This window comes from Festucalex cinctus, chromosome 2 (assembly GCF_051991245.1).
Source record: "Festucalex cinctus isolate MCC-2025b chromosome 2, RoL_Fcin_1.0, whole genome shotgun sequence".
In the NCBI taxonomy this organism is placed as follows: Eukaryota; Metazoa; Chordata; class Actinopteri; order Syngnathiformes; family Syngnathidae; genus Festucalex; species Festucalex cinctus.
In genome coordinates, this window is record NC_135412.1 from 37,608,867 (window position 1) to 37,680,955 (window position 72,089).

The following is a 72,089-nucleotide window of genomic DNA, read 5'->3' on the forward strand; positions in this document are numbered from 1 at the left end:
TGCTCTTGTACCAAGGCTCCGTTTAAGTGGGCCAAGGTGTGACTTTAGCACCGTCGCGCTCACCCGCTGAGTCTGGATAAACAACAGGGAGCGACCGACTTCTCAGCCACACAGGGAGGGAGGGAGATCAGGATTGTAGCAGTTCACCTCTCACTACTGGAAAATATCAATAAAAATGGCTTGACACATAATGAAACAAAGTCAGGCAAGCTATTACCAAAACACTGTTCTTTACAGACCCCGTTGAGCAATATGAAATAAGCATGTTCAGTCTTGCTGTTTACCTTTATTGCCAATTCACAATCACACACAGATGCTTAGATTATGCTTGGTGCAAACATAGTTCAAAGATAGTTAAAATAAATGAAGATTTATTGATAAAAGACACTTTTAGCGCTTTCTCTGACAAGAGTATTATGTTCACAGGGCCAGACACGTTATGTCACCTTAGTGACATTATGGATTCTGCATGTTTTTTTTTTTTTTTTTTTTTTTTTTAAACATTCTATTTGAAAAAGGCAGTAACTTATTTACTTCTAAGTGAGAAAGCTCAAATTTAGGGAGAGAAAAATGTAAATTCTGTTTTAAATTCCTCATTCCTGTTCAAAATGGTAACACTGAGAGCATGCTGAAAATGAAAGAGCTTGGATGTATTAAAGCACCTTCATGATGCTGTTAGGTCACACGTAGTTTAAGTTCTAATAAATGCTGTAAGTGCGATACTGTATTTATTATACAACTATGTAGCCTATGCCCAAAATAATTACACTAATGATGAAACAATGTTAATGTGTTCTGCCATTATGATCAATATCTCTTCATTACAGAGCTCAGACAGCAATTATTAAAATAAAAAAAATAAAAATAAAAATAAAAAAAAATAAAAATGTTATCAATTGTGTAATTTCATTTATTTCAATTTTTCATTCTTAGGTTATTTACTTCTTTTGTCATTACACTCATTTTGATTATCATTTCACTTTATGTATTGTTCCATTGGGGATATCTTGTGTAAGATTGGTGGCATTGGTACACTGGGTAACCATTGATTTTTTTTTTTTGGTACTACTTATCCACTACTTTTTGGTAAGTGGGCACCAAAACCCAGACTTTTGGTCGAGAGGAGGAGGGTACACTGAGTTGGTTGCCAGCCAATCTCAGGGCACACAACCATTCAAATCCACGCTGGGGTACCCAGGGGAGAGCTCGCTGGCGATGGGTCGAAACCTCATAATCCACAATTTGGCAGGTGTAGGTTTTTACAAGTTATAGACCAAGCTAAAGTGTTGCAAATGGATTGCTCTCTTTAATAATGCACTGTTAATGGTTGAACAAGCATGCCGTTTTTTTAAGTTAATATTTTGGAGTTATAAGGTCGTTTCGGCCCGACGTCAGTGATATGCAAACTCCACACAGGAAGGCTGGAGCCCCGATTCGAACCCACAACCTCGGGACCGTGAGGCCAATGAGCTATAGTAACCACAAGTGCCACATTTATCTGTAGTTTCAGACCAATTAAGCAAAATTGAAGAATTTCCCATGACACACCTGATCTCTCAATTTCACGCACTAATTTGGTGAAGAGGAGTGGTTCGTTGGGAATCACTAATCTGCACTAATGAAGATACATGAGTAAGTCTCTTTCTGTGTAGTATTTTATTTATTTATTTTTTAGCTGGATGATGAAGCCTACTTGAAACTTTGGATAGAAAATTGAGATGACGTAATTCAGGAAACCCCGGGAATATTCTGCTGAACGTTGACTTCCTTAAGCTTGTGTTGAGGAATACTGCTGGAAATGTGTGAGTCACTGCGGGCTCGGTCTGCATTCATTATCAAGCCCACTTTCACGTTTTTCCATGACGGGCCTCTGACACGACGAGAGGAGGTAGGACTCAGACGCAGAGTGTAAGTTGGCCAACAAGGCTGCAGCTTTAATCGCACGAAACTCAAATCGCCTCTCAAGGAGGGAAAAAAGGCTGAACAAAAAGAGCTCCACACGGGAGATACAAAAAAGGGCACTCAAAAACAGGGACAACAAAAGGCGCTCCACAAGGGAGGAAAACCAGGGCAAACTAAAGGCGCAAGACAAGGCAAGGCAAGGCTAGACATCAAACAAGGACTGTGGTACGAGGACTGAGAGGACGCTTCCATGCACTGAGATATGTGACACTTCGGCCCAGAGGGGAGGAATCAGGTGGCTTTTATGTCCAGGTTGATTGGGAACAGGTGGTGCTGATCATGGGCGTGGACCGGTAATCATTGAGCTGCAGGAAGGGTAAGTGACCTGGGGTGAGAGTGGAGTCAGGGCTATCAAAATAAAACAGGAACATGACTGTAAAAACAAAAGCATGAACCGCCACTCTGGTGGCGGCGTGACAGTACCCCCCCCTCAATGGCCGGCCCTTGACAGCCTTTCAGCAAGGAGTCCAAAAACAAGGGCGGGTGGAAGGGGGCACAGAGGTGGGAACACGACCCACCCCTCCGTCCCAGACAAAAAGGCAGTTCAGGAGGGCGTCCATGACGCCAGACGAGAGTCCCGTCGGGACCGTTCCGAAGACCTTTTCCTAGCGCAGGATCAGGTTTGGAAAGTACCAAGGGGATCCCGTGGATAGTTTTGACTTGGCAGACTTGGCGAGGCGTGGCAGACGTGGCAGACTTGGCGTGGCAGGCTTGGCAGATTTGACGAGGCGTGGCAGGCTTGGCAGACTTGGCGTGGCAGGCTTGGCAGACTTGACGAGGCGTGGCAGGCTTGGCAAGGCGTGGCAGGCTTGGCCGACCTGGCGTGGCGTGGACGGCTTTGGCGTGGACGGCTTTGGCGTGGACGGCTTTGGCGTGGACGGCTTTGGCGTGGACGGCTTTGGCGTGGACGGCTTTGGCTTGGACGGCTTTGGCTTGGACGGCTTTGGCTTGGTCGGCTTTGGCTTGGTCGGCTTTGGCTTGGTCGGCTTTGGCTTGGTCGGCTTTGGCTTGGTCGGCTTTGGCTTGGTCGGCTTTGGCTTGGTCGGCGTGATGCAGAGACCTGGCGTGACTTGATGCAGAGACTTGGCGTGACATGATGCAGAGACTTGGTGTGGCTCAGGGTCTTGGAGATGCGCCCGGCGAGACTCGGGGGCTTGAGGCGGTGACTGGCGAGGTTCAGGAGCGAGAGGTTCAAGAGTCACCTGGTTGACTGCGGCTGAGGATGCACTGGTTGATGACTGTTCCAAAACGTGATCCATACAGTCCATTCCCCATTCCAGTACGTTTCCGGAGTTCCAGTCGATTCTGGGGTTGTGTAGACGTAGCCAAGGGTGTCCCAGAACCAAAGTGGGTGACGAAGCTTGGATTACATGGAAACGGAGATTCTCGATGTGTTGTCCAATTGGAACCTTCAGGGGTTCGGTGATGTGGGTGATACAAAAGAGTTCCTTGCCATTCAGAGCTCTGGCCTGAATGGTCCGGGGAAGGGGTTTGGTGGTGGCTCGTACTCGCTTTACGAGGCCCCAGTCCATGAGGCTCTCGTCGGAACCGGAGTCGATGAGGGCTGGCAGGTCTATGGTTATAGCATGGTGGCTTATCTGGGCTTGCGTGATTCTTTGAGTCTTAGCAGGACGGGGTGACGAGAAACTCACCGGTGGACCTCTCTTCACGGTGCAAGATCCCACCAGATGACCAAGTTCACCACAATAGTAGCAACGGCCTTCTTGGCGGCGACGCTGTCGCTCCTCAATGGTTAGCTGGGTCCGACCAAGCTGCATAGGTTCCTCGTCATTTCCACTGACCTCCCTCGCGGTAGCTGACTGGGGAAACGCATATCGTGAAGACTCACTTGCCAGTGGATGCTGGAGGGGTCCCGAATCAGGTATCCTTTGGTGTCCGCTGCTCTGCTTGAGCTCCCGCCTCCGATGATCAGTGCGGATGGCAAGCGAAATCAATGAGTCCAGGTCGCCGGGTAAGTCATTTGGAAGCAAGAGTTCCTGCATGGAGGTTGTGAGCCCCTTCAAAAAGTGGTCAAAGAGAGCTGTGTCGTTCCAGCCACTCTTGGCTGCTAGAGTTCGGAATCGGATGGCGTAATCATTAACCGATTCTCTGCCTTGTCTGAGATGGCTGAGTTCTCGCGTCTTCTCTCGATCCATGTTGGTTGGATCAAAAACGAGGCGGAGAGCCCTGCTAAACCCGGCTGCGGTTGAGCAAGTCGGGGAGTGCCGTGCCCATTCCGCGGTGGCCCAGTCTCTGGCTCGTCCCGTCAGGTGGGAAATCATGAAGGCCACGCGGGAACGGTCTGTGGGAAATGCCTGTGGTGAGAGTTCGAAGTGAATGTCACATTCGGTCAGGAATGCCTGACAATGTCCTGGTTCTCCCGAGTATCGCTCCGGGGAGGCCAGTCTCATTCCATCCGGCCAAGGCTGGAGTCGGGATCGGGGATTCAGCTGCTTCCGGTTTCGTGACGGTTGGCGTGGAGTGTTGCAGGTGGTTCACCAGCTCCTGCACCTGTCCAGCAAGTTCATCTATCCGGATGACCATGGCTTGCTGGACCTCCTCCAGGTGCGACAGGCGGGCGACCTGTCTACGTAGTGCAGCCTCCAACTTTCCTGCTGGGTCCATGCTGGCCGAAGTGTACTGACACGACGAGAGGAGGTAGGACTCAGACGCAGAGTGTAAGTTGGCCAACAAGGCTGCAGCTTTAATCGCACGAAACTCAAATCGCCTCTCAAGGAGGGAAAAAAGGCTGAACAAAAAGAGCTCCACACGGGAGATACAAAAAAGGGCACTCAAAAACAGGGACAACAAAAGGCGCTCCACAAGGGAGGAAAACCAGGGCAAACTAAAGGCGCAAGACAAGGCAAGGCTAGACATCAAACAAGGACTGTGGTACGAGGACTGAGAGGACGCTTCCATGCACTGAGATATGTGACACTTCGGCCCAGAGGGGAGGACTCAGGTGGCTTTTATGTCCAGGTTGATTGGGAACAGGTGGTGCTGATCATGGGCGTGGACCGGTAATCATTGAGCTGCAGGAAGGGTAAGTGACCTGGGGTGAGAGTGGAGTCAGGGCTATCAAAATAAAACAGGAACATGACTGTAAAAACAAAAGCATGAACCGCCACTCTGGTGGCGGCGTGACAGCCTCATATTGGAGACATCTCAGTGAACCAAAATTACAAGGGCATACATTATATATACAGTCTTCCCTCGCTATAACGCGGTTCACTTTTCGCGGTCTCGCTGTATCGCAGATTTTTTTTTTAAGTGCAATTTTGCATATTTTTTGACAGTAATATACCCATTTTATAAAATTTATGAAGGTTTGAACATTGTCAATGATTGAACAAGAGAGAAATGTGAGAACATGTAAATGCCTCAATGAGAAAAGTGTATAAATTGTGCGGTCGGGGATTTTAGAGCCTTAAAACATTTATAAGAGTTGTAAAACATAAAGCTAACTACTTCGCGGATTTCATTTATTGCGGGTATTTTTTGGAACCTAACCCCAGCGGAAAACGAGGGAACACTGTATATATATATATATATATATATTTCACGTAATTCTTTAAAGAATTACGTGAAATAACTTGGGACTAGCTTGCAATCTATCTATCTATCTATCTATCTATCTATCTATCTATCTCTCTATCTATCTATCTATCTATCTATCTATCTATCTATCTATCTATTTCTGATGTTTGTTTTTGTTTAATCAATATTTTGTCATCATAAACAAAACAATCCAAATATAAAACGTCTCCACTATTTTAAAGGCCTCTTGGAAGAATTGTTGAATAGCTTCTTAAAGACACGTATTTATTCATTTTACAATACCAACATCCACAACAAAGCCCTCTGTGTGGAAAATCTAATGATGAGATTAAAGTGTCCCTGGTTCATCTTGATCTTATCTCACACTTAACCTGATGTTATATGCCATATTAGCATACAAGCAGTTTAATGAGTCACCTACAGTTTCTTGATTAAATCAAATTTCTTCGACCTTGACAAAGCTCACAGAGCCCATCACAGAAGATCCAGAGAACAATAAAGTTAGTTTATGCCAAAGTGACAACGACCGCAAAGTAGACTGTTGGTGCCTCAGGTGCATCCGTTTTACAACCAGTCCAACAGGTTAGCTGCCAACGAGCTGCACGTGTTTGATTTTATGATTAAGATGGCCACAGACACTGACAAAGAAATTAAAGCACACACACACATGCCGAAGTAACATACCTGTCTGACTGATAACACATGGAAATGTGTATCATATAGGCCTACCCTTTTTCAAGGTCTTCGATAAAAAGGAACATTTCGTCATCATGGGTGTAATACTAATTGGCAATATTTATTTGGAAGTTGCAGAATGAAAATGTAATTGAAAGGAATACTTAATCTCTTTATATTAAAATTATATTCTGTTTCATTGTACTTTTCAAAGTTTCTTTCAGAGCCTGGCCAATTGGGTTTAAGTTTTAATACCAATTTAATTATGAGTCATACAAATTCACTTAAAGCAGCATTTGACCAGATGATGATTTTTTTTTTTTTTTTTTTTTTTGGGGGGGGGGGGGGCGCTGATATCTCTTTGATGTGCGTTGATGAATTCCAAGGTAAAACTGAAAATGTACATAATTATCTATCTATCTATCTATCTATCTATCTATCTATCTATCTATCTATCATAACAAAATAATGTTTAAAAAAATAGGAGCGAACTTCTATGCAAACTGGATACTGGGTGGCACTCTTTGCATACCTAACTTCCATCATATGCAAATGGGACTTTCGAATCCTGTTGAACCATCCTTGCCTCACATCGCAGGCTGACGGATGACTGACTGCCCCAAGGCTAGAACACAATAGAAGGGTGTCACATTCCCTGATTAAAACACTTACCTGCCTATTTCTATCCATTCAAGTGAACATGAAATGAGTGACATATTCTGCAAAACACAATTTCCAAAAGTGTTTGTTAAAACAAGAGCAGCATTATAAATAAATTTCTAACTGTGTCAGGCTGTTTTCATGCCTGGGCATGTCACTGAAGGCTCCAGTCATCCCATCCCATTTTCTCTTGATTGACACACACCATCCTGCCCGTTTGCAGAGCCAGTGACCACTGTTTTTTTTCCAGTGGCGACCCCACGCTTTCACACCGCAGGAACTTATTCAGGAACTTCCCTATGTTCCGGGGGAGTTTGTCCAAAGTTTGCGTTCACACACAAAAGTAGTTCCGGGTCTGGGGGGGTCGAAACGGTACTACCTAAGTACCTAGGCAAGAGGAGGGTATTTCGGTGTACCCTGAACTACACAAGTGGGGGCGTGTTGTGAAGTGTGTCATGATTGGTTGACTGGACGAGGAGGTGTGTTTTGGATAGGTGAGTTTTTCGCGGTAAAGCCGCCATTTCTTTTTTACTTTTCACTGCTGAGAGCGCGACGATTTTCCCCCCCAAACGTTTTGGAAATGGAAGGATTTAAAAAAACCGATAGGTGGACGGACGAAGAAGTGCAGGCTCTCCTGAGCATTTACGGGGACGAGGAGACCCAACGACAATTTGAAAGTGCCACAAGAAACGATAAAGTCTATCAATTGATAACCGCGAAGCTAGAAGAGCTTCGCATTTTCCACACACAAAGGCAGGTAAGGGAAAAACTCAAGAAACTCAAACAGGACTATAAAAAACTCAAGGACCACAACAGCCGAAGCGGAAATGACCGCAAAATTAATAAATGGTACGAAAGACTGGACGTCATTCTCGGCCACCGGATGGGGGTGTACAACCGGTAAAACAAAGGACTCTGCAATTGCAATGCTGGAAGTTATGTGCGAGGACACGGCAGTGGGCGAGGATTCCTCAACAACAGACACGCTAACACACCAAGGTAAGACAGAATTGCCTCATGAACATTTGTATTTATATATTCGTTTAGGTCGCTGCGCGGTCTTAACGTGGCTTTTACACCGCGCTAGCACTAAGTTGTTAGCGTAGCATGGCTTAAGCTTGGCAAAGGCACGCATCCAGCTCCGAACCTATGTAATGTTGTGAAATCATTCCTAAATCAATTAACCTAGTAAATGAAGAGTATTGTAGGCAACTAATGCCGAAATAGCCTTGCTTCCAGTGATGACGAAATTGGAAAGCTTTGTGCAAAGGACGTGTGGAAACCAGGCATGATATGCACGGTTAAAAGCAAAACAACCACTTCGTTTGTTTTTTTTTAAATATCCGTTGCTATAAAAGGTATGCCGTCTAACAGTGTAAACTGACCTTTGTTGTGATGTACTCTGACTTACAGCGGGACCTTCTCTGAGCTTCTCTGTACCTTCTGATGTCTCCCTGAGCAGTCCTGGTATGTTTCATTTCATTTCATGTAACTTCAAAAGCTCCATATAAAACTAATAAAGCAACACACCACTCACTATTAATTTTACTTCGTTGGATACGCCAGTGTGTATTGCTCCCTAAAAAAGCTTGTACATGCCGCCATATTTGGCAATGTAGTGTGGCATATTCTGTTCTGTGGCAATGAAAAATGGAAGGATATATGTGAGTGGCGTGTTTCACCCTCACCTAAATCATTGCACTGTGCCCTTACTCAGTTCATGACTCTGTTGATACAGTTCCAGTCGAGGCGTTGGAAGGGATAAGCGAGGATGGTCCATCCACAAGCGGAAGCTGCGCCCCTCTGTCAACTTCCAGTAAGTTCAAAGTCATGTAACTTGAAGCTCATCGAAATTATTCACTGTTACTCATTGGATGTACATGATGTTGATACAGCTTCAAATGATGAAGTGAGTGAACATTCGCGGCTACGAGCAGAATCAGCAGAGCTGTTCCTGAGCCTTCTGCCTTGCTCTCCCGTCCAGGTAAATGTCCAGTAAAAAAAAAAAAAAAAAAAGTACATTACTGGAATGTATTAATTTACTACACATTTTCTTTTACTGGAATGTACTAAAAGAAAATGTGTAATCCTGCTTGTGTAAACAATTGCACCTTAACACATGCGTGCATTTGTCATTAACGTATGTACATGAAATTCATAGGCATACACAATAATAAATCCTCATACTCACATATACAATTTTCATTTCACTCATAATGGTGCATTGAGAAAGGGAAAAAAAAAAAAAGTTACATTCCTGCAATTTTACTAGTGTGTATTGCCTAAAAAAGCTTCAAGTGCAGGCCGCCATATTTGGCAATGTAGTGTGGCATATTCTGTTCTGTATCTATGAAAAATGAAAGTACATTAACGTGAGTGCCGTGTTTTACCCCTACCTAAATCATTGTACTGTACTCTTACTCATTGCACGAATCTGTTGAAACCGTTTAAGTCGATGCGTTAGGAAGGTACAAGCGAGGATGGTCCGTCCACAAGCAGAAACTGCGCCACTCGAACAGAGTTTCCTGCCCCTTTGTCAAGTTCCAATAAGTTCAAAGTCATGTAACTGGAAGCTCATCAAAAGTATTTACTGTCACTCATTGTACATTTACATCCCTATAGGTTAGCGGACACGGGACCGAGACCACCTATTTTTGGAATACCTGCACCAATTTGATGAAAAGAAGGGGGAGTCCACGAGTGCAATGTTCTTAGAAGAAATGCAGTTGCACAAGGAGGACCTTGAACTCAGACGCGAGCAGCACAAGGAGGAAGTTGACCTCAGAAGCGAGGAGCGCAAGGAAGATCAACACGTGGCACATGAGCTGGTTGAACAAAGGCACGACAGAGAGTTCCAAATGGGCTTCCTGGCAGTCCAAAACAGACTTGTGGACACAAATAAGCCAAATGCATAAGTAATAAATGCTTTTGTTTTCATATCACTTCTGTGGTTCTGGTTTTTTTTCCACACGAATAAAAACTTATGCTCAATGAATTCTTTTTAATGTTTTTATTTTTGACAAACAGTAATGCAAACATAATTACAGCGTCCCACCATTCAGAGGTTCTGATGTTCTTCCACTCCCTGCGCGGAACACACCCAGATTGGTAGAAGTGGCAAATCTGAAACAGAAACACAACAAATTAATAAATGTTAATATCTACATTAATTACTTTTGTGCAACAGCCTTGTGATTTACATGACAGAATACCTTAAAATAGCGGAATATGCACCAATTTATGGCCCAATGATAAACCACTGGCTTGAGGTGGCAATCTGACACTTCCAAAATCAGCACTTTTCCCAAAATCCCGGCACCTTTGTTCTAACATTCGTGCATCGTCAAAGAAAGCAAGCCATTTCAACACTTTGGATCGGTCAATCATGTGTTTAACAGAGAAAAAAAATGCGGACAGACTAACAATACATCCAGGTCCAACGGTATTATGAAATACGCAGCGTACATGTAGCGTGAACAGCAACTCGCCATCAAGCCCTATTTTGCCGTGAATTGCACGAGAACTAGGCAGGAAACACCAGTTTCCAGCGATTGCCCTTTTCTCCACCTTGCAAGGGGAGCTCCGTTACATGTTACAGCTTAATTCCGATGTGAAATAAATTTCGTATAATTGTGTTTAAACCTTACCAGTGCACGTCTTCGTGCTTGCAGGTTTGACTGTCTTTCCAAGTGAGCAAGTCCTGCCCATTTCTCATCTTGATGTGGTAATACGGCGGGTCCCAATGGTTCTCATCAACCTTTCCCGTGAAGTTCTAATTGCTGCAAACACAACTCTGTACAACATGACAAGGAAAACGAAAAGATGATATGCCTTGTATCGTAACAAATGGCGATGGAGGGTCAAAGGTCGCGTTTTTCAACGTCACACTGGTTGTTTGTCATTCAGTTTTACCGGTACCGCCACTTGCTGGACAGGCGGGGTAGTGCTGTTTTTTTTCCTCCCCTGACATACGTCATCAGTCTCATTTGAATAAACTACCCTGCCTGCTTTCATGCCGTGTGAACGCAAACTCGTGGGCCGCTCACAAGTTCTTCGGACCCGGAACTGACTCTACCATGAACTCAAAGTTCCTGGGCTTTTTGGTGTGAAAGCGCCTAATGAGCCCCATTTGGCTCCTGGAAGGTGTGAAAAGACACACTGTCTCTTCTACCCCCGAGACTCGTCTTTTGTAGCCGCCAGAATTGATTTAACAGACAGAGGCAAGTCACAGAAGGTGTGAACCCAGCTGATTATTCACACACATGCACACACACACCCCGACACAGACTCAGGCCCCACCCCTTTTACGCAGACACACTACAGCCCTCAGCCAACAGGCTGCTCAGTCAGTCTTGACAAGCGCACGGCGTGCACTCCGCTGCCCCGCCGGAATACTTTTATACACCACGCATTTTTTTCTACTGAAGACGCTCACACGAACACGCGAAGAAGAGTTGAATCATGGGGAGCGGCATTTCATGTGTGCCCCAGCACAACTTCACTTTCTCCAGCAAAAGTTTCATCCGCAGGAACAGGTAAGTAGTAGCATCCAGGTATTTTTTGCTCGTTATTTGTTGTAACTGTTCTACACATTCCAGTTTTTTAGTGTTCTATTTGCCCATTATCTTAGAAGGAAAGAATTCGTGGCATTTGTCAGGCTTTGAGAAGTAAGGGTTGTGAATTTCAGGATCCCATAGTAAATGTTGGCTGCCTGACTGGTGGCGGTCTTGCCTTGTGTGTCAAGTTCGTCAACGATCCGTCGATCCGGTTACCATTTGCTTCCTGGGCACATCTCTGTGAGTGTCAAGATGATCTGCCCGCTGTCAGTGATTCTAGTGGCCCAACAACAAAATCAGGCTCTGACCCACTTATGGTCCTGTTGACATGGGGCCAATTATACTTATTAAGCGAAAATATGGAATCCCGATTTAATAGAATCAGTTTGTCATGATATTAATCCTGTAATGGATGGTTTATCTATCTGGTTCTGTTAAATCCCACTGGATTATATGTCTGGGCATGCTCCTACTCAGTGTTGGAACATCACATCTGATTCTCATTAGCACCCATTCTTCTAGTTTACACTGTGGTGATTCAGGTTCTGGTTTTCACCAACTTGCCCAGAAGCTCTTAATGTGGTTTGTATTTGTAAACAACCACACTCATACACGTACACAACAATTACGCACACTGAACAGCTACACAGTTTACAAGTTGGATCAATGGCTCAAGAATGCATATTAAATTGAATTCACAATTCCTGTTCCATCGTGGTTAAATGCCACAGCAGTGACTAGAGGATATTTGGTGTGTAAATGCACCGCCTGCTCAGTAAAGTATACACCTTTTTATTATGCTGCGCCCACAGATTGCATCTGGGAGTATCATTATCATACTTTTTCTCTTTGTTGAAACAAACCAAAGTGTAGCGGAAACTCTTCAGTGACCTTAAATGATTGACGCTGGTCACTGACTTCCTGATTAGAAAGACTTGATTCCCACCATGCGGACAAAGGCCCACTTTGTTGCATATATACACACATATACGCACAGATAAGCAGATCAACTCCAAAGCGAGACTGCACCAGTCGTGCTTGAGTGCTTTATCAGGGCAGTGATGGTGCTTCCTCGTGAAGATGTGACACTAATGGTAACAGATGAGGGTCATGCAAAACAAAGAGGATCATTGAATGCTGATTTTCTTATGCGTATCAGCAGCCCAGGAGCCAAATTGTTCTAATTAGGTGACGTCTGGCATTGATGGAATGAAGATGAAGGGAGGTGGTTAATTATTGTGTGTCATTCCCAGAGTTGGTTAAAGTAGCCAAAAATTGTACTCAAGAGTTGATTTAGAATAATATGTAAAATTTTAAAATTGTTCTCCCAAATAAGTACTTGAGTAAGAGGAAATATTCGTTGGGGGGGCTACTCAAGTAGGGATTTATCTTTTCAATCATGTGCTCATGAAAGTAAAAAAAACAACAAAAAAAAACAAATGTGTATGTTCAGATATTGCCCAACAATGTCACTTTTACTGATATAATATGAAATCTTCAGGAATTACAGTAACATAAATTGGGCAAATTCGGCCACAAGAAATTGTTTCTTCTTCTGTCTCCTGAGCTTAATGTGCTATTTCACAAGTATAAACAAAGAACCAAGAAGAAATTCTTTGTTTATACTTGTGAAATAGCACATTAAACTCAGGAGACAGAAATTACATAGGGGGAAAAAAGGAACATGCACGGCATCTTCGCGAATTACAAAGCTTTTCTTTTTTGTAGTCCGTCTGATAATCATATACATCACATGTGGTCCTCAAGGGCCGGAGCAAGACATGTTTTTTAGGCTTCTCTACTCCAACGCACCTGATTCAATGATCAGGATAATTATTAGGCTCCTGCAGAGCTTGCTGATGAGCTTAAATATGAATCAGCTGTGTTGAAAAAGGGAGGCCTTGAAAACCTGTAGTGCTGCGGCCCTCGAGTGATTCAGTTTGACACCTATGATATACATTAACTAAGTTCTGTGTTCTGCCTCTTCTGAATGTGAGTTGCATACCATTGTTTATGCCATAGCTAATGTAAATTAGCTACTGACGATATTGCTTCTGTATGGTGCTGAGGAGACTGTGTGGTTTGATTGGTGGAATAGTCGAATTTCACTTGTGGTTATGTTGAATCGGTGAAAGAGTCATGTGGCAGTGACAGTGCCATAGGCGGAAGTCTGTCTGACAAAACAAATAGATTACGCAAGAGCAGTAATAGTTAATTCTTCTAGTTAATTCATTCTTAAGACAAATTCTCAAGTCAAAGTAAAATTTGTTTAAAAGTTTATATACACGATGTAGCACATTACTACCCACCTCTTGCCTTCATTTGACTTGACTTGAGTGAATTTGAAGGAATAAAATAGTGTGAAATGTGAATATGATCATAAACCCTAAGAGAATCTTGGTTGTATTGTATCTCTCGGGGACCACAGTAGATGACAGGGAACGCCTATAAACAGGAAATGTCCTTTGAAAATTCACTTGGGACGCAAATAATAAACAGTGGAGAAAAAGCGCTGACAAGTTTTTCTCCCTCTTGAGCAGCAGTCGCCTGTTTCGCAAGAAGAACCCCCAAGAGGGCCAGGAGAAGTCCAACAGCATCATCAATATCCTCTGCACTGTCACCCCGAGGAAGGTAAAAACTCAAATCATCTGCAACAGTCCTGCTGTATGTGCATGCAACGTCAGTGTTAATCAGGGGTCTGGTTGCAGGAAATGTCCCCAAAAGACCTGCAAACCATCGAGAACATCAAATGGGATCCTCCATTCCCGTATGACCCGGCCAGCGGCTGGAAGAAGAGCAGCATCAACGTGAAGAATTACGGGCGGCTGATTCACAGCTCCAAAGTTCGTTTCCGCTTTGTGCACTGCCAGGTGAGCGGAACTGATGACTCATTTTTTAATGGTCTTATTATAAAATAATAGGCAAATTTTATGATAATAAATTATCCAGTTTAATTAGGAATTTCATAAGAATTTAAATATGGCTCAAGCCAACAACGACACATCCGTACCAAACCAGAAAGTGTCAAAATCAACAAAAGCAGGTGCAGCCTTGCAGGAAGTTACTGTGCGAACATTAAAATACAGAAACTCGGTGATGCAACTGACATGGTGGTTAGCTGTGAATAATCCAATCGGTTCTCCAGCCTGTGTTTGGACATGCTTTGCAGTGAGGTAATTGTGAAACATTTCTGGGAGAAAAACCTCGGGGTAGAGAGAGCTTTTGATCCCAAGTCCTGATAGAGGACAGCTTGTGCAAAGCCGAATTTGTCAGCACTGTGACACAACAACTCTGTCCAGAACAACAATAACAAAAGAGTTAAAAGATGGAAAAGTGGACACAATTAATTCTTTTAAAAAAGAAAAGAAAAAAGGGCACAGTAAGGAGAATGTGTTTCTTTTGGCAATCCAAGAATATTACTGTCATCACATGTTATGAGACTCAAATGATTCCCTCTCCAGTACTGTATTTCTGCGAAGCCAAAACTTGCACAACACTAAAATTTCCCTGAAGCCATCGATGAATCAGCAGCTGACACAACAGGCGGGGTATTTAAAAATCATTTGCTCTTAATTATTGCATGACGTTGCAATATGAAACTTCTCAAATTAAAAAGCTTCCAGTTTTGTTAAAAAAAAGCCTTTAAAATGATAACATTACATCATTTTGATTAATTTAACAATGTATTTATTTTGCATTTCAAATACCCGGTAAATGTAATCTTTACGTATGCAAATTATCATACAATTGCTCTGCAGGTGTTGCTGTAATATAATCCGAAAAGTCCAATTACAGCAGCAAGTCCTACTTGACTGTTGAGCTTCTCTTGTTATCTCTGCAGGATATACACGATTGCTACCTAGATCTTTTCCAGACACACCTTCACTTTGTGTCCAACAACACCCCTGGACTGACATACCAGGTGAGGTCCCCCCCCCTTCAACCTCAGGAATGCTTTCATTCCTTCCTTCACATTCATGCTTAAATCACTACGTCAGCATTTTTATGAGGTTTCATGTTCACTGGCATCAGTTGATGGAGCTATGCCATCATTGCTTTTGACATACGTATCCTGTCAACCGACAGTGTGTTGGTAAACAGAGTATGATTATGTTTCCTCACCTGTCTAGTAGACCATGAGCCTTCATTAATCATCAAGCACATTGTCTGCTGAAGGCAACGCACACGTCTAGTCATAATATACATGACAGCATTTACAAGGCAAACCTGGCTAAACTCAGTTTCAGTTGGGGAAAAAAAGACAACCTTCTTTTTGTCAGAACAGTGTAAGACTTGACTGATTGATCTTTGTTGCAACCCAAGACAAACATGGCAGAAAGGTATTAATATTAAGTAGGGGTGTCAAAATTGGTGCATTAATTTTAAGTTAACACCACAATTTTTGTTTTTTTAACGCACGATTAATGACCGCCCCTTACTTGGAAAGCCTGTAATGGGGGAATTCCAGTCGCAATGCAGCAGACAAATCAACATCAAAATTTAGCAGTAATACATTTACTAATAATGCATATATTTGTGGAGACTGGTGTCATGTTGCACATTACATTTTTTAAAAATGTGCAGAATTTCATCAGTTACTTCATGTTAAAGATTAGAAGGCTCTTAAAGGCTCTTGAAAAGAAAAATGCATTGAGCTGTCATTGTTTGCAAATACAATTATGCCATCTAGTGGCAGAAAAATGACCAACACAAATCAATCACACATCTTTTACAGTACATCTTTTTCATTTTAACTCAATTTTATGAATTATTATGTAATTACTGAATCAATGACTAAAAGATGCAGCCATATTTCAATTAACATTTTCCACTTTTATGTTAACAGTAAGAAAACTTAAAAAAAAAAATATTTACATTGCACATTCAGAGCAGGATATAAAATTTGTGATTAATCGTGAGTTAACTATTGAAGTCTTGTGATTTAATTAGGATTAAAAAAAATATCCGCCTGATATCCCTAATATTAAGGTTTATTAACAAAAATTGTTTGTGATAAACGTTGATCTGTCAGTTAAAATAAATAAATAATAATAATAATAATAATAATCTGCAATGGGCGGCACGGTAGTCGAGTGGTTAGCACGTCCGCTTCCCAGTTCTGAGATCTCCGGTTCGAGTCTAGGCTCGGACCTTCCTGGGTGGAGTTTGCATGTTCTCCCCGTGCCCGCGTGGGTCTTCTCCGGGTACTCCGGTCTCCTCCCACATTCCAAAGACATGCATGGCAGGTTAATTGGGCGCTCCGAATTGTCCCTAGGTGTGCGTGTGCGTGTGAGTGTGGATGGTTGTTCGTCTCTGTGTGCCCTGCGATTGGTTGGCAACCAGTCCAGGGTGTCCCCCGCCTACTGCCCAGAGCCAGCTGAGATAGGCGCCAGCAGCCCCCGCGACCCTTGTGAGGAATAAGCGGTCAAGAAAATGGATGGATGGATGGATGGAATAATCTGCAATTGACTGGTGAATGGACAAATGTTGAGTCCACCAAATCATCTGGGATAGACTCCAGACAACCTGAACAGGAAAAACTGATTTAAAAATAATTAGGGCTGTCAAAGTTAAAGCGTAAATAGATTAATTAATCACAGAAAATTGTCGCATTGATCACGTATTAACGCATATTAATCGCACTATTTTTTTGACCGCACTTGAGCCTTGAACGTAACTGCGGATGGTTACATTGAAGGCTGCGCAGGTCAGTGATTAGGTCATCCATCCATCCATTTTCTTGACCGCTTAATCCTCACAAGGGTCGCGGAGGGTGCTGGCGCCTATCTCAGCTGGCTCTGGGCAGTAGGCGGGGGACACCCTGGACTGGTTGCCAGCCAATCGCAGAGTGATTAGGTCAATGCACGGCATTTCCAACTCCAGTTGGTGAGCTCGGTGGTAAATTTCGCTTTAAAAAACACCCTGACGGGACTTTAGATAAAACAAAACTTGTATTTAATTAATTAATAATTGCTGAATTGCACCCAGTTGATATGATGCTGTTATGTTTTGAGCAATACATGCATGCATGCAATTACGTACATGCATTTAATCAATGTTTGCAAATGACATTCAGATAATAAAATGCATTAATGTCAAAATATTACGGTATTTTATATTACGCAAGTCATTTAGCTGATTAATCGTGATTAATCAAAATTAAAAAGTGTGATTAATCAGATTAAAAATTTTAATCGTTTGACAGCACTACAAATAATACAATAATCCTTTTGTTGTTTTGTGTACAGGGAACTCTTCCACTGAAAGAGCTCACTATCTGCAACCTGCAACAGAACTGCAACCACAGCCAACCGATAGAATACGCTTTTCAAATAAATGGTGAGACTTATTATAAAACCTTTTGTCACAACTTTTACAGCATTGCTTATGTTGTTTCTTCTAACTATTGCACAAATTGCAGTGACATGAATAATACTGTGAGCTCATCATCATGTTACCAAGTCAGATGGTGGGCTAAAAATATAAAAGAAAAGAATATTCAGCATAGTTTTGATGGAGGTCCCTCTTATCTTAGTTAGATCAAAGTCTTAAAATGCTTAAAAAAAAAAAAGAAAAAAAAAAAAAAAGAAATCATGCACCATGCGCTGTTTTCAAGCGACATCATTTCCAATGTTGTCACATTCCGGTAATTCAAATGTGCTGTGACCCTTGTCACCTCCACTCAACCCCAAGACTAACTAGAGTTGAGCTTCCTTTAACCTTGGTCAGGGGCCAGAGCTGCCTCAGAGGCCTCGCTTGTTCGACAACAGGTGCAGTTCACGGAGGCCAGCTGTCGCACAGAAAAGCCCAGCTACCACTCTCAGCCTTGTCACTGGAGCAAATCTGACACATGTTCCTCAAAGTAATGCTACTTCACTTTTGAACTTTCTAGCCACCAGAAAATGTGGAAATACACAAACATTTTAACTGGTAATGTATCTGAAAGTGCAAAGTAAGGTATAATGTAGTATAAAATGGGATACATGAATCTGTCACAACCTCCACAATGTCTCAATACACCTCACGTTTACTCATTCAACTGTTACACATCATAGATAATGTCTAGCGTAAACGATTCAATTCCATAATGGGTGATTGACGTCTTCTATTTTTTGCTAAAAAAAAATAATAAGCTCAGTCATGTGAAGGTGCCTGATTGAAACAACAGTAACACTAACTGAATAAAGAAATAGGGAAGATTTACTCCATTTTGGGCATATCATGAGGTCACTGATCCTGAAAACTGCTGTCACAATATTGACACATTGTCATTCACCTTGATATTTCCCTTGAATTACCGGAACAAGCTTGTTATTTTGCGGTTTTATATTTCAGTCAGTGTTCTCACTCACTCGGAAACTTTATTTACTTTATGAGAGGCATCGACAACGGCACGCATATGGAGGAAGTGTGACGAAAGTCTGCGTCAAGTGAGAGATATGATCTACCGATGAGTGTAACACATTTCCTTTGAGCCTGACGAAGCAAACAGCGTGTGAGGGAAAACTTCCAGGAAATGTTAGCAGCGGCGAAGTTACATAACAATAGTTAATTACCTTTTAGCAACAGTTAAGACCCCTGTGAGGTATTGTCATTGTGTTTCAATCCCAAATCCTTCACTTTTTGTGACTTTAGTCAACCTACACAATCTAATGATCTCATGGCAGGAGCCATTTCAAGAATTCTGCCTTTACAAAGATAAAAAATGATTAGGTTTGACACAGATATGTATTTAAAATCTCCAGCACAATTAAATACAACTTCTTTGCTGTTTATCTCTGGTATGTGCACATTTGATAAAGGGAAAGTCTTTCTCATTCCTTCTGGGCTCCCAGTGTGTGGGAGGACAAGACCACTATGATTTGAAATTCTTGTGGGAATCTTCAGGAAAACTTTGTGACATGTGGTCTTCCACATGTGTTAACAGTTATTGCATTCTAGACACAACAAAGGGAGCAGAGTGGAAACTCCTTGAGTGAGTGGAAAGCTATTTCAGTAATGAATCCCCTTTGTTCCTCACAGGTGTCAGCCTTAACCCCATCATCGTCTACTGTGCCAACCAAGAAGAAATGGACCGATGGTTTGGCCTTCTTAAAGAAAATATTGAAGCTAACGGCGGCAACGCAATTGCACCAGAAAACTACACCAGAGTCAAAGTAAGTTTTTACAAACAGCCTGTCACATTTTTGCACTCTTCTGATTGTGCCATGGTGAGAAAAAGCAAAACTATCTTGTTGGAACAGGATCAGATTGACAGATATATTATGCCATTTGTATCATTCAATTGCTAACTAGCAAGCCAACCTCCCAAAAGCATCAAAACAATAATTCTTACGTTTCAGCATTTCTGTGCTTGGTAGTTAAATTTTTTTTTAAATGCCCGGTGGGAAAAAAATCTCTTTCTCCACGCACTAAAGAAACAGGATGTGTGTGAGTGTGTAGTGAGTCAAGTAGGTCACTCCTGGCTCTCCCTCAGGGCTGGATAGCTGGGAGCGGCTTTACCGCATCACAATCGTTATCGAAACTCTGAACTCTAAACACTCACACCTTCAAGTACGACATGTTTTCAGGCGTGCAATTGGATGATGAAAAACTAGGTGAAATATCACCACACTTTGATTGGCAGCTGGTTCTTGAGTCATCGTCCTTGTTTAACTTGACCGTGTGTATTTCGTAGCAAAAGCAGGAGAAGACTCCTGCAGGCAGAGAGGAGCTAAGGAACTCCATCAACAAAGAGCCCATCTATGAGTGGGAAGGCTCGCAGCGGGACAGCCTGGGCCCCATTACCTACGTCACCAAAGTTCGACTGCAACACCTGCCATGTCAGGTACAACTACCTTTCTTTTTACTACATTCTGCATGGGAAACACAAGGGAGCAACATCACATGTGTTTTAGGCTCATGGAAGTTTTGCCAGGACTTGAAGAAAGTAGGAAATGAGTCAGAGTCTTCAAATTGTGTAACATGTATTGCTTCCACCACACAATGTAAAGGGTGGAGTGTTGTGGTACACGTGGTTCTTATCTTTATTTATTTATTTATTTATTTATTTAAACAAATGATTACTAAAGTCAGATCCAGCACACGAATGAGCTACTTCATACATTTGCACAGTCGTGATTTTTCAGTTGGGACAGAGCACCAACTGATAAATTAGTTCAATTTATTCACGTGCCATTTATCACGAAGGCAATCTGAATATACATTTACATGTAGCAGCTTGTGGACCAATAGGCATCCCCGGGACCAAATTTCAGTACTGCTGCTCTATAAATTGTAGTTTTCTTGTAGCTTTTCTGATAGGTAGCAAACCCAAGTTCAGTACAGTATCAATTAGAGGTGAAAAAAAAGGAAAGAAAAACAATAACACTAATCATGCCACAACGTGCTGTGATGGTTGATATTTATTCGGTGTGGGAACTAGCGGCTGCCCCACTGAACTGTGTGGGAAGCGACTACACTCACCTCACAGCCGGAATGTCAGCTGTCTCTGCGGACACGCCCTATGTGAGGGTGAGGAAGTATAACTTTCACTTTCCAGACCTTAAGTGCCCCAAATTTACCAGGACTCAAACTGAGCCTCACTGCAGAGTATTAAAGGATTCAACTGGTGTTCTTTTTTTTTTTTTTTTTTTTTTTTTTTTTTTTTTTTTAAAGGGTTGAATCCGTTCTCAAGGTGACCTCTGTGCTTTTCCTCATTCAGTCTTATCTGTCCGCAAGGCGTTATCAGGTTTTATTAGCTTTAGAGCAAAAGAATTTGATGCGGTTATGCCCTGTGCAACTTCAAAGCTGGAGAAAAATAAAGAGTTGTTTATACAGTATACTTTAGGTCAAGAACATTCAGTCCCTGAAACATTTAGACTCCTTCTTGCATTAAATGTTTAGTCTGCTGTTGAAAATATAGAGATAAAGAGATGAACCAGGCACAAAACAATTTCTGCAACTTGATAATGTGGATGGAAACAGCTGCACACCCTCAAAAGTTTAATAAAGTTGCAGAAATTTGTAAACATTTTGAATTGTCACTACTAAGTAAGGGTAGTAAATTAAGAGCAACTGACACACACATGAACCTGACAAATGCTACCTTTTTTGTTGTTGTTGACAGCAACAAAGTGACAGACTACTTGTGATGTACACGTCAACAATGATCATCTTAGCAGAAGAGGAACATGGCCTCTTCTATAAGGTATTTACAAGAATGATAATCAATCACGTCAATAATCACTTTAATTTCTATAGTAACCAAGGACGCCATTGAAACTCACCTCCTGTTTGTTTTATGGTTGTCTTTGTCAGGGGAAGCTTCCACTCAACATGATCACAGTGACCACACCTTGCCAAGATGTCAAGCCCAACACCTTTATGATTGAAGGTAGGTAGAGTCAGTACAATATAATAAGGATGGTGGAATGGCGACAATATCACAATACAGTGATTAATCAAGATATTGGGGAAAGAACAGGTTCGGTAGATTGTGAATCCTACAGTATGTAGCTGAAAAAGGGAAAATATACCTTGAAATACATAAACACGTTTAATTTGCTGTACAATTGACTTAGTCATGTTTAGGAACAACAACAAAAACATTATTTCATTGCTATTAGTGATGTATTTATTTATTTATGTATTTATTTATGTATTTATTTATTTATTTATGTATTTATTTTTCAAATAAATACATAAATAAATAAAATATCCATCTCAGTGGGCGGCCATTTTGCCATTTGCTGTCAAATGGAAATTCATCACAGTGCCTAAAGGCTCAGCTTGCAAATGTCACATGACCAAACTACGAAAACAGGTGAGCCATGACTGTCGTTAGTTGAGCCTTTAGGCACCGTGATGTCATTTTCAGTTGACAGCAAGTGGCTAAATGGCCGCCCCCGAGATGGACAGTAACTGGTGGATTTTTCTGTTTAATTCAGATTCCGAAAAGGCAACATTAATCAGAATGCTGTGTTTAGGCTAGTGGGGGCGATTGTAAAGAAAATGTTTGACTTGACTCCTCTTTAAAACAAAGTAGCAACGGCTGCTTCATTTTTGTCTCTATTCTTTTAGTTAAAACAAAAAATACGTATAGTTACAAGCAGGGAAGCGGTCTAATATTAAAAACACGACATCATACAAAATGCTTTCATTGGTTGTTTGTGTGTGCCATGAAGACTGAGATTCACATCACACTAACAAAGTTCAACTCCTCATTAACCGTGCATACTATGCATAATACTGGAGCTGTCTCATGATACAATATATTGTAGTATTGCTATTTTGTCCCACCCAAGTGTACAGTGTTATGCATATTTTACGCTAAATAGACTTTTACAGGAATGTGCTAACGTCACAAAGTGCAACCCTCCATGAATGAATTGGTTTTATCCCCACTGAATGACAAGCTGACCGTGGTGCATTCCGCTGAACGACTGAATCGAATGAGACGCTTTGTCCCCCCTCCCCCCACTTTTCGGTTGCTAGGGAAGCTCATCAACCCCATAGTGGTGTCCTGTCTGGATAGGAGCGAGTTCTGCGACTGGATCCAACATTTTAAAGCTGCTGACGTGCCCGTTCTCAGCCCACCGCCCCCGGTCTATGACATCATCTACACACCAACGCACAGGGAGGTAAGACCTGCCCTTCTTCTTCTTCTTCCTTTTTTTTTTTTTTTTTTTTTTTTTTTTTTAAACCGGCCCAAACAATCACGTTGTTCACAGCTGCTGATGAGCAGAGCTAACACCTGTTTTGTGAGCCTCCAGTTTGAGTAAATTAATGCAACCAGATTTGAGGAGGATTTAAATGTTCTTTTGTCGTCGCACTAAATTACATTTGACATTCCTTGTGTATACAGTGCTGACTTTATGACACACCTGACTCTTTTTTTCAGTATTTTTATTGGTCATATCATACATTTTTATGACCACTTGTTTCTCGGGCTTAGTTGAAACCATCCCATTGGCCAATATAAAGCAACAAACCAATAAATTTGATGCTTTATAAGGATTATACAATAAGACAAAGTCACCATTTATACTTGATTACTTGCTTATTTTATGTATGTTTTGGATTTGAATGTGCTATGCAGATACTAGGGAGGCTGAATGTTCATTCAATAGTCACTTAATTGATTTTTTTTTTTTTTTTAGAATTATGTCAGTTGTGTGTAATGATGTTAATATGTGGAAACGTGTGTGCCATGTAGGCACCACAGTTTGACAGGTGGAGTGGAAACAGTCAAGGCTACCCCGAGTCCCTCAAGTTCAGTCAGAGTGGACGTGGGTCCCACAGCCGTCAGTTCCCCACTCATGAAGACAACCCACTCTCACCAGGATACTCGGAACCTCTCTGTGTAAGTTGCTATCAACATCATGTGAGGACATAAATTGTCATCGATAAGGAACACTTTCTTGTTTGTTTTATTGGAGCACAGCAGCAACCCCCCCCCCCCCCCCCCTCTCATCAAGTTATGATTAAGCAAGGTCAGGAGTCTTGTTTCTGCCTCAAAGGCTCAGGTGGTACACCTCAAGGCTGACAAGACACCCAGACTATTAAGTTGGAATGTCTTCCATCCTAATCAAGATCCTGTTTATGCAGGAGCTGATTAATCAACATCAGTATAAAGTTTTCTTGTTAATCTCACACATACGTGCACGCCCCCACACACATGCAGTTGAAATAATGAAGCATATCAGACTGTGGATATTCGTTATTTGAAGGAAAACACTCCCAAGTCGACGCTAACTTCCTGTCAGCATTTGCTAACTTCCTGTTAGCGCTAGGCTAACGATGTTTTAAAATCGAAGCATGTTTTGTATTTAAATATGCAGTGGATATAATTCTTTACATTGTGTATTTAGTAGGGATGTTCGATACCACTTTTTTTTTCAGACCGATACCGATACTCAGACCCTCAGTACTCACTGATACCGATACCAACTGCTAATACCAGTAGTACATTTTGACAAATAAAAAAAAATAAAAAATCACTAAAAGATATTTTTAAACAAATATATTTCCTTTAATTTTGAAAAAAACAAAACAAAAAAAACTGCCCAGTCACTCTTCATTAGTTTTAACGTTCAAAATAAAACACAAAAATGCTCTTTTAGTTAAAGATTCACAATTTTGAAGTATTTCCAAACCAGTCAAGTTTTGGTGAAAAACTGCTGCAAGCTAGCGCCAGTTACAGGCAAGGAGGACTCACTTAACGTCTTCCCCCTCTGCCATCGATCGCTCGTACTCGTCTGCGTCACGAGTACTCGAGTACTTGAAAAAAGGCTGGTATCGGCCCGATACCGATACATGGTATGGGTATTGGGTACTCGCCTATCCCTAGTATTTAGTTGTACAGTTAACTCCAACTGCGGTGTCATTAAACATCTTAAAGGATGCTTAGGGACAACAGAATAACCAGAATAACAAATGCTATATACTTATTAGTTGCTAATGCTGCGCAGCAAAATGGTGCATTCAGGGTACTTTCACAGCGTCGGAAACTTCAGTTTTCTTCTAACGTTTTAAGGGTAAAATATTCAAAACAATAGGTCCTTTGGCCCAATTGGTCGATGTTTGAAGGCCAATAATCGGTGACCGATTAATCGGTCGGGCCCTAATCAGAACATTTTATGCCACTCCTCAACAGAAAGGCAATACAGAGTAAACTTCTAATTTACTGGAGAGGGCTCACTGCCCATAAGACTTGTTCCTCTGACCCAGTCCCACACCCATCTAATTCAAAATGACGGACACCTCTTTGTGCTCTTCAGTGTCACAATATTTTGAAATGAGGCAGCCACCATTAGAGAATGATTGCATTGCTGACAAATGCCCCGCTTATTGTCCACAGTACAGCCGTCCCTCCTCAACCGAGACCGGCCGTCTGGGAAGCAGGACCAGCAGCTTCTCTTCCCACACCAAACCCGAACGCGACTCGCGACCTTTACCGCTGCGCTACTCGTCCCCCCAGCGTAGCTCCTACTTTCAGCCTGGAGAGAGCTCTGCAGCCATGCCACAGCTGTACAGCTTGCCATACGCTGGCCCGCATCGCATCGAGAAAGGCCTGCTTGTCAAGGTAATAAGTCGGCCCAGCATCTAAACTTGATAAGTGCGTACAGTATTCCCCTTCTGGCTGTCAACTTATCTTGCTTGTCACTATAAATACTCAGTGAGCAGGAAGTCGAGCTAGGTCATGATGGTGTATTAGTGATAGTAATGGCAAAGCTTAGACATGACAACAGATGAAGAATGAGTAGAAAATATTTAACCCTTGGTCCTGTGAACCTCAAAGAGCAAACATTTACCTGATATTGGATCTTAGAGTGAATGTTGTCATCCTTTCCAAAATGAATTGTATATTTGATACAGGGAAAAATTAATACGTGAAAACTAGTCTTATAGACTTATAAAGGTGTTTTTAAAGTAATTTTCTTTTGTGTATCTTTGACGTCCTGTTCCTGTCAAACATTCAAACAGCCGAGTGGGTGTGACTGGCATGTGCCAGAAATATTTATTGGCACATGTGATTGAGCACTTTGAACTCTGCCTAGCAACAAGCAGTGACAAAATAATCTCGTTGCTGCCGTTTCTAAAGTGTTAACATGCATGTTGTCTGTGCTATTCGTTTATGTATAGTCGTCGAAAGACAGTTGAGAACATCACAAAGTAAGCAAGAGTACCTCTGCAAAGTGCTTAGTTCAACACCATTCGTACTGTATACAGTATAAGAAGCTAAAATCTGATTGTATCACCGTGTGTCTAAAAGGCACTGTTGGGCATTAGCTGAACTCAAACTTGGTAATAGGAGCCTAAAACGTATGTGAGCCCCAGAGTGAGTAATATACTATTTAAACTAACACCTAGATCTGTTCTGATCAGTCAAACAGCTGGAACACATCTCAGACGTCTCTTGGCTACTCCTTGAATGGCCCACAGCGACACTCAGACATGTGCGCTCCTCGCCAGCCTTTGTCTCCCCTCTATGATGTGCCCTGTAGCCCCGAAATGTTCACCTTGGATGAAGCCGGTCCCCTGGTAAGTGGGTCGTTGATATTGGATACATTGGTTCAATTTACACCGACACAGGTTGAAGGAACAGTGCATGTCGGCAATGGACAGGTGAATTGGTCTTTATATCCAAATTCAGTATTCACAAAATTAATTATACATTTTTAATAGAGCTGTCAAACGATTATATTTGTTAATCAGATTACAATTTCAGAATTTTGATTAATCATGATTAATCGTTTATTTAAAAAGGCTTTTTTTATCAACATTTTTTTGCTCGCCAAATTTGAAGAGCACCTCTAATGTGTTAATTTTTTTTCGCCATTTAATGTTATAAGAATGTCTTCAACATTTTTTGATCCACCGCACACGCTTATCCTACTTTTTCTAATTATTTAACTACTTTCATAATTTAAGATGACAAAAAAATGACCCAATAGTTTGACATGAACAAATATTCTGAATGTCGTATGCAAACATTTATTAAGTGCTTTACATTAAACACAACCTGTGCTACCTTTTAACATAACCATCCGTTGTAAAAATTAATAGTGGGATTTAATCTGCGTTAATCCATGATTAATGCAATAATTTTTTTGTGATTAATTGTTTTCAAAGCTTGATATTAATGAGATTGGGGGTGGGACTTAAGTTTTTCTTCTTCCCACTCCTTTTAAAGCTAGGTTTAGTTGAGTATTGTTTGGAGAAATTGATATCTTATGTTGATTGCTGCCTGAAATGAATGAAAAATGAAATGAATAAGTTAACGCTTGAACTTTGACAGCAGGATTTTATATATTAGGTGAGTTTATCAGTAAATAATGGAAGATAGGCTCTCCCCAAAAAATCCCAAGTATGTGAAATGTTTAATAACCCCATATATGACCAATCATGCTCATGCAACCATCCCCAAATCTTCTCCATCTCCTTTAACAGGAGGGCTGGCAAGAGCCCATTCATCCATACCATCACCAGCAAAGCTCTTGTGGCCCACCCTCTTCATTCAAGCTCTGCACGCCACCAATGGGCAGACACAGCCAAAGAAGCCTGGTCATGACCAACTCGCAGGGACATGCTCCGGGTCTGGAGACGGAGAACCCTCAGAGTCAAGTGGTGGAGAGAGCCGAGGCCGTGTCTCGGCTCAAGCTTCTGACTGCACCCTCAAAAAGACAAGAGCAGGTCAGAAAGACGGCGCCGCTCATCTCCCAGGGCACTCCAGTTTCTGGAATGCTGTGATACAACATGCAAGGGCGGCTCACTGAATGATAGATGCACGTATAATGTTTCTTGTGCAGGTGTTATATGATCTGTTGCTGCAGATGAAAGAGAATATTTGTTATTGTTGACAATGGGAAGTGACGTTCTTGTGTTCTCACATCTGTTGACAGGCACACATCCGGGCCAACTGTGGGATCAACGCGTCTCAGATGTACGATTACTCAGCAGGTAAGAACGGATGGAAGGCGATTAAGCATGACGAAACGCTCCTTTGTTTAAAGCCCCAGTACACGATGGACAAAAGTAATGAAATTTTAATCTTGCATCAATTTGGTGAGAACAGTTTGGGGAGAGAGGGCCCTCTCTTTTCTCACTGTACAAAAAAAGATCCATAAAGATCTTTTGATGAGTTTTCTGGTGAAGAACCCAACAGCCCTGACCTGAACCTAGTGGCACATACTGGGTTTGCCAGCACTTAAGGCCTCAGTATGCTTCTGCGAGAGGCTCTCGTGGAGGCGTCACGTCGGAGCTCCGCTCGTGCGTTTGCCTTCCGACTTGTGCGCAATACACATCGTGTCTGCTGGAGTTTCACACCAAGTCCCGCTGTAAAAAAAAAATCACCACCACACATTAACAGAAGCCCAGAGATGTAGATTGAGAAGGAGTTCATCGGTATACATCCTGTATTTATATAGTACATTTTCCTGAGTGAAAACGGAAGCATTTTCAGCCCAATCAGCACATTGGACTATGAGGATTGTTGTAATTTTATGTTAAAAATATCCATCCATCCATTTTCTTTACTGCTCTCGTAGAAGAAGAAGGAAATGATTTGTAAATATTTTTCAACCTTTATTCACTAAAATACACTACAAAGACAAGATATTTTTAGTTCAAGTGATGGATGTTATTGTATTGTTTGCAAATATTGAATGTGATACCTGCAGTATGCTCAAAAAAGCTGGGACAGGGGTTACAAGGGACTGGGAGAGTTGAGGAATGCTCTAAAAACACCTGCTTGGAACATTCCACAAATGGACAGGTTAATTGTTAACAGATGAGGCCCATCCATGAAAGACGTCCCAAACAAGGATGGTGCGACCGTGCGAGGTTCACCATTTTATAAACTACTGCATGAATTGAATAGTCCAGTAGAGAACAACATTTCTCAATGTACAGTTTGAAGGGATTCAGGGATTTCATCATTACGGTCCAGAATATTATCAAATTTCAGAGAATCTGTAGAACTATCTGAATTGCTCTAAAACCAACTTAGAATGCCTTAATTACCTTAAAATTAAAACAGTAACGTTGTATAAAGGATATTGTCAAGTGGGCTCAGGAACAATGTGGAAAACCATTATCACACAGTTTATGCCATTTTCTACAAAGTTAAAACTCTACCATGCAAAGTGAAAGCCACATATCAACAACATCCAGAAATGTCACTGACTTCTATGGGCTTCTTTCCTGTGGTGGAAAGGTGTAATGTGGTCTGACGAGTCCACATTTCAAATTGATGTCATGGTCATCGTGTCCTCCAGCACCATTCCGACTGTTATCGCCGCAAGTTCAAAAGCCAGCATATGTAATGGTGTGGGGGTATGTTGGTGATAGTGGTGTGGATAACACACATCTGTGAAGGCACCATTAATGCTAAAAGGTACATTCAGGTTTTGGAACCATGATCCAAGCACCGAGTGAACTTATTGAGTGTTGTTGACAGGAAAGGTGATGTAACACAGTGGCAAACATGCCCATCCCAGCTGTTTTGGAACATGTTGCAGGCACCAAATTTAAAATGAGTGAATATTTGCAAAGTAAATTTTTCAGTTGAACATAGATTTACAATGAAAATGATTTGTAAATCATTGCATTTACACAATGTCCCTACTTCACTGGAATTGGTGTTTGTAGTAAGATGAGAGCAAAACCCTTTGGTTGACACATTGCAATGAGCACATACTTCAAGCAAGTGGCTGCTTGTTTCTATGATGCACTGGTTTTGGTGAAAAAAACAAACAAAAACAATGACACATGTTAAGTATGAAAACACTTGCCAATAACTACAGTATATGGATGATTAATTTGTCTCATATTCCAATGCTTGAATAACTTTTAAAAGACTGTCTATCCTTCCTCCCTCTGACAGATCTTCATTCATACCTCAAACCCACAGAACCAGATGACCAGGAAATAGACTATGACAACATTTGGGAGTATGATCGCGACACTGGAATGATTCAGCTAACGTCTGGAATTCCGACACACTGGACGGGATTAAACAACGGGACCAGGGGCCTTGGTGCCGTGGCAACGGAGCAGAGATGGTCATAAAGCAAAACAATAGTCCGGCACTCGTCTGGGCGTGTGTAAACAACGGATCTCTATCAGAGGGATCATAAAAGCCAACTCGCACAGGCTATGTTGTTCAGTAAGCGTACAGTAGAGTAAGAAGCATTGGGATGTAGTGGTGGTGGGCATCTGAAGAAAAAAAAATAAACAAAAACAAAAAAAGTCTAAAGAATAAGAAAGTCAAACAAGATTTCACTTGTTTGACAGTAATGTAGTCAGGCTGTACTTTGTGTTTTGATTAGTACAGTAGTGCAAAACTTTTTTTCCCCATCATTAAAACAAACAAACAAAAAACATTCCACTGGGGCTTTTCAATTCTTTTTCTTTTCTATTTACAATGACAATAAAGGTATTCAATTCAATGAACCTATTGTATACATTTTTGTAAATACTGTACATTATGGCTGTAAGGGGGTTAAGTTACTGCATCAATCAGATACACGTGTGGTGCATTTTCTGTTTGTTTGATGTGTTTATTTATATTTTCGAAAAAATAAACTGGTAAAATGAATCAAAAACATTTGCTGTATTAGTACGTTTTCTGCCTTTCACTTCTGTTAAACCTTCATGGATATTTGGCCTTTGCTCACTGGACCCATACCTTTAATTTCCTGTTTTACCAGACTGGTCTGCAGGCCACAGATAAATAAACGACCGTTTACAATCACTTTCACACCTGCTCCTCAATGACCGAGTAGGCTACCAGGCAAAAACGAGGCATGGGGAAGTAATGTACATGCAAATTCCACATAGGAAGAGCAGCACCGATTCGACTCGGTACAGGTTTAAAGACAAAAGTAAAACATGACCTTGCTTTATTTTTATTTTTTTTAGCTTTGCATGGTCATTTACAGGATTAAATTATGAAAGGACCGCACAAGGTGCTTTTTCAAGTTTTTCGACTCATCTCAGTGCACCCAACTATTTTTCTGCCTGTATTGTGTGATCATATGCTGCCCTCTAGTGCTTGAATAGTTGGCTACAAGTATACAAGAATTATTACTTCATAGTAACAAACATTCAAACAATATCCCCAAAACAGTACAGTATATACAATTTGTGTATAATAAACACAGTGAATAAATTAGTCATGTCGTCATGATCATAAAACAAGATATGCCTTGGCAGTCAGTGAGTATTATTTTGTAAATCCAGGCACTGTAAATGGCATATACGTAATTAACGGAAACAAGATAATTTGCAGCAGTTAAGCGCCTCGGTAACACTTTATAATAACTACCCGTCATAACTAGTTAATAGACCATTAGTAAACTGTTAATTAATGAGTTATTAATGACTTATTAAATGTTTAACTGTTTGTTAAGGTTTTAAAATGATGTCTATAAATAGTAAAAATGTTATTAAACTGTTAGTTATTGAGCTCTAAACGTCTTGCTAACTGTATAGTAATTATTCATAACTATATTTTATAAATTAGTAATACATCGTTAACAAGCTATTAGAAAATTACTAATGACTTGTTAAGTATTACTTCATAGTTTGTATAGGTTATTGGGACGTTATTATAAAGTTGCCACTATTCCTCATTTATTACGTGTTAGTAAATGTGGAGTAGTTGCAACTTTAGAATAACGTCCCAATAACATAAATAGAGCAATAACTAATATTTAAGTTGTAGATTAACTCACTTCTTTACAGCAGTTGTTAAATAGTTTAACCATCTACTAATACTATACCAGTGAAACTTTGTAGAGGAGCACATGAGTGGAAAAAGTTCAATGGTACGGAAAATTGATATTTAGGCATGGTAAGGCATAGTAATTTTATATTTTAAATTTCACCTTCAAATTCTGTACTTTCAACTTGTTCCACCTGTTTGTTGTTGACAAAGTTTCATAGGTATTAGTAGATGGTTAACATCTACTATGTAAAGAATTAGCTAATATATAAGTTAAATATTAGTAAGTAGCTAATTTATACTATTGGGATATTATCGTAAAGTTGCAACTGTTCCTCATTTAATAACAGTTAATAAATGAGGAATAGCTACCACTTTAGAATAACGTCCTAATAACAGATATAAACTATTAACTGATACTTAACAAGTCATTAGTAAGTAATTTACTAATAGTTTGTTAACTTAGTCTTACTAATTTATAATATATAGTTACAAATGATTAATATACAGTTAACAAGTCATTTATAACTCAATAACTAACAGTTTAATAATGACATATTAACTGTTTATAGTCATAAGTATAAATCCTTAACAAACAGTTAACAAACATTTAATAAGTCATTAACAACTCATTAATTAACAATCAACTAATGATCTATGAACTACTTATAACGGATAGTTATTATAAAGTGTTACCAGAGCCTCAAGTATACTCATGATACCCTTCACCCAGCCTGGTCTTGTCCTTCAACGTAAAAAATGTTTCATAAAAATGTCTAAGAGTTTTAAAGTAAATAGTTTATTCAAATTTAAAGACAAGAAAGAATCAAAAAAGTTTGGTCTTTTTTTGGTAGCCTATTAACACATATTTAAATATGTAGTGCAACATTGCTATTATTATTATTCCATTTACACTCAACATTTTATCTACAATATTTTTTTTTAAATCAGAGATGAGACAATCAGAAGTACACTTTTGTAGATGAATTTTGCCTTGATTCTGCATCTAGTCAATGTACGTCTTTTTATCTTCTTTTCTCTAGTAGATCAGGGTTTCATAGCAACAAAAACAACAATAATAATTATAAGAATGAATAATAATACAGTAATTGTTAAATAATATTTCTGAATTAATGGTTAGGTTCAGCAACGTGGATTTTTTTTAACATCATAGCTATAAATTACAGCGCTGTGGCTGTATTGCGAAAGCTTATAGAGGTCAAACAAAAAAGAAAATATCTTAACAACCATATGTTCTAGAAAAAAAAAACATTAAAAAATCCGCATATATATATATATATATATATATATAGACATATAAAGCCATCTCTGATTAAAAATGTGCTGTTTGCGAACTGTCCTTTGGCTATGCCACACCCAAATTGCAGAGTAACCAACCACAGTGCAGTGCCTAAGTGGACTGCCACATTCCTGACTTCCCACAGAGGAGTTCATCCATCCATTTTCTTGACCGCTTATTCCTCACAAGGGGTGCTGGAGCCTATCTCAGCTGGCTTTGGGCAGTAGGCGGGGTACACCCTGGACCGGTTGCCAGCCAATTGCAGGGCACACAGAGACGAACAACCATCCACACTCACAAGCACACCTCGGGACAATTCGGAGCGCCCAATCAACCTGCCATGCATGTCTTTGGATTGTGGGAGGAGACCGGAAAACCTGGAGAAGACCCACAGTGGCACGGGGAGAACATGCAAACTCCACCCAGGAAGGCCGGAGCCTGAACTCGAACCCGAGTCCTCAGAACTGGGAGGCGGACGTGCGAACCAGTCATTCACTGGCGTGCCGCCCCAAGTTGAATTCAATGGATGTTTTTTTTTTCCATGACGTCACACACCTCAGGACAGATGAATACAGAAATTTGATTGACAGCCTACGACATTGGTGACTTCCTGTGCGGAGTGCCTGCAAAAATACAAGTAGGAGAGATAAAGCGTCATTCCACCATTTAACTGCACCTATTTAGAACCATGGTCAGAACTCAGAATACAGAAAATGTGGCAAGGAAACGAATTTTGAGCCCACATAAAGACTGTGTGTCATCAGTTGAATCCCTAACAAAAATCAAAAGTTTCACCTTTGTCTACTCTAAGATAAGTCGTGTACTTGTACTAGCTGTAAAATAATAGTATTCTGTTGGTACATCTTTAACCAAAATGCACACATTATTGACTAACACTAGGCCAAATTGCTATCATTGGTGCTAGCAAGCTGAGCCAGCTAAACCAATGATGTAGCTAGTTGGTCTTGGTTACAACAGTTGTATGGAAATTTCTTTTTGCTTTGGAATAGTTGAAATAATAAATATAAAACTAGCCAGCTTTACAGGAACAGTGTTCTTCCTTGGTATCCTTGTGCTCTCAATCTTCAGGGGAAGTGGCGATTCACTTTTACTCTGTATGAGTTGACTTCCATCAACTTTTGCGTTTTCTTGTGTCAGTCTGATATGGTAAACGAAAGCTTTAAAGGCATAGTGTTGGTCTGCTACTTCTACTTGCTTACATTTCCCCCAAATTGGCTAATATTTCTCCTGGGTGTGCAGACAGTTGACTTGGATGTGCGAAAGCTTGTCATACAGCAACAATAACAAAGGAGAGTGGGTTTTAGTAAAATGTCAACAGGGAAAAATTTATTACCTGATATCAGTGCTGACTCATTTACAGACATCAAGTACCACCGAGCATGGCAAAATGCTCTTTCTTCAGATCGGCTGCCACCTCCACCTTAATGTTCTTCCGTAGGTATCGAATGGCAGACAGAGCACTTACATTTGCTAGCAGAACTGTTTGAAAAGACAAATGATCAGCAAGTCAGCACACGACTGAAAACCAAAAACTAAATATATTCAGAGGAGACACAGGTTCAAGTTGTAAATTATTATTATTATTTTTATTTATCCGTTGTTATGTTTGACATCGATTTTACATGCTGACATACATACCAGCTTTCCACATGTCTCCAACTTGGGGATTTGCTGTCTTCAGCACCCAGGAAGCGAATGCAATACAGACCAGACACATATCTGATTGTCTGAGAGGCAGCAAGGAAACATCAGTCCCTGTTAACAAAGTGAGAACGTTTTCCACAGGGGAGGCCAGTGACTGGACATGGATAACATTATTGGCAAATGTACAACAACAGCTGAGCATTAGCGCTCTCGAATATGTTCCTGTCAAGTCACACGATGACCTGGTTGAATTCATACTTCTCCAACATGATCTGCAGAAATACGATCCATCCGGGCCCCCCTACAATTCTTGCTATAATTAGCTAACTAACCAGCTGACTGACTACCGGTAACTTAGAGAGCACCTTTCTTCTGACACAGGGCACTTAGATCTGTTAACGCGTCTGTATCTAAGCATTAGTCTTTGCTTGTGTCAATTGTTTACTGTTGTAAATCTTTCCAATATTTCGTTTTTTCGGTGTACAGAATTTAAATCTGTATGCGTATGAGTGTCAGCTCAAGGTAATTTAGGCCTACTGGCTCCCAGCAGACATCTTGTCGAGTGTTCAACCTCTACCATTTTCTGTCAGGCTAACCCTGGATGTGTCGCCAGTCAATCACTAGGACTGGATGCATATAACCGCCATTCATACTTTCATTGAAACCTACTGACAATTTAAAGTCTTAACCAAACATCCGCTTAAGTTACCAAGTATTTGCAAAGGGCTAATTCAAATACATTTCCTCCTGTTATTGCTAACACATGAACTTTTTATGAGCTTACTTGGATTTGGAACAGCTCTTTGAAAGTCTTCATATCCGAGTGGTTGTCCCAATATCCGTCTGGCGATCCTGTTTTCCCTTTGTTCGCTGAGCAGATCAGGAAGGTCCATATGTCGTAAATCACGGAGAGGAGGTGGATTTTGACCCACATGTACAAACGATGACGGAATTGATTTCTTGTTCCGGACTGCACCTCCAGTGAGATGAAAATTCCTGAAGGAGAATGTTGCTGTCCAAAAGAAATTCTCTTGCATGTCGCTGTCACAAAAGAAATTCTCATAATTGTCCGTAAAGGTTTGAGTGGTGTTTGATTTTTGGCTAAGCCTGCTGACCACCCTCATCGGACTGCAACCTTCATCCTCTTCCTCCTCTGCAGAATCGTCGGAAGAAGAGGATGCAAAGAAATAGTCATAGGCTTCCGGCAAGTGCAGATTTGTCTGTGCAGAGGTGACTGGAAGCGTCTTTTTGTTTTCATCTTCTTTAACGAAAGGGTAAAAGAAATTTTCTATACCAAACTCTGCAAAGAAATGATCGTAATTTTCCGGGACTGAATTCCCATCCATCGTGAAGTTGATGATATCATCTTTCATTGATCGGCTGTGGATATGTTGTTTTCCACCACGGAGGAACTGAAACATATCAGAAAGAGAGAAACTATAGCAGTGTGTTGAAGCTAAACTGTGTTTATCTATTTCTTTCAAATCTAATTCTTCTAAAGTTTGCAAAATTTGTCCTTTCTTTGCTGCGCTGCATGGTTCAAGAGAATCCAGAGCTCGAAGATTTTTTACGCTTGTATTTTTTGATATCTTTCGGACCACTTTAGGTGGGCTTCCATGTCTCGGAGTGCTATTGAAAGATGTCGCCTCTGCTTTGTCGGGATAAATATTAACAGGCTCACTATCCCACAACAGGACAAATTTTGAAGAAGTGGAACCAGGATTTGGCTGAATGGCTTCAAAACGGTCATAAGTGGCCTCACCAGCTGGCAGTGTCAGAGAAAGACGGCAATTGCTCTCATCTGTCTCCTTATTCGTCTTCCTTAGACCCATTATGTCGTTAATTGTCAGCTTCTCCATCTCACTCCAAAAAGAAGACATGACAAAAACTGGATGTTTTGGATTGGGCACGTATCCAGGCTCACATGATGTTGGGATGTTGGCTGCGAATTCAGCACCGGTCACTTTGGTTACCATGTCATCTACTGGAGAGACAGTGGTTTGGCACTTCTGGAGTTCTGCGCTGGGAAAGGTCGACTTCTGCGCGTGAGGTATGAACAAAAAGTCATGGCTATTTTGGTCCAGATTGTTAGCTTCCATCTCCAACTGTTGCTGGGGCTCAGCCTGTCTTTGGCAGCCCAGGTGCTTGTCTCTGCCAGAATGGAAAGTCTCTGTAGCCAGGACAGACTTAGCAGCAGATAGGGTGTCACCTTGGCCACCATCCACATCATCATCGCCATGTATCCAGTCTGCTCTCTCAGTAGCTGCCTGGACTTTTTGTTTACTGTCTTCTAGATTGATGTGATCTCCACAGCTTGGATGATTAAAGCACTGGGGACACATAAAATCATCATTTTGTTCACCATCTCTACATCTACACTTGTCAGGTTGACATGGTCCTCCAGACGGTACCATGGTTGTGACTAACACATCAGTCTTTTGCGCCTCATTTGAATATATCATTTTTACATCACGATTAAATGGAGACAAACTCTGCTCCTCATCATTCCGCGTCTCATGTCTACTCTGAGTTGACTCCATGCTGTGCCACCTCTTCTTCCTTCTCCTCCTTTTCATGGAGGCCAATGGTGATGTTGGACGAAGAACGTCTTTTGTGCTGACTGTGCCCCATTGTGACTTTTGAAGGTTAAACGAGTCATCAGGTTCACAAAGAGTTGTCTCATTTGATCTGGTCTCAATGCAGACTCTGCTAGATGACTCAGTACGAGTTGACCTGTCAGTCTTGAACTGTGAGCTGCAGGCTGAAGGGTCATAAAAAGTACAAGAAACAGGCAGTGCTTTTTCTATGGTGTCCATTTTGTCACTGTTGTTCTGTTTGACAACTATTGTTTCATCTTTGGCAGGCAGCTTCGAGCTGGCTTCAATTCCATTGCTGCACAGTCCATTCTCCTGCTTCAACTCTTTGCGTTTTCCAACGTTTTCCTGCTTTGTCATCCTTTCAAAGAACATATTGACCGATTGGAGGTGAATATCTTCCTCACTGCCTGACAGGATGCTCTCCATTCCATCAGTGGCTAGTTCACCAAGATGGGCCTCCACATCCAAGCCTTTGCAGTCGGGTATGTTGTCGGCCTCTGAGTAGGGTCCGGTCAGATGGACTTTGTGGTCACTTTCTACTAATGTGGACTTTGTATGATCACAATCACTCAACCCAGAGTCGTCTGCTGTCGCCAGCGATGGCGGACGCAAGTCACACTCCTCACACATTCCCAAAAAACATTGCCAATCGCGGTCGCAGATCTCCACACTGAACTCCAAGTCCTCCATTTAAACTTGGGGGACTCGATGCAACCTAAAAAGAGAATAAAACTGCAATAATTTTAAAGCCCTACGAACATACGCACTTCAAGACATTAAAGGAAATGCAATGGCAGTCAGTGCAGTGGCATTTTAACATTATTATTGCAAATCAAATATTTTCTTTTAATGTAGAATTATCCATTTATCTAACTTGATGGAAAAGTAATATCCATCCATCCATTTTCTATACCGCTTGTGGGAGAGAGGGAATGGTCTATTTTAATCATGCAGCAAGACGATAATGCAATGTGTTATGAAGAGCCTTCTCAGTGGGACAAGTCTTGTAAAATAAAGCTTAAATAAAGTGCAGTGTAGCAACTAGTTTTTAGTTTCCTACCTGACTCACTAGGATCTTTAGGAGGTTCTGCATGTCCACAGGTCTGCAGTTTGTAGGGCACCATGTTGTATTTCTTGAGGTGGGTGTCCTTTTTGCACGCGTCACAACAAGCCTCATGATTTGATAAATATAGAGCGATGCTTCTGATCACGTAGTGCATGTCATGCCTGCATCTCCCACAGAGCAAGGCCTTCTATTTAAAGTAACATTTCACAACTTTAAAACTATTCCAAAGTGGGAAGTTCCTTAACTTGTTGCACAGGATTTGCGCTATGTTGCTTCTGACTTTGAGTTTATTCCACAATCTTGATAGTTTTATTATTACAGAGCTCACAAACAACCTGCCAGACCATTACTATCACGCAGTCTTACCATAGTCAAGTCAATCATCTATGAGTCATGGTATTTGCGTGTCAGTCAGCTGATACATCACGAGTGTGATGTAACGGAGTGACGCTGGCTGGGTCCTGATCCACTCACATGTTGAGTCAAGTGGAAGTGGGAGTCAAGTGGGAAGGTAGGGGACGAGAGGTTGAGCACCCAGGCAGACACACATAAATGTTGTACGGAAAATAAAATACAGTATTACTATGGCTTTTGTGGCTAGACTATGAATGATCCATCTCATTAGAACTCATGAGTTCATTGTTTTTGATTGATTCAAATCACTTCTTTTTCTGATAATACACAAAAGGAACAATGTGTGTTTTCACTCATTCTCATGTTCCAGTGACTTCTTGTATTTGAAGAAAATATCCCATTTTCGTGAGAACAACACATATTTTTTTGGGGAAAAAAACCCATACAAAATCCAGTGGGTTTATTGTAGATTTAGAGAAAAACACGCTGGGCTCAATCAAACTCATTTGAATTAATTACTGAGAACTCTAAGACCTGTGGAAACACAATTCTAAATTCGCTGCTGAACTTTTACAACCAAGAACTCCCTTTATCCAGAACTCAAAGTTCCTGGGCTTGTTGGTGGAAAAACAGCTAATCCATCCATCCATCCATCCATCCATCCATCCATTGTCTTGACCGCTTATTCCTCACAAGGGTAGCGGGGGCTGCTGGCGCCTATCTCAGCTGGCTATGGGCAGTAGGCGGGGTACACCCTGAACTGGTTGCCAGCCAATCGCAGCGCACACAGAGACAAACAACCATCCACACTCACAAGCACACCTAGGGACAATTCGGAGCGCCCAATTAACCTGCCATGCATGTCTTTGGAATGTGGGAGGAGACCGGAGTACCCGGAGAAGACCCACGCGGGCACGGGGAGAACATGCAAACTCCACCCAGGAAGGCCGGAGCCTGGACTCGAACCCGAGTCCTCAGTACTTGTGGGCGGACGTGCTAACCACTCACTCACCGTGCTGCCCAAAAAACAGCTAATATTATAATTAATGTCTAATGTAACAAATTCATACTGTATACCAGTGAAAGTGGTTTTGACACAATTTGCCCACGAAACTATAAGGGTCGATCAGTATTTTCCATGTGTGTTTTTTGCATGGTTCAGGTAGACTGGTCGTCTCCCAACCCAGAGGCTGCTGGTTTGATCCCTGCCTGGCCTTTGTGACCATGCATGCCAAAGTGTCCTTGAGCAAGATACAGAACCCCAAGTAACTACTGATGCTGCGTCACCAGTAGGTGAACTAGGAGTCAGTGTTGAAGCGCTTGTGTGATTATATTAATAATAATTACACACATGATACTTTAAATTATAATGCATGTAATTAGAATTTATATTCTACAGTATAAATCCTTAATTTCGTAACAGCTACCTTGCATAGATGTGTCAGTGTCGTCAGCGCATGCACAGCACAACAAGGCAGGCTTTTCGATTTCCCATATTTAAGAGAATTTTAACATTTCTTTGAAAAAAAAAATCTAATTAAATACAAATTACTATGCAAACAATACTTCAATTACTGAGCACTGATTTGATGGATTCCGCATTGTAACTTCTTGTGATGGTCGTGAAAACTAACATTGCGGAGTTGCGGCTCAGCCGAAGCTTAACGAGAGTGCTTTGCTGATTCTCCAGTCACCAAAGCTTGATTGTAGTATCAACATTCCACCAGTAGAAGGCGGTAATAGACTGTGAAACATTTATTGGGTGTTTGAATGTTGTACAGTTCAGGTTAGATGTAGTTTCAAGATTCTCAAGGTAGATTCTGCGTCAACCTGGTTTTGTAGCCCACTTATCCGAGTTTTATTATTTTCTTCCCTAGCCCTACAGAGCAGACAACAACCAGCAAATTGGAGGGAGCGTCGTATTCGTGAGCACACAGAAAAATTATATGTGTTCTTGAGAAATTACGGTAGGTAACTAAAACAAAACAGGAAAATGGTACACTATGACGGTCTGATTTAAAAAAATTTTTTTTTTATTTTATTTTATTTTTTTTAAACATTGACCATTTCCTGATCACTGGTTTGTGGGTTCTCTTGTTGCTCGGCGGGGTTCATGTGACCTCAATTATAGCTGCCCAAAAAGCCACTAAAAACAATGACCGATCACTACACTGTGCCCCTTGAAAAAGTTACCTTAGATCAGACAGCCACACAGTAAAGTTGATGAATGCACACACATTTTAAAATTTAATTGCCACTCTGTAAATACAAGTGATATTAGTATATTGATAATGCAAAATCGGCACTAACTGTACCCACTACCCAATCTGAACATTTTCAATTGTTACAATTTATTTTCAGCTCACATGCATAAACACTTTTTAATTACATCCAATCTGTCAGGCTAAAGGCAAGATTAGGTTAGATAAGGTTTTTGGTCTCTTGTGAAGTGTACCATTAGGCAGGTCTGTTTCTCATGGGGGTGGCTGAGCCTTTGTTTACTCTCTTGTTTACACCTATCAGTGAGGACAATGTGATTACGGGGCCCATCCTTGCTGTCATAATGTCACTGACACTAAAAAATACAGAGATAACTTATCTGTCCTGATCTTATTATTATCTGCTAAACAGCACTTAGTTGATGACTAATGCCGCTTAATTGCGGCAGCATGTGATGATTCATTACAATCGGTTGCCTTGGGTCAATAAAACCTTTTAATAACCTGCATGGAATTTGGTGGACAATTTGCTGTTATAATTAAATCCCAAGGTGAGTCTTTAACTGTGATTATTAGTGACTTTAAATGATAATAAATGTATTAGTAGGCCTAATGGATGCTATATAAATAGGGTGAAACTCTCTCTCTCTCTTTCTCTCTTTCTCTCTCCTCTCTCTCCCTCTCACTTCTCCATCCATCCATCCATCCATCCATCCATCCATCCATCCATCCATCCATCCATCCATCCATCCATCCATCCATCCATCCATCCATCCAGCCATCCATCCATCCATCCATCCATCCATCTTCTTGACCGCTTATTCCTCACAAGGGTTGCGGTGGGTGCTGGCGCCTATCTCAGCTGGCTCTGGGCAGTAGGCGGGGGACACCCTGGACTGGTTTCCAGCCTCTCACTTCTCTATGAGAGAAATTATATGGATGACCGACCTTCATATAGTCCATTCTGATCTTGCACTTCAGAAAATAAATGACTTAAATGTGAATACAGTATTTTGCCATATCCTGTGTCACACTGCCTAACACTTTCACAGGCTGCAACAACAACCTTTATTTTCCTAATTGTCATCACCATACATGAGAAAGCAGACCTTTTAATTAGGCAAGCCTCACTGGGCTATGTGCCCAAGAGGGTTCACTCCATTCACCAGTTGCATTAAGGGGAGACGAGCAGAGGCCTGTGTGGCCGCAGCACCTGGGGCAGTGGGCCGTTTTAGCACGGGTGGGCTTCTGTTTCCATCAACAGGATTAGGCTCTTATTAGTCACTTCTTGGATTTAAGATTGCAATCTGCTCAAGCTATAATGTCCCACAATATTCAGCCCTAATTGTCTACCATGTCAGGCGCAGCAATTCAGCGTTTATTCGACAGTATCCAGTAAACACATCTAATCACAACCAGCACAGTGATCAGGTGTGTGCTGACAAAAAGCAGTTTTGTCTTCAGCTACACCAATACGGACAACACAACTGGGGCACATCTGTGAGTTTAACTCCTCTAACAATTAACCCGCTTGGATAGAGACATCATGAAGAATGTGGAAGTTTATATTTCCACACCTTGTTTACTCATCAAACTCAATATCATGTGTTTAAATCCCAGCGCATTGCTCACAATAAACCACTTGATGGCGCCTAACAACCATTGCTTAGAAAGGGCAAGTCAGGCGCGTCTTCCTCACGGTTCTGTGGTTTGGCGTTCGGGTCTTGTTCAGGTGCTCCGACTTCCTCCCACGTTCCAAAAACATGCACGTCATGATAAGTTAAATGAAGACTGTAAATTGTCCATAGGCCTATGTATAATTGATAGATTCAGGACTCTTCATAATGTAACTCCTTAGTGGGGCAGCGGTGTAGGTGACGTCATACAATGTATGTGGGGTCTGAGCCAGACTTTACACACTCCTTGTCTATATTTTATAGTGGATAGTAAGTCTGTGTAAGTCACAAACTCTTTGATATTTTATACAAGTATACTGAGTCCAGATGAACAACGCCATATATTTTTGTGAGACCATGAAGCGTGGGAATGTTATTAATGGATAAAGTTAGACGATCTCAATTAATCTCACAGTGACTTTCTTTATCTTTGACTTGGGCACAGCACTAATCTACAAAAATACCCTGCACACCTGTGGCTACAGCTGAGGTGAAAGGTCAAAGCTGCACAAATTTGTACTGTTTTCCAAAAGTCTAAATGAATTAATTTAAAATGTTGACATTGTATTCGAGGAGCGGGAGAGAGACAGAGAGACAGAGAGAGAGAGAGAGAGAGAGAGAGAGAGAGAGAGAGAGAGAGAGAGAGAGAGAGAGAGAGAGAGAGAGAGAGAGAGAGAGAGAGAGAGAGAGAATCTATTCTACTGATTCATGACGTTTACATTAGGGCCAGGAATTCTAAATTTCTGTAGGTTTGTTTTAATCGGCTATGTTCACACTGCAGCTCAAATATATGTGTGTGTGTGTGTTTTTTTTCTCCATTAAGTGTGAAAATAGTATCATTTCGATTTGAGGGTTTCTGTGCAAATACAATTTTTGGATGACTTGTCAAGGCAAAAGAGGCGGCTCTGATTAGAGTGACAGTGATTTATTTATGTATTTATTTTGGCCGCCCCCTAGAGGCAATGACTATTTTTATACAGTACCGGTATATTGAGTATTTGCATGTATTGCCTAATAATGGGTGTTCACCAGTGGCTATGAGTTCAAATGGTATAGACAATTTTTGAAAATGTTTCTTAATTTCCTCAGTAAATAATGGACAAGGACGGAGTGCCTTGGCAGAGGCCCATTTCAGTACCACCTTGAGTGGTCATTCGAGTTCTTACTGGAATAGTACTTTTTGCACTTGGACCTCTCAGTGCCCTAATTCCTGCCACAACGATAACACTGATGCAGCCACACTAAAATGATTACTGCGATTGGCTGGCGACCAGTACAGGGTGCACAAACTGTAAACAGACTGTATTTTTATTTTTTTTTAACTTGAGTGTGGAATTCAGGGCATTGTAAATATTGTCATTCAAAAGGTGCACTTTATAAAAACAAAACACGAAGTATTGTGTGCCTTTAGTAGCCTGGTGATGAATTTTGTTCAAGTTCATGTATTTATGTATATATACATTTGTTACCCAAAATCCACCATAATTGAATTGAAAAACATAGAATAATTTATGGTTGTGATTGAAGATGAGCATTGGAAGGAACAGATTGCTTGATTGTGTTGAGGCTTGTGCACCACGCGCGCACCACGTGCTGAGGCCGGCGATCTGTCTGCCTCTGCTGCTTCCTTCCACGTCGTCATCAGGCACACAACCGCATCGTTTCACATTAGCTGCATGCTGCCAGAGTATTTTTAGCCCGGCAGAGGGCGGCTTCAGATTCCCCCTGCCGTCTCCGGCCTTGAGGCGGCGTGACTCCTGACACCAGTAAAAACAATTCAGCCCATTTTCCCCGCTTCCTCCCTTGAAGTACAACAGTCGCAGTGATTGTAAGGCAGGCCGAGTGCGACCTGCAGATTCGTGACACTGTGTCACACGCCTCAGCCTGAGGTGCACGCTGACCCCTGACTCGCCCTCTCTGCCTTGCTCAGAAGCTTCATCAGCTGGGTGAAACAAGATAAAACTCAGAAAGCAGAAAGACAAGCTACCATTCACATTCACAACTATCCACAATTTTTTTCGTCATCAATTAACCCAGTGGTGTCCATCTCTAACCATTTAACTGTTATTGACACTAGAATTCGGTAAGTTGTATTATTTTACCTGTTTACATGAAACTTTCTTCCTTGAGAATGGACGCCATTCTTCTGTGCAGACGAGCTGCTGTTTACTCTTGGTTAAACATACGTTGAGCCATGAGACAAATCATTCTTCTCTTAGTGGACTTGACAGGTTAATAAGTGATCTCCAAACAAAGGAGTGACAATCCCACTGCCGCAAGCTGAACAACGAGCTTCCTTCCTTGGGCCTGGGTCACCTGGGTTATCAAGGACATGGAGATCAATAGGAAGTTTTATGGCCAGTCACGTAGTGGCACTGTCATGAGCAACACGTGCACACTTCCAACACACTTTACGGTGCCATCTTCACTACATGTCGGCAAACGAACTCACCAGTAATAGCGCTCAATTTTAATTGAAGCTGCCATAGAGATCGTAACATAAATTAAGGATGACACTATATACCATGCTGAGATGTGTTTGTAATGGTTTCTTCTCAAATGAATTACAGTGCAAAATTATTCATACAACTTCTGCATTGATGTGATTTGATTGTGCAGGTGCTCTTAATTCCTTGATCTCACTGCAAAAAGGACAATATAAAATTTAAGAAAAAATATAATAAGCAAAATTATCTGCCAACAGAACAAGAATAATTTACTTACATTTACCTGTAAGATTTAGAAAAATAAGAAAACAATACTATTCCCATATTAACCACAGTGGTCTTGAAAATAGTATTTTTATACAAAAAAACAAACAAACAAGTTTTATTGACTTTTTCCAAGCTGTAATAAATAGAGCTATTTTCTTAAAATACATATGTATTTATTTTTTTTTTTTTTTTTTTTTTTTTTTTACTCTTGGATAACTTTGCGCACGGTAGTCTAGTGGTTAGCACATCCGCCTCCCAGTTCTGAGGTCTCCGGTTCGAGTCCAGGCTCGGACCTTCCTGGGTGGAGTTTGCATGTTCTCCCCGTGCCCGCGTGGGTCTTCTCCGGGTACTCCGGTCTCCTCCCACATTCCAAAGACATGCATGGCAGGTTAATTGGACGTTCCGAATTGTACCTAGGGTGTGCGTGTGAGTGTGGATGGTTGTTCGTCTCTGTGTGCCCTGCGATTGGTTGGCAACCAGTCCAGGGTGTCCCCCGCCTACTGCCCAGAGCCAGCTGAGATAGGCGCCAGCAGCCCCCGCGACCCTTGTGAGGAATAAGCGGTCAAGAAATGAATGGATGGATAACTTTGCCTGAGTGTCAAGCAGGGAAGTAACAGGTCACATTTTTATTGTCTTTGGTGCTTTATAAATAAAGCTGAGTTGGCCCAGACCAGGACTGAACCCACAGCCTCCATGTCTGAGGGTAAGCACTTTACCACTAGACCACTGAACTTGGGACAATGGAAAGATGAAAAATTAGGTTAGTAAATATAACGAAACATTTATCTGTTTTCATACTTGTAATTTTTCCATTTATCTTCCATCCATCAATTTTCTTGACCGCTTAATCCTCACAAGGGTCACAGGGGTGCTGGAGCCTATCTCAGATGGCTTTGGGTTAGTAGGCGGGGTACACCCTGCACTAGTTGCCAGCCAATCACAGGGCACACAGAGACGAACAACCATCCACACTCACATGCACACCTTGGGACAATTTGGAGCGCCCAATTAATTATTAATTATTTCTTTGGAATGTGGGAAGTGATTGGAGTACCCAGAGAAGACCACGCAGGAAGGGGAGAACATGCAAACTCCACCCAGGAAGGCTGGAGCCTGGACTCGAACCCAAGTCGTCAAAACTGGGAGGCGGACGTGCCTACCACTCGCCCACCGTGCCACCCTCTAGATTATGCAACATCTTAAAATATGAAAATTCATATTATGAAACACGAGTTCAGGGCCTTTGATGTTGGTTAGTTGTCATCTTAAAATGTGGAAAATTATTGTTTTAAGCCTAACGGTACTTAAAACTGGCTGTTAACACTCAAGGCTAAGACTGCTTGATCAAATAAGATGATTAAGTAAAAAGTATCTAAAAATAAGCACAATGATCATGTCTGACAATTTCATTTTAAGTAAAAATAACTCATCAAAGCAAAATAAGGAAATTTAGGTTAAATTTAAGAAATTATATCTTAGTTAAGATTTCGTTTTTTGCAGTGATTAGGTCTAATTGAGACCAGAAAAATATAAGACGACAACATGATCTTGTCAGACCACATTCATATTGACTGACTATTTGATATGACCTTCTCTTTCAGTCCATAACGTTGCAACTTTGTCACAATCTGTCTAGTTCATTTCAATGACTGCCTTTTCCTGTTTTGTACCCTGGTTGCCCTCCTGATGTGATTCAGACATTTGGTGAGTGTAGGCGTCGTCTGCATCTGCTGATCAGAATGACTGTACAGGGGCACAAACATTCTCTGTGAACTCAAGAGGCAGCCACTGTTTTAACCATTTTTGGTTAAATGGCCTTGTATTTCTTCCCGCACGTTGCATCTTGTTGATGTGCGTCACTCACTGTGTCACTACTACAACACTTGCAGTGGTTTATCAAGACAATAGTGGCTCAATGGTGAGGTAAACTGCAGTTTCGCTGATTGTGGCGCCACATTAGTTAATGACACGACGCGATCAAGCTGAATGGGACATTTTTTGTGCTGACACAGATGGTTTTAACTCCTTTTCCTTCGACGTCCAGACACATTGAAAGGCAACTCAATTAACGCGACCGCACAGTCAGTGCTTGTCTCTGCCCACCGTGAGTGTGGAAGAATTTGCACGGAGGCCAAAGCATTCATGCAACAATACGCTGATGAGTGCAGCACTCAACAGGAAAGAGACTCTTCACTTGTGTGATGCGATAGGCCAAATGGAGAGTGAAGGAAAAGAGGCAAGTTGGAACTTATTTACTTGTTGGTTGCCATAACAGAAAGGTTGTTAAGTAGCATTGGTTGATGTGTTCATTCTTGTTTAATGAGATCCAACAAAAAAACAAATGGTCAGAGGTCATCATTACCGATGTCGTCAGCGCCCAAAACCTCTCAGGGCTCCGACCTTTTCACTCTGCACAATAATCAGCCCTTGTAGTTGTTAGAAGAAGCAGAGTGAGTGTAGTCAAGCCCGACATTGCATGTCAGTGCTGAACTTTACATTTTGCAATATTGATTGAGTCATTTTTTTTATTTGATTAGCTTCCGTCAAATAAAGTCATTACAGAATTGTACATGAAAACAAAGCCAACTGAAAATGCAATAGGTGAAGCCCCAACTTATTAAGAGCATTATTTCATTAAAACAAAGAAAATTATCAAAGAGTCAACACAATTTTCATCATCTCACAGACCAAAATTAAGTCAGAATACAATTTTTATTTTTTTTATTTTTGCAAGACAAAACATGTTACACAAAAAATGTTGACCCCCAATTGAGCCAACAAAAAAATTACAATATTTATAAACGTTCATTTACTTTTTACATTGACAGACTAAAAGTCACAACAGTCATTGTATTATGTAGAGAGAGAGAGAGAAAGAAAGAGAGAAAAAAACACGCTTAAGAGTATAACACATTTTTGAGGGAAATCTTTTTCACAAAAACTGAGACCAAAAAACTGTGAAGTTTGGATTGGCATAAAAATAATCACTAGGGCTGGCTTTATAAAAAAAATTGAATAATCAATATCGTATCGATTTTCCTTTTCGAGCGTGATGTTGATTCATAAAACAATGAATTGATTATTTTAATATGTCTTCCCCCCATAAATTAACAAGAAAATAGAATTTTAAAGGCCAATTTTTTGTATCTTACTTATCTTGAAATTTACTGTTCACATGAATTTAAAAGTATTTTTTTGTACATTTATGAAAGACCTGACTTATTGCACTTTATGACAATTCAGAGTCTGTTTAATTTATGTTTACAATTATTGAATTATAATTATGAAAACATTTTCATCTCATCCATGCTGATGTCAATGTATGTGTAACACTTAAGTGATTATAATGATGTTATTTTCATTAATAAATAAATCATTTAACCAGTTACTGCCTCTGCAAAAATTTTATATGGAATTTAATGTTTGTGGAGTTGTTTTTTTTTTTTTTTTTTTAAATCATGTCCTTGATATTTAATAAGACGATGTTCCATAATCTGCGATTGGCTGGCAACCAGTTCAGGGTGTCCCCCGCCTACTGCCCAGAGCCAGCTGGGATGGGCTCCGGCACACCCCGCGACCCTAATGAGGAGCAAGCGGTTCGGAAAATGGATGGATGGATGGATGGATGTTCCAAAATCAATATCGGATTGAACTGAAATGAGTCGAATCGAATTATAGAGAATCGGAATCGAATCAAACTGAACTCGAATCGAATCAAGGGAGGAAATCTGAATCGATGCCCAGCCATGCATAAAAATCATCATTTTGGGCGCTCCTAATTGTCCCTCTGTGTGCTTGTGAGTGTGGATGGTTGTTCGTCTCTGTGTGCCCTGTGATTGGCTGGCAACCAGTCCAGGGTGTCTCCCGCCTACTGACCAAAGCCAGCTGTGATAGGCTCCAGCACCAATCGCGACCCTTGTGAGGAATAAGCGGTCAAGAAAATGGATGGATGGATGGACGGACAATCTCAGGTCACATCGTAGCTAACGATGTGTTCTTCTGTGTGTTCACTGAAGAACCGTTTTGTTTTTTGTAAAACATGTTATGCAGAAGACTCAAATTGTCCACAGGTTTGAATGTGAGTGTGATTGGTTGTCTGGATGTACGTTTTGTTGTATCCCGTGATTGATAGGTTATCAGTAAGGTGTGTACCCCGACTTTAACCTCAAGACAGCTGGGATAAGTTGTTAATAACATTTTCTTTTGTCGAGTAAAAGAACATTTGAATCACCATGGCTACGTGAAATGTTATGACGGATGAAACTAGGACAAGAGGGTCAACCCTGACCATATACTTGAGTAAATAACAATTTGAAGGAAGCGGCACAGAGCATGGAATGCATGGAAAGTCTACCCCCACTCAAGGCATGAGAAAATGCCAGATTGTAATGAGAAGCACCATCCTCCATCCTTCTCCATAGCTCAGGCAGACCTCCTGCTGTGCTCTAATATAACTTGAGAAGAGGGCACAGAGGCCAGCGCCGTCAGTGGGTACATTATAGTAGAAGCTGTCGCAAAATACTCGCTGCCACTTTGGGGTTGCTGAGGAGAAACGCTTGCTTTTGGTAGGTGGGGAGTGGGGATTTCACAGTGGGTTCTGTTTGATTAAAAGGGTTCCAGCACAGTAGTGAGCGGTGGTACCCAACTGCTCGCATAACAGCAACATATATTACAACCATCAGCTGGGGTTGGAGCGTGTTCCCACAACTATCGCTAAATGAAGTGGTGAGCATGTGGCGAGAGAGATTTAAATGCTGGAGGTCTTTTTTAATATGATCTCTCTTTGAAAGTGCAGCTTTCACATTGACTGGCCACATTGTTATGAGGCACAAAATCCGATGGGACCAAATAATGAAGTACAAGTGCACATAATGTAGCTGGTCAGCGAATACACATAAATGTGAATGAATATCTGAAGGACTGTGTGGATAACAAGAAAACTTTATTTTATTTTTTTAAATTTGATTTATTTATTTTTTTTAAATGAGGTGAACAGCAGTTTTGAGTACATTTTTAACATAAATTAGTTTTTTGCCCTCTTATTATTATTTTGTGATACATTTTGTGGAAAAATGAGTGCGCATCTGCATGCTTGGTAACATTAAAGGTAATAACACATCACATTATAAGATGATCAAACTTTTTAAGCTAGGATCTGGCAGGCGCCATTTTGTGAAGATCCACAGAACTAACTGTAATAGCAAGAAGCAATATCAATTATTAAAGTTATGTAACTTAAAAAAAAAATCGTATTCAAATCTGCACCTGTTGCAGCAAAACAACAATTTTGTCATTCGCATCTAATGAAGAAAACAGTACAGTCCTCTTAATGTGATAAATACTGACAGAAGACTGGAATATTGACATTTCGCCATTAAATATTACATACTGAAATATAAGACATGTTTTTGGGTGATATACTTGAGTTATGTATTTGAATTTAAGCACACAAAATATTCAGCATATTAGTGTGCCATCAGAGATCCACAGGTATACCACTGGAAACTATATCCATGTATTTCTTTAATTCCTGCAACTACCAGTATAATCGGCCTATTGCTTGACTAAATAGGTCCAGATTTCACATTGAGTAAATACATTTGTGAGTAAATTGATATTGTGATTATGGTGGCTGTGCCATGATGTCAGTTCTGAGTACTCCGGTTCGAGTCCAGGCTCCGGCCTTCCTGGGTGGAGTTTTCATGTTCTCCCCGTGCCCGCGTGGGTCTTCTCCGGGCACTCCGGTCTTCTCCCACATTCCAAAGTCATGCATGGCAGGTTAATTGGGTGCTCCGAATTGTCCCTAGGTGTGCGTGTGAGTGTGGATGGTTGTTCGTCTCTGTGTGGCCTGCGATTGGCTGGCAACCAGTCCAGGGTGTCCCCCGCCTACTGCCCAGAGCCAGCTGAGATAGGCACCAGCACCCCCCGCGACCCTTGTGAGGAATAAGCGGTCAAGAAAATGGATGGAAGGATGCCATGATGTCTTTCTTATGTCAAAAAAAACAAACAAACATAAAAAAGGCCTAGGCTCCCTGAAGGCCGGTTATTTAAATGACCAATATTCATAATTTGTGTATTTGGTTATTTTAAATCATTTTTTAAAAGATCAGGTGAAATGTAGTTTGAAAAACCTCATCAAGTCATCGCAAAGTAGCACCATTAGAGCACTACTGAATACTGTTAGTCAAGTTAAAAGGCACACTCATAAGCGAAGGTGCTGTAGTTATCCCAGGCCACTTGCAAGTTCAATTTGTGGGTTTGAAAAAACCTTTTATCATTAAAAACAGCTTTTCTAGGTAATTGGAAAGCAGTTAAGACCTCTGTTTTCACTAGTCCCCCACCAACCCTCCTCCCTCCCGACCTCACCTCAGGCCAGATTGTTGCTTTTGCTCCTGCTGCTTCACCTTCTCTTCTTGCTCTCCTGCCGTGGACTTTGAAAGAAGCTAGACCCTGCAGAGAGGGTCTTGCAGGTGAGAGCGGCCTGAGGACCAGCTCCCTTGCTGGGCTGCGACACGTGCTTGCACACTGCCCTTTCTGTGAGAGGTGAAAGTGCCCTTCTTATCGTTTTTGTCAATCGCTTGGACACTAGTTTCTTTCACAATGCTCGAAACAAAACACAAATTAGTCACGTTTCATCCAGGGCTACATACATGTAATGTCACTGTAAAGGATTACTAGAGAGAATACCACACAGTACGCATTGAACAAATGTGAAATTTATTGATGAATACAAATAGTAAAATAGGTGAAGGGGAAAAAAAAACAAATCCAACAAAACAAACTGACGTGTTCCTCACCAGGTTACTGTACCATAAGAAAACGGTGAAACAAATGACCCAACAATCACTCCCCATCATCATCCTCATCAACATACAAGTTCTCAGCCACATTCACAACAATGCCATACGTTACACCAACCACTTTGCTCATCATGAAATGAAACAAGGTTTTAATGCGGCAATCAGGAAGCTACGCTTTACCACAGCATCTTTTGCGATTGGCGTACAAATAATGATGTTGACCCCACATTGTTCTGGTACTTGCATGGTTGCACGCTGGCCAATTAAATTTCACCCCAATGATTCTGTGAGCACTTAAGTTATTTAATTTGACAGTAAAACACGATCTACCTGCAACAAGTGATGAGCATAGAGCACCTAGCCAGTAAGTGGCTAGTAAGCTACTAATGTTTGCTCTCTAATGCTACGTTCAGACCGAACCGAAAATATCGTGACACCACGCTGGTCTCGCGCTTGTTTGTTCACAGGGTTCTCAATGGAATTTGTTTCGCTCCGCACCTCAACGGAGGAAGAGGACGGATTTCCGCTTGGTGGTGCTACCTTCATTGTAGCACTTTGACAATTAAACAAAGAAACTCACCAGAGAAGCTGACCAGCACGCTTCTTCCTCCAAGCAATCTTCTTTTTGGCCCAGTCCTGGTACACGTAGCTCTCCGTGTCGTACAGCTCCGGGTGCCTGCAAACCGCGACGATCAAGCTAACCTCCATTGCTATGCTACACGTTCCGCACACAACTGCGGTGTTTTGTCTGCTGTGTGACGTATACTATCTTGACACCGATTGGCTGTCGCTGACGTAATGGCGCCAATAGTTCAATTCAGCCAACGCCGACGAAATGGGCGAAGCAAATGCACGCCAGATTTCCCAAATGTGCTGCTCAGCACGCCATTGCGCACCCCCGCGCGGAGACCATTGACCGCTGGAAACGCCTCCCCCACTGTTTGTTTGAACGTAGCATAAGGCTGTTTCTCAGTATGGTGTCGTGAACTCACCAAGTACTATCTTCCTATAACATACTCAAGAACGTACTAAGCACTGAAGTCTGTTTGTAAATTGGAACAGTTGTGTACTTGTGAACATCTGATGTATTTCCGTGATAGCAACATGAAATGCATCTTGGGATATTTTCCCAGCCAAGTTTTCATAAGTATCCAACCAATGCATATTTGGTTTCAGCTAGCAGACAAGAACAACATCTTAGTATGCCATATGCGTTCTTGGGGGGTATATGTACTTTCAATTGGGACAGTACTACTACAGGCTAGATTATACATATGGGAAAGATTGAGGAGAAAAAAAATCATCTGGTAGTGAAGTAACCCTCCCCAAGTCTTAATACGGTATCCCCATTAGATGTCTTGTTTATGAGCTTTAGGTCACTAAACTAGTGAGCCTAGTAAGCCACCATGCAGACCTAAAAGAGATACACATAACCAAGTATGAAATATGCTTTTATATTCCTGTCAGCATCTGAGGCGCGACGGTCGACTGCGGCAAGGCGACAAACGCAAGACTCAGCCGCTTCCCGCTGTTTGCCGCTTGAGTGGTGAGCTATTTCCGAGGTTATTGATGTGTGTGCTGACTGGGAGCATTCAAAACAACTACCCTGCTGCAACAGGTTACAAGTCCAACTTCCCACTCATTAGGCTCTAACTGATTGTAATCCAGCCTTTGAGAAGTAGCGGCCCGCTATGGGGTTGTTCTGCACATGTGAGCGCCCCCACTGTCCCTTGTGCTTGTCCAGCTCACTCAGCAGCAGGGTCGCGAGTACACACACAATTGGCTCTCTCAGATGTAATCGTTAAAGCGGGTGGGAGAGCGTGGGCTCTTTTATACCTCAAGCTTCTGCGGACCAGCTTGAAACCAGGCACAGTGGTCACACTGCCTGCCCAGTGGGAGAGCCCCATCCTGAGTTGGCTATTGTTGGCCTCACCCTTCAACTGGTGGCCTATGGTTCTGCTTGCACCAGCTTGATTTGTATGCCAAGGTCTTGCACTAAAGCCGACCAGGCAGGGGTGCTGGGTCAATATTGGTTTTGAGTGCTTGAGAAAAAATGTCAAAATGTTAAATTCTATTGATGTCCTCCCACTGGTAGTTGTTCTTGTGGCAAAGGGACAAAAAGCCTCGTGGGCCATTAGTGTAAACAGGGCTTTGTCTTAGGACTCAGCATCCAGCAGGAGGCTTACACAGCAAAGACCACAGATACAAGGTCTGACCTGACTTCAGAATGGCAAATCTGGGGAAGTAAAAGCCAAACGTTATACAGTATGTGTTGCAAATAAACACAAGGACTTGTATATACTAATTGCATACATGATCACGTGTTTATGTCTATATGTATGTGTTTATTTATACCAACCACCATGTGGCCTATGTCATCCACCTTGCCAATGCCATATGGTACATGTGTATGATGTCTCCTGAAATTGTCATGTTTGAGGTGTGGTTGTGGCCCCTAATGCAGAGAAGCAGGGTGAGGAGGCAGAGGTGAAGTAAAAAGGGCATTTAATTAAACAAAACACAAGCGAACTCCAAAAGGTAAGCAATGCATAACATTGGGGGAACAAGGCAAAAAACTGTCAGCGCGACAGGGGGAAAACAACGATGAATCAACGCAGAGGGGAGACAAGAGACTAAATACACATGCACACCCACGTGCACACGCAAATTGACACAATGAGACACAAGTGGCAGAGGTTGCTGACTGGTTCACACACAAGGAATTCAGGCAAACACAGGTGGACAGAACAATGCTTGACGAGACAAGGGCAACACAAGGAAAGCAGAACATAACAAAGATAACAAAAATTAAAGGAACATGACAAAAATCCAACAAAACTCCCCTCAAAATTAGCAAAAATAAAAAACAAACCAAAACCCAACCCAAACCATCACAGATATACAACGCCTATCAAAAAGTCCTCAGCATGGAGTGATTCCATATTTATTTCCCTACACTTGCTCTACAAAAGTACCATTTACTGACCAGTACAATGTTTTTTCTTCATTTATTTTAGTGTTTCTGAAAGCCAAGATGTTGCACTTTGGAATGACCTTACGACTGTTTCATGCTTTTTATCTGAGTTTGATCTACAGAATAAAACACCTGAATGAGTGCTCGTCCAAGACTGGTGATTCTATACTTTTTGCTAGGGGTTGTATTAAACATTATGTTATATAATTCTGAAGAGCAGTGTGATGTCTTGGACAGGAAGACAAACTCTCCCAAGCGCATGTGGGAAAAGGCATTAAGAAGGGCTGATCCTAAAAGTTATGTTTTGGTACAAACACATTTTAAAAATATCACACAGACCTGGTATCTTATCAGGGGTGTGTACGTAAGGAGGAAGAACGCCTGAAAATTTTGCTTCAACCACACACACTTCTGAAATGGCACCCCCACCCCCCTTACAAATAATGACATTTATGCTTGCAAAAACAGGTCACTTCTGTCTGTCTTGTGGTAAGGAGAGAGAAAGACAAGCTGTTTTACAAAGGTGGACCCCCCGTCCCTTTGCTTTCTGCTCTGTCCTGTCTCTTTCAGCCTTCGAGGAATATGTGATCCTTTTCAAAATGGCCTCAATTAACACAAAGCCATAAAGCAGCTCTCCCTGACTGTGTTTACACCTTGGTCCTCGATGCTTTCTCCTATGCTCCTCCCTGCTTTCTTGTTCCCTTTTCCCCCTCCTAAACTTTATTAGGTGGCAGGCTATTGTGCTATGACAACAGGTCACTTCCTTCATTGGCAGACAGGGAGGGAATATGGAAGGAATGGAAAAGGCACATAAAGCCCTGCAGTTTGTTCAATGAAAAGAATTTCATAAAATAAGGAATTAACTACAAGCAATATTAGTACTCACTTGTAGAGTCTCTTAATAAATCTCAAATAGTTGAATACTCTTATGACCTATAGGTGTACGTTGTATCACTGCTAATGGATTACTTAGCACGTAAACACAAAGCAAGTGTGTTTGTCACACATTGTTGAAGTTGACACACTTCTCTCATTGGCGAGTTTAACAAGATATTATGAATGGGAGGGTCTAAACTACAGCCCGGAGGCCATTTGCGGCCCATCGTCCATTTTCTAGAGGCCCTCAGCATATACAAAAAAATGACTTTTGACACAGCCTGCTTTTCTACATATGTAAATAAACTATTCAAAACTAAAACAGAAATATTTCTCTTTGCAAATGAATTAATTAGGTTATATATTTCAGCTCCAGAAGCAATCAGAAGATCTGATTTGTGAACATATCACATTAATGATTAACTAAGAAAGTAAACACTTTTTTTTTTTAAATGTCATCTTATTACCGATTCCGCTTCTTGAATGTGGAGATTGGCTCTGGGCTGAGGCGGATCTACTCTAGTGGGATACAGGGGCGGGGACCACCCCAAAATAATGAAAAATCCCAAACTGTTTGTCTTGTTTAAAAATAAATAAACAATCACTAAAATTACATCATTATTAACAAAATAAGTCAATCAAAGTCAGACAATGTCAAAGTGGCCCTGGCATCCTTCAATTATTATATATGCGGCACTCAAAGGAAAAAAATTTGGACACCGCTACTTTTGTTAGTCAATGGAAGCAAAGGAAAGACATGTCAAGACTGTTTCAGAATCAGAAGTATCATTATTGGCTAAGTATGCAAAACACACAAGGAATTTGTCTTCATGGTTACAACCTGTCCAAGAAGCAAAAATAAGAGTGACCAACAGAGGGGGACAGAACAGGAAGCCTGGTGGGTTGCTATCAGCACCCCAAGTTTCTTTTATACAAACAGAAAACACAAGACAGGGGTAGAGGAAGGGAAAAACAAGGCTAAACCTCTGCTCCTTTAAAGGGGGACGCAGTATGAACCTGGTAAAAAAAACAAAAAAACAAACAAAAAAACCCCGCTAGTTATCGTGATAACTTTCATATTGGGCTCGTATCGTGTTGTTAGGATATCGTTACATCACTAGTGAGAATAGGAACAAAAGTAGAGGGAAATTGCAATAAACGGCACGGTGACATTTGTAAGCATCACACTTTGCGAGGATAAATAAATCATGTGTGTCTCCAGGGCTGCTGCTGGTGACAGGGCTGCAGTGTTTACAACAGCCTGGTGAGGGGAAGTTCCAAAAATAACGCGGACATGAAGATCAGTAGCCTCTTCAGGGAATCACTTGCCAATAAAAGACCTTCTTACTTGGCCAGAATAACTGAGCTGTGTTCAAATGATACTAGTTGTGGCTTTACTTCCTCCTAGACTTTCATAGCCAAGCAGCATGTGGGATAAAGTTGTTGGGGTTTTAGCGACACTTGACACTTCTCTGTGAATAATCGTCCAGAGTTCAATTCCCCCTCACTCATTGTGTTAGTTTTTATTGAACGCAACAGGCACACTGCAGATGTCAACTGGAAATGATGATGAAAAATATTAATTCCATACATTCCATTGGCCTCTAACTGTTTCTCTCAACCATGGTTTTAAATGCAGATAAACTCAGTTTTACTTCAGTGGCCGCAATCAACACTTGTTTTCTATATTTATTGGTCAATGCACAGTTAATGTTCCATATTTATACCATAGTTATTGGTCAATGCTTTTTCGCTACAGATTTAATGTACCACATTATTTTTTTATGTGTGCATGTGTATAGAGTGGGTCAAGTGACTGGAATATTATGATCATGCTTATCAGAACTTTTTTTTTTTTCTTTTCACGCTGCCCTGACCCATATCCACATTGGTACATGTGGGGAACTCCAGTCTCATGAAGACTTAATTGGAATGTGGTCCAAATAAAATGTGACCTTTGTTGTGGGCACAAAAACTGGATGGTAGACAATAAATCCAGTGTTTCCCCAGCCAAATACAATTATGTGTTTATAATGAGTTATTTTGATGGAACCCAAGCTCAGGGCTCCAACTGATCCAGGTGATTTGTATGCATGATGCCATAAATAAATAAATAAATAAATAAATAAAATAGCTGACTCACAAACTAAAATTCCAAAAGTTAAAATAAATGGAGATTGTCGCAGTGGTCATCATCAGCCAGCAAAATGACATTATGAGAAAACAACTGTATGGAGGATATAAACCAAATGTTTGCCAAGGAAGTAGCTGCCCATCCATTGTCGTCTGGAGTTTTGGTTTATGGACATCATGAAGATGTCAACAAAGAAGCACTCTGGCCCATGACAATGGCTTAAGTAGGAGGAAGAGTGAGGGGTATACAGTGTTAAATGAAGTCCAATGTCAGCCTTCTATCTGTTTTTATTGGGCAGTCAAGTGGATGTGCTGCTCAGCAGGGGCTACAGTTGAAAGAGGAGATAATGTTCTTCCATGACGGGAAGTTACGATTAACAGAAGTGCCCAGCTTTATATTTAAATAACTCGATTTGCTATTTTCTTTATAGAGAGCAATGTAATTCCATAAAAAGGTCTGACCCGAGATTTCAAACCAGAACGTTTGACGGTGAGCTATAGATTATAGATGGGGGTAGTTTGCAATTAACAATTAGTCCTCTTATGTTTATTTGCCTGATAGACTGGTTGAAACAACGCAAACCTGCTGCGTTGTTGAAGGATTCAAGCACAATAATATGATCCTATTTTTGGGTTATTATGTGCACATGTTGCCGCTCAGATGCCTCCAGTCATCCGACAGCTTATCAACCGAGATATCAATAAGCTACTGTTGCTTCAATGACGCAGATCATGCTTGATCATCTGACGCAAGTTTGACCATCACGCCACCAAAGATTGATTAAAGACCTTTCAGATCCCAATCAGGGCAACAAAGTGGTTTTGTTTTTCCACACATTTCCCAAGTCACAAGCCAACTATTAAATCCATACAACTTGGCTAAAAATAGTGCAACTGTGAAACGTATGTGACTGTGTAGTATCCACATCTAATTTGACGAAGCAAGCAATGATAATTTCAGTCATTTAAAAGACAGAATATCTTATTTTTACTGACAAAATCCTATAGAAAGGCATTCTAGCAGCTAAGTAATAGTTTAGACAGAAAAATGAATCACAAAAAGGAAGATGTGTATGAGAGAATGCAGTAATATATACAAAGACAAATATATAATCAGTAGGGGTGTCACGATTCGCCAACTCCACGATTCGATTTAAATTTCGATTTTGGGGTCACGATTCGATTTTTTTTTCGATTTTTTTTTTTTTTTTTTTTTTCGCTCCCCCACTTTATAACACAGAGGCATATGCTTCTGTAGGCTAAGGCTAGTCTATGATCATTGGTTCTATTCATTGTACAGTAAATCTTATTTCAAAAGATCGGCTACATATAGGTGATGCAATTTCCATATTATTTTTGTGTAAATTTATGTAATATATGATAATTGACATTAGGCAGGAATGATCAAATTCAAAGAATTTATTTACAATATAAAGTTAACCGTCTTGTTCTTACTGAAGTGTAAAATAAAAAATAAAAAAACAAAAACAAAAAGTCACAGTGGGTGCCTGCCATCTATTGACTGTTTTTGGTTACAACAGTGTGCTGTGCGTTCCTCTTAAAATAATGTGCAATGTGCAACAACAACAAAAAATATATTGTATCCAAAGTCATGGAACAAATACAGCCTGAACAAACTATATCCCAACATTTACAGTTGCTGGGCATACTGTAGCGTGGTTCAAGTACACTAATTAAATGTTTGAATCCAGCGTTTTCCAAGGCTGCAGGTCTGCTGCTATAAATAGACCTATGGATCTGGCGTTTCGCGCGAGCTGAAGTGTGTGGAAGTTTCACTGTAAATGAGGATGAAATAGTTGGTTGGACCGTTGTTTTCCCACTTCTAGTTGAATTTGATAAATCTAAATCTTTGTGATGCCTGCGTAAATGTCCCGTCATGTTTGTCGTGTTTCCCGTTGTTATAGGCTGGCGGCTCGGGCCCGCCGCCGGCTCCGCTCCCCTAGTATGTATGTGTGTGTTTGTGTCGGCTGGTGCCCGTATAATGGTACTTCAGTTTGAATGCGCCAGCGCGACACTCTGATTGGAGGACTGTGCCAGCGCGACACTCCGATTGGACGACTGTGCCAGCGCGACACTCCGATTGGACGACTGTGCCAGCGCGACGCTATTGTGTATCCGTGTATTATACCCCTATTGGTTATTGTTTCTCCTCCGTTCTGTCAGTTCTGTCAAATGCGGTTATTATTTGTTCACCTTCCACTTTCACTCCCTTGTCAAACCCCTGCCTGAAATTTCAATTAAAACTACTCAGATGTTAAAGTCGACCCGTGTTTATCTACTCTATATTTTCTGTTATTGTGTTACTTCCCTTCCCCTTGACGAGCCGGGCGTAACACCGTGGCCGAGTACAGTACGCGCACATAGCATATCTTGCAACTGTGGTCTTTTTATCGACAACGTGAACGTTGTCGACATAACTCACCGGGAACGCAAAATGTTTCCAAACTGGTGACGAGAGAAGCGGGAGCGGCTTGAAGCACCATTGCTGTGTCTGTCCGCGCTTGCCATCATGACTGCAGGAGAAGTCAGCTAACAAGTGCCGTTAGCTAGTAGCTGAATGGCTGCGTCTCATTTGCTTTCCTGGGAGGTGGCGGTGGCGGCGGTGGCGGCGGTGGCGGCGGGCGCGGGGCGGGGGGGGGGGTGGGGGGGCATCGAATCGTGTGTCCTCTCTTCTATTTCGATGCTCGAAATCGTGACGTAATTTCGATCGATTTCGATAAAAAATCGAAATCGTGACACCCTTAATAATCAGTAATAATGATACCTTTTGATAACGATATAATAGGCATGAATGAATAGATTATATTCGGTCAGTCTTAAATCACAAACAAAACATAAGTAGTGTGAAAATACAACACTTTACTTCGCTGATTATGAATTGAATACACCTGGTTTGTATTAATTTATGTGAAAATTTGTCCAAGATGGAGAGAAATTTTCTGAGATTCAAATTTCCCCATCTGCAGTCCCATGATGTCCCCAGCCTTCTTAATAAGTTTCTCAATCTCTTCTGTGTCTCTGGCACTGATGCTGCTTCCCCAGCAGACAATTGCAAAGTAGATGATTAGATTGTCATAGCATCAAACAATTTGTATTCAAAGGAAGACTCGCCTGGTGTTTCATTAACCCTGTTTTAGCAAAACCTTTCAAGCACTCCAATGAAGTTCTTTAACATTTCTCAACCAAGTCTCTCAAATAGCTATTACTCTGTCTAGACCTTTGCTGTTCAAATGAAATTTGTGTAGTTTCTGATATAAAGGTAAGCAATGTTTTATGTTTTCACCCTTTCCAGGCCTTATGATTGTTTCTTGGTTGCCATTTTAGTTTCGTTAGAAATGGAAAATAGCTGGTGGGGGGGGGGGGGGGGGGTTTAGTTAAGAAAGAAGTTTCTTGCACCACTTCTAGCACATATAATTGGAATTACCTGAAACTGTAAACATGATAGAAAATCTCACAAATTCCATCTCAATATCATGATCAAATTACGCACTCACTTAATTTCCATTATATTTGATAGACTATCATTTGTTTGTCAAAGTGACACACGCACACACACAGCCAACTGGACTATTAAAATAAAACACATGCTAATATGTGCAAAACTGCATTGTGCAAAGTTGTTGAATTGTAAATTCAACCACCTTCAGTCACTTTTGAAACATTTTCTGTATAGGCAGAAATGTACTTAGGGAGGCACTGTTGTACATGTTCAGGTCATGTAAACCACTACCCTGTCTTCAAAATGCTGCACTGAAATATGATTAAGGTTCGGAAATAGCTTACAGTGTTTTTTCTTTCTTTTTTTGTGCACACAATGAAGAACGTGATCTACTAGTCCAGTGCCACAGGTGCACAAATACCTGTGTAAGCAGAGCTAATACTGATAAAGACTCTTGGAAGAAGAAAAAAGAAAAAGCAAAAAAAGTTCCCACACTCTGTTTTGTTTCCTCCTGCCAAAATATAATGCAGCACGCCAGCCATGAATGACGTGTGCTTGTGCGTGTGTGCGAGATTCGTGTAACTCACCTGGCAAGCAAGGCTTTATGTTTGGCCCTCATTCAGAAAGTGGCCGGTGCGGCGAGCCCCTCCCTGAGGCAACACTGTTTCACAGGTAGGAGAGAGCAGACATGGGAGGAGAGTTCTCACCACGCTCCCTAACCGTTCTCACCGCGCTTGATTGGTTGAAGATTGCGTCATTACTGAAACGCGACTGCTCCAGCGTTCCAGGCAGGTGCACGAAAGGCCGCAGGTCCTGGGGAGCGTGTCTGACTGTGTGCTCGACTTGAGGACAAACAAAAGGAGGAGGAGGGTTGATGGGAAAGTTTCACTTAGCTTTGTCATGCCTTCAGACTCATAAGATGTTAAAAATGCCGTTTACTTCTCTGAACACCTTTGTCACTGTTCAGCAAACTTGACGGCAGGTGCATTTTTGACAATTACAGGGAACCCCCATTTATAGCGAGGGATCAGACCAGATCATGGGGAAAATATGTTATAATTGTTTACTCATCACACACATTTTTAACACATTAAAACTCACTAAAATACATTTCAACTTATCAACACACTTTTCAGTATTCTTTAGTGTCTCTTCTCACACTCACTTGCGCAAGTCCCCAAATAAGAGGCCAAGGGTACGGGCTAAGCTCTTATTAATGTCACTGTTATTATTGATGTTTTAATTTTGTGCAAATTGAAGCCAACTACCTAAGCCCTCAAACTTCACAAGAAGATGATACATCTCAATTCATTATCTATCTATGCCCCATGAGTCTTCTTTAGGAATTATGGGTGCGACTTCCAGTTAGAACCAGAACTGGCGTTTTGTTTACATGGTAATTGTTTGCACGAGTCCACCTACTAGGACCTTTACAGACGTAAGCAATCTGGGAATGGCATAAAAATAAAACATTACAATCTCGCTTCCTGCTCATGTAGCCGGGTAGGAGTATGACATCAAAAAGTGGCCAGCGACAACATATAGTCAAATATTTAGCTACTTTCTTTTACTCGTTCGCTTCAGATAGTGAGGCAATGAGCAGCCTCAAAAGCTATGAGGCGTAGCAACAATAAAGTTGGTCGCATTTTGTAAACATAGTCTACTTACCTAGCATGTTATCTACACCACATGTTGTTCAAAGCGCTTTACCAAGCCTCATACCCTTTCACGTTTTTTTGTGTCTAGACTGTGTGGTTCACGAGCTAATGCAGCTGCATCAATCTAGACAGAAGGCTTTCCTTTGTTAGTTTAAAATAACTTATTTTAACTTTCTGGCCAACGGCAGAAGCCAGGGTGTTTTTATCCCCCCCTTTTGGTAATATTTTAAATCCATCCACTTTCTGTCACACCAGCTAGCTAGCGTTAAGCTAATCTGGGATGTTTGTCTCTCCGGTCCAAGTTCCAGCGTCCAAGTTTGCCGACTTCATTTGAGTTACGATGGCATCAGAGGCCAACAGTGAAGTAACAACAAGTGTGTTGATATACTGCCTAGATGGACTTTTTTGACTGATTGCTTAACAGTTGAAATTAATTCTCTTTTTAACTGGCTGAACATTTCCATACTCACGCAAACATTTCCAGGCATTGCTCTTGAAGAACGCTCGTCACATAACGCTGTAGTCGCTGAAATAAATGTTACTTCTGATGTGTCCATAATTATTTCTACATCAGAACCTTAAGGAATAAGGTGAATACAACTCATACCAACTTTGACCTTATTAATTTGCAATGTAGACATGATGTGCCAAGGGTATGAAAAGTGTATGAGATTTTCTGTATCCGTTTTGTTTCTTCGCTTCTCCCTCAAGCCCATATTCAAATTTTGCGAACTGTGAGGTGTCAGTTTGATTGAATAAACAAAACCAGTTCAGTTCAAGGTCTCAATCAAACATATATGATAATGTCATACAAATAAAATTATTACAATGGCTGTGTGTGACTAAATACGCTCAACCACAATAAAGCTAAACCCTTTATTCACCCAAGATCACCCTTGAGAAAGTTGCAGGGTCAATTTTGGGTTGCAGGTTCAAGAAGTCAGCCATGCATTATCGCTCTCTTAATCCCTGAATAGATAACAGGTAGACCAAGATATGCGCAAACTAGTTGTGCAGCTGCACACGTTGTGAACTCGAGCTGCTTTCCGAAGTCGCTTTTATCACTTGACATCACGTCAACACAGTAGCTGACTTCCTGGAACTCGTTTACAGTCACGACAGCCATATAATAAGTTAGTGTTTAACAGTACGCATTTATCCCTTTCCGCCATTTCAATATTGCCATCTTGCATTTTCACACAAGTCAGTTTGGTTGCAAGTCTTTGCTCACATGTTATCAATATTCTGCTCACAGGGCATAGTGATTGTATGAAATCTGGGTATTACTATGATGAGATGGCTTAGTTTTAATTTCATGAGGGCAATGCAATGAATAGTTACTTTTTTGGCAGCTGCATTACTTAACAGATTCTTTTTTTAGGACAGGTGAGCTATTATTTCAGTCCAAATGCCTGTGGCTTCTGAAATATGGGATTCTTTCTGCAAGAAGATCAAAGGCCTGACCATGGACAGATAAGCACTTATGTAGTATGTCATGGCAGCAGCCATCACCCAATTACATGCAAACTTAAACGAAAAACAGTGAAGCTCCACTGGGATGGATGGGCTACGACATTTCTTGAACCGAAGCACTTAGAAGCTCGTAAATGAAGATGAGATCATGGACCAAAAAGAGACTTAACATTAATACGTCCACATAGGTTGTTTTGAAATGTGCCAAATTATGACTGTTACGTATTGTAGTTTAGCAACCCCTATCGGCCATGTAAATAGCAATAAAATAGTAATAGTCTATCTGACTGAGCTAACAAGCCAGTAATTTTATACCAAACTACAACTTCACGGAGCCTCTAACCAACCATTAGTGTCCCATGTGAAGACGTAATGTCTACAACCTCACTGAAAGCCAAATACTAACCCTAACCATGACGACGAATTGACATACATGTCAACATTAAAACACTAAGAAATATAATTATAATTATAATTATACCTGTTAACTTAATAAGATCGACGTTCATCTTCCGACCAGATGACCGGGGTGACTTGTTGAGCAAAAAGCAGTTATGAGTAGATGATGTCATGGAATTACATCACAGCAAGCAAGCACCCATTGCTATTTTGCAAATGTGTTTTTAGTTCTCAGTTCTTTCTTTTTTTTCTATTGGCATTTCAGCTCAGCAACTGCTTAACTAGCAGACTGTAGCACATGTACTGCAAAATTACTCCACTTGATACTGTAAACAACAATCCTATGTTCCATCTCATATTCAAGCTTTTCTTGATCATGCGTTGTTCCTTTATTTTATTTTAAAAAAAAATAACTCTTTGTTTCTTCTATTTTATTATTAAATTATTATTATTATTATTATTATTTTTTTAAATTACAACTTTGCAACATCTCCCAAAACATTACATCCATTAAAAAGGGACGATTCGAGCAGGATGGCCCATTTTTCACTAATAATCTCTCTTTATCTAGTTTTTTCTTAAATCAGGAAAATTTTAGTGGCTTGTGTTTTATTTTATTTTCTTTTTTTCTTTTTTTTGAGAAATCCGTAAATAAGTAAACTAACCAGGGTTATTATAGTTTTGGAATTTTTCATTTTAATAAGTTTTGATTTTGTTTTGAGTTTTGCTTTTTTTTTTTTAAAAATGTATTTAGTTTTAATTAGTTTTCAAGGTGGTTCTGTTAGTTTCTATTAGTATTAGTTATTTAATAAATGCTTAGTTTTAGTTTAGTTTTAGTTAGTTTAGTTAATGTGTATTACTTGTGCACAATATTTGAAAAACACCATAGGCGATGTCATCTGTAGGTGCTTTTCTCTTGGCTGCTGCTAGACGATTTCACTTCTTTTCTTTTCACTTCTTCACTTCTTTTCTCACGTCCTTATTCCGGTTTATATAAAAATAAATCTACTTAAAATCACATTTAAAATCATCCCCAAAGGCTCATGAATTAAATTAATTACCAAAGACTAAAATGAAGAACATTTTTGCTATAATTCTAATAAATTTTAGTTAGTTTTGTAAACATAAAACGTAGTTTCAGGTAGTTTTCGTTTTTTTTTAAAAAGCATTTTCATTTTTATTTTATTTTGTTAACGAAATTGTTTTTTAAATATGTAGTTTTAGTTTTTTCATTAGTTTTAGTTAACTAAAATAACCTTGAAACTATCTCATTTGAAAACGCCCCTTTCTAATCCCCAATGTAGCCACGACCCTCCCCTTCTTCCCATGTCTTGGTGGGAGTCAGGGAAGGAACAAGACAAAAATTCTCCATTCAAAATGGCAACCAATTGGCACCAAAATTTATGTGGACGTCTTTACTTATGCCCACTAGAACCTCGATCTAAAAATATCACAAGTATTAGCCTCTCCATTGCTTGATAATCAGACAATGAGGAAATGATACGATATAAAACATCACTAATGAGCTTTTCAGGGGGATAAATTTTAGTGCTCACATTATTTTTTACATACAGACAAGTGTAAGTTATTCCAGGAAGTGAGCTGACAAATTTGCAGATTCACCTGTGGAAAACGCTGCGTACATTTTGTGTGTGATGAATCGACTATTCGAGTTATTTAGTGACATAACAATAGTGTGTTAGCATTTTTTTTTTTTAAATCACACATACAAAGTCCGCCGACTTTCATGCATTTTAAAAACAAAAGCTAATATATACCTGCATGCGAATGACTAATTGGGCGCGTGTGTGTCAGACATGCTGCCCTTCCCTGTTAATGTGTGTCAGCCCGCATGCGAGGCAGCCAGCCGGCAGTGTGCCTGATGGCTACGACCACGTGCGAGCGAGCGTGTGCGCGCGCGAGTGTGTATGCAGCTGCTGACGGGACCTGTCACTATCAGGCCCACACATCTCTGGCACTATCTGTGTTGATACTGTGCCTGAGGGCGAACGAGTGCGCAGAGGTTGAGGAGAGCAGCAGTTTCCCACGGCTGCTGCTCTCCGCCTCGGCCCTGCCTCTGCATTCCTGGGCTGCCAGCGCTCTGTAAATGTTTGGACAGCCTTGAACAAATAACACACCTTGAAAGGCACAAGCACGGGCGCTCTCTGCGCACCATTTCTCTTCATCTGCCTTCTTAAGCTCACACCCACCCCAGCCCTGCACGAGTTAGCTCCTGGCGGCCATCCGCCATCCTACTGCCACGCTGACTTTCCCAGCGTCACGCTCATGCACAAGACTTGTTTGTGCCGCGCACTTGCTTATACAAACAGGTGCACACCTGCGCATATAAATACACAGAGTTGGTGCTTCTAAAGAAATTCTGTACACTGCATAACGCACTTCAGAGCCCATCTCTTAGTTCCATTCAGGAAACAAGCAGCTCTATGCAAACCATACCAGTTGAAATGCAAATATTGCACAGTGCTTGAGCAGAACAAGATGCTGGCAAACATACGGTGGCCCTGAAGTGCAAAACACAACAGTAAATAGCACAACAGCAATTAACTAATTGTAACAAATAACTAAACGTAACAACCGTGCATAGCTACAACACAGTTTAGAGTTGAGAATAAATATTACACACACTTAAGTGGACTATAAATTGACAGATGACTATTGTCTTTTGTTGATGAAAAAATATCCGACAGCACACACTCAATGCTTTTTCTATACCCTTGAAGCCTATCCCAACTGACACCATTCATACATACGGACAATTTAGCCTTCAAAAAACATGTTTTGTTTTTTTAAACCAGAGTACCCATAGCAAAGCCAAACAAGCACAGTAAGAGCATACAAACTCCACAAATGGCAAGAGATTTGAATCTGGAACCTCCTGCCTGAAATCCATTAATAGTAAGAAACCACAACTAAATGAGTTTTGAGGGTACTCTATTTCAAGATTGAACAGAACTAGCATTAGCAGTAGCCACAGTGAGTACGTTTACATGCAGTCTATATTTGGGTTAATGTCAAACAAAATTCCAGGTTCTGAAGCATTCAGGATAAGCCATTTACATGTAAGAGCACACAGAATTACTCCTGCATACATATTCTGATCTAAACGTTTGACGCACAGACATCACTATTATGCAAATAGATTTCTATGACTGTCAGGTTTACCTGTTTGATATTTATAAAACACAACAAAAAAAGAGAGAAGACACTCAGTTCAAGGTTCGCAAGGAGAGACGAGAGGAACTGACTGATACAATTCACTACTGCATTCTCTGAAAAAATCCCCTCCTCACCCTCTTTTTATTTGGTTTCCATGCCCTTAGTTACATAGGTGTTCCAACCCTAATAATGCAAATGCAAAACATAGTTGGAACACAGTGTACTTGTTTGTCTATGTGTGTGTGCATGTGAGTGGAAGATTGCTGAGAACACGTGTGGTCAAGTTTGCAATCATTTCTTAACAGAAAACAGGCGGCCTCAGCAGAGTGGCTCTAACCATTCTGCTGCATTAGATGTTCTGGTTCTTGAGCTTCTTGAGTCATCTTCTGCTAAGATAACATATAGCTAGGCTATGTGAATGTGAGTGCGAAGCAGAGCAAAACCTTCTTCATTGCAGCAAATGTATGATAACGAATATTTACAATGACAAACTATTCAGGTTAGAAAGCGATAAGCTAGGGGCCCTATTTGGCTTTCAAGAACCAAAATAATTGGGGGTTTTGCACATTTTTACATGGCCTTACAAACCCAAATATTGCCAATGTTCGAGTTTTGAAAAGGTTATTGATTGCATGTAGACTTCTTCTGTTTTGCTCACTCTGATCTAGTGACCATCACCAGAAAAAGTAGCCAAGTAGTCTTGTAAAAATTTATATTCAATCTAGGCATTTATTTTTTATTTTTTTATTTTTTGCAATCATAATAAGAATCATATGGCTGTATCTGTCTTAGAGGCAAAAACTCTGAGTTGAGCTGCCATTTCAAGGGGTAAAATGTCTTCATGATACTTTATCATTGCAACCAGTGACGGCTCGTCAATATTAGAGGGCACTAGGGTGCTGCCCCAACAAGCACATGCAGTAGTCAGCACATTACTTTCCTGGAACACAAATATTAGTGATACAATAAAAATACTTTAAAATATGTGTATAATGTATATCGTTATAGATTAGCAGAATTAATAGGATTAACTTAATTATCATACTTTATAGTGTCACAGTTAATCATAGTTAATCAAGATTTCAGGTATTTTCAAATGTTGGAAAAAAAAAAAGATTTACTGTATAAAACTATAGAGAGCTTTGGTATTTACTTGTTTAAGTTGACATTTAACTTTTGAAGATGCACTGATAACCTTGGGATCTCCCTGAACATTTTTTTTAGACATTTAAAAGGATGTCTATTGTCTAAGATTTAAAAACAAAAACAAACTACATTTTGAATAGTCTGAAAAGTTGTCAATAAACACACTATAAGACATTACAACAAAGAAGATGGAAAAAAAAAAAAGAATATTTGCTCCAAATATCGGTTATCGGCCTTCTTGACGACTAATAATTGGCACCGGTATCTACCTTGGAAAAAACATATCGGTTTATCTCTACTTTAAACCAAGAATGTTTTATGTTTGAAAATGTAACAAACAAAACAAAACGTGTTTTCAAAGCACTCGTAGTTATTTAGGCTTCTATTAATTTAGCAGGAGTAAAAATTCTCATTAAAAAGGATTCCACCAACCCCCCCATGTTCTGTTCATCTGAACATCATTCTGACGCGTATGAGGATGCACAGAGGCTAATCCAGGATGACTGCCCCCGCAGTCAGCCACACGTGCGCTCTGATGATGTCTGCCAGCAGCTGGAGTTCAAAATAAATCCCCAAACTTCCACTGCGCTCCCCAAGCACCAGCCAGTCAACAGCAGCTCTGTTTTCATTGCTGGGGTCCCTCGGGTTGCATATTTCTCGACTTTGGCTTTTCTGCTCAGCACTTTTTGCAGCTGTGATGACATTTGGGTGTCGCCCCCCTGTTTCTCACGGTCTCCTGCCAACGCCACTGCAGCCGCTGGTCGTCTGCCAAGGCTGAGGTCTGTGTGTCAGCCCCGTAATTCTGCTCTGCCGAGGCACACGTGAAGAGGGTGCTTTCAAAGAGTTGCTGCTAGTCGAGTTGACCGCGGTGGGCTTTTACAAACTGACTCAAAAGAACACAGGCTCAATGGGTTGAGGGGGGGGGGGGGGGGGGGGGGTGGTCCATGTCTGACATAATTTATCATATATATGGATAAATTATGACACGTTAAAGCTTCTGACAAGCTGAAACATGCAGTCAGTTGCACTTCTTTATGAAATTGTATTTAATTGTGTGTGTGTGTTTTTTTTATAGCACACATCGGAGTGAGTTACTTCAAATATTGTCCTGTTTTTTAATAGCAATAGCCAAATTCAGTAGTTTCGATTGACTTTTCAAAAAGTGAATAATCTATAAAAATCAAATAGGAAATCAGAGCTGTTTTGCCCTGTGGCAAATCCACACGTTGTCATGGTTTGGGTTGGGTTTTTATTTTTACTTATGTCATGGTTCAGGTTTAGTTTGGGTTTTGTTTGATTTTATCCTTGTGTTTCTCTAGTTTCAGTTTTGATCTGTGTTTTTGCGTTGTCCTTGTGTGACCCCCTAGTCTTGTCAAGCTTTGTCCTGCCCTTCCTCATGGGTCAACCAATCAGCATCTTCTGCCACATGTGTCTTGCCCAGGTGTGTCTCGTTGTGTCAATTAGTGTGTGTGTATTTAGGCTATTGTCTTCCCTCTGTCTGCGTCGATCCATTGTATGCTTTCCTCCCCTCATGCTCCCAATTTTGCCCTGAAGCCCTCCACGTTTTGCTTTGCACGTTTTTTTTTTAATGTTGCTGTTTTGTCAGCTAGAACCTTGTTTACCTTCTTGTTTTTTGTTTAATTAAATCATTTTTTTGACTGCACCTCTGCCTCCTAGCTCTGCTTCCCTGCACCTGGGTCCTCAGCAATCACATTCGGCCTTTATAAACTGACATTATGCTATTATTCTGTGCTTGGGGAAAACCAGAAAGGAGGCAAGTGAGTATCTTTGCCTCTCTTTGCAGGGGTTGATACCGATAATGGTGGGTGTTCCCCCACATTGGAGCATGTCTGCTTGTTCTCAGCTGTCCCCCTCTGACGCACCCCGGCCGGAAACCCCGGCTCAGCTGCTGCCCATTACACCAGGAATGTATCCTGGGGTCAGATGCCAGGAGTGTGGTGGCACATTAATAACAGAGTGACCACATAGTCCCAGGCCGCTTGTGCGATATTAACGGGGTGAACCTGAGTCCTTCCCAGGCTCCACTCATCACTCCTCCCGACTAGTATGACAGCAGCTGCTTCTCTCTCGGTTTCCCAGAGTCGGGGCGTGTGCCATCATGTGTTCGTCTGCACTGTTAGGGTGGGGAGTTTATGGGGTCACTGGCTGATAAATTTGTCCGCCGCTTTAATCTGTGCATCATTTCTTCTTTCCATTTTCCATTGTAGAAAATCAAAAGATGGAAAATTGCATGTGATGTAAAAGTATTTTCTTATTTGTTTTTTATTCTAACACAAAATTGCTAGATTTTTAATACTTTAGGGTTTGGGTCAGATAAAATATATATATATATATATATATTTTTTTTTTTTTCATTGGTCAGGATCACATAACTCAGCCACCACCATCAGTCTCATGTCCACACAGATCACCATATGCATGCAGACTATTTGACTCTGGAAAAATCACTCCCACAACATTCTTATTTCCATTCTTCTATTAAACAGAGTGTGATGATATGCAAGAAATGGTGTGATACTGTATGTCTTGGTTGAATGATTATGGCAGATAACAAGCAATTATACCGTTGCTAATTTTCCTGATCAACTTTGAGGACAAACTGAGTTCTATGGGCTGTTTTTAAAGTTGGTATTTTTGATTCAAGCCTAATATATATATATATATATATATATATATATATATATATATATATATATATATATATATATATATATATATATATATATATATATATATATATATCCATCCATCCATCCATTTT

The 72,089-nt window shown here is 40.9% G+C and overlaps 2 protein-coding genes across 3 annotated transcripts; both read left to right on the top strand.

Annotated features, from left to right (window-relative positions):
- The first annotated feature begins 7,135 nt into the window (after positions 1-7,135).
- Positions 7,136-9,797, top strand: LOC144014743 (uncharacterized). The gene is made up of 5 exons (XM_077514972.1): positions 7,136-7,854; positions 8,269-8,322; positions 8,594-8,671; positions 8,751-8,839; positions 9,478-9,797. The coding sequence occupies exons 1-5, from the start codon at positions 7,683-7,685 to the stop codon at positions 9,568-9,570; spliced, it is 486 nt and encodes a 161-aa protein (XP_077371098.1). The 5' UTR covers positions 7,136-7,682; the 3' UTR covers positions 9,571-9,797.
- Positions 9,798-11,145: 1,348 nt separating this feature from the next.
- On the top strand, positions 11,146-30,498 carry plekhn1 (pleckstrin homology domain containing, family N member 1). 2 transcript variants are annotated; one of them, XM_077514973.1, is made up of 16 exons: positions 11,146-11,390; positions 13,952-14,042; positions 14,120-14,281; positions 15,253-15,333; positions 17,660-17,750; positions 19,434-19,567; positions 20,089-20,238; positions 21,520-21,600; positions 21,711-21,786; positions 22,887-23,032; positions 23,608-23,754; positions 25,252-25,476; positions 26,280-26,435; positions 27,345-27,587; positions 27,797-27,854; positions 29,779-30,498. In XM_077514973.1, the coding sequence occupies exons 1-16, from the start codon at positions 11,317-11,319 to the stop codon at positions 29,961-29,963; spliced, it is 2,100 nt and encodes a 699-aa protein (XP_077371099.1). In that variant the 5' UTR covers positions 11,146-11,316; the 3' UTR covers positions 29,964-30,498. The 2 variants fall into 2 exon arrangements, with proteins under 2 accessions (XP_077371099.1, XP_077371101.1); XM_077514975.1 differs by lacking the exon at positions 11,146-11,390 and adding an exon at positions 13,289-13,403.
- Positions 30,499-72,089: the final 41,591 nt, after the last annotated feature.

Excerpts from the sequence above, each read along its gene's own strand:
- LOC144014743 (XM_077514972.1), top strand. The coding sequence starts at position 7,683 with ATGACCGCAAAATTAATAAATGGTACGAAAGACTGGACGTCATTCTCG. Across the intron at positions 8,672-8,750 it reads CGCCCCTCTGTCAACTTCCA|CTTCAAATGATGAAGTGAGT; the intron begins GTAAGTTCAAAG and ends ATGTTGATACAG. Across the intron at positions 8,840-9,477 it reads TGCCTTGCTCTCCCGTCCAG|GTTAGCGGACACGGGACCGA; the intron begins GTAAATGTCCAG and ends ACATCCCTATAG.
- plekhn1 (XM_077514973.1), top strand. The coding sequence starts at position 11,317 with ATGGGGAGCGGCATTTCATGTGTGCCCCAGCACAACTTCACTTTCTCC. Across the intron at positions 17,751-19,433 it reads ATACGCTTTTCAAATAAATG|GTGTCAGCCTTAACCCCATC; the intron begins GTGAGACTTATT and ends TGTTCCTCACAG. Across the intron at positions 21,601-21,710 it reads AACATGGCCTCTTCTATAAG|GGGAAGCTTCCACTCAACAT; the intron begins GTATTTACAAGA and ends TGTCTTTGTCAG.